This window comes from Cornus florida, unplaced genomic scaffold (genome assembly GCF_030987335.1).
Source record: "Cornus florida cultivar Cherokee Brave unplaced genomic scaffold, ASM3098733v1 CherokeeBrave_3.0.0_Hap2_Chr08, whole genome shotgun sequence".
NCBI classification, from domain to species: domain Eukaryota; kingdom Viridiplantae; phylum Streptophyta; class Magnoliopsida; order Cornales; family Cornaceae; genus Cornus; species Cornus florida.
In genome coordinates, this window is record NW_026775578.1 from 37,192,531 (window position 1) to 37,259,922 (window position 67,392).

Sequence of the window (67,392 nt, forward strand, 5' to 3'; positions counted from 1 at the left end):
CCCTTCTAGTTTTTCTTGGGGCAACAAACACCCTCAATAATTAATTTGTAACAATTTGTAAATTGAGGATGTTTGTTGTCCCAAAAAAAGTTTGAGGGGAGTATTTTGCAACTCTTGAAATTATAAGAGGGTTTAGTGCAATTAGGCCAAGTTATTTTAACAGTTTTGCACTTTCTACTTTATAGTCCCCTTAATTTTCACACAAACACTTAAAATATTAAGAATTTGGTTGGTTTATAGTTATGAAAACAGTTTTCAGAAGTTTAGAAAATAAAAAATTGTTTTTATAGAATCATAAACGATAGCTATATGAAAGATGCATTTTTATAACTAAGTTTTCAGAAAATAATTTTCAGAAAATTGAATCAAATAGAGCCAAAATAAATAGGCGCAAGCAAAGTGGAAGAACTAAAATATTGAGTTTTTGTATAATTTTTTTAGTTACAAACTAAGCAGACTCTAAGATGTTATTATACTTTAATATATTGGGACACCACAAAACTTGAATTCTAACATGCTAGACTATGTTCAGTTATATGGAATTAGAGTTTTGAAATTATAATTAATGGATATGGAGAAAATTTTAATTCAAAGTTGCTGCGTAAAATTGGAGCCTTTAAAATTAGAATTAGTAGAGCTAGAGAAAAAGAAAATTTTAGTTCAAAATTACAAATTGTTGTTCAAAACTCAACTCAATTCATAAACATAAGCTTGAAATTGACTTACACTAGCCAAGTTTTCTAAAGAGTTGGATTGATTCTATATCATTCACTTGCTACAACCCCAATTGTTCTACAAATGATGAACTATACCTGTAAAATAACTGTAGATGTGAAAGAATGAAGATTGTCTTGATCTAACTTTTCACACGATTCATTTATCCAATTTAGAAGAAAAAACTCTAATAATTACAAAACTCGTCCATTTAAGTTCGTAATTGAGTGTTGTCAAGTCTAGCACAGTTTAATTTAATTAAAATAATTAGTAACTAACTTTCAACGAGCTAAAACAATTCATTTTTGGCGGGTGACTTATAGTTGATTGTGTTGGCTATGCATATAAGTGTGACAACATTGATGATCTCATGTAAAGATTTGACATTGATTTGCTTTAATTATCATGAGTAAATTTTTTTACTAGATTCCACCGTATCATATGCGGTAAATAAATGTTCTTTCTTTCTTTGTAATGTCTTCTTAAATTGTGATAGGTTCACATTTTTTTACTTGAAGAGTTTTGATTGGACTATACCACATGATTCAAAATCATCTAATAATTTTTTAATTATTATTTATTTTCTTTTTAAGTTTCTATATATTATAACACTATCAAAACTCAGTGATACTCTTCCAAAATTGAAGGTAGAGGATTCCATGTTCCGCAAAATGTGAATGTAAACATGTATGCTAAGTTGGTTGAAAAGATACCAAAAAGTTTTAGGGTAAATGACACTTTCTTCCCCTCTAGTTTGTGTTTTTTACACTTGCTTGCCATATGTTTTGGCATATTACAGTTACCCCTTTAAGGTAGTGTTTGATAATTCAATTTAGTCCATATTTAATTAAGCGTATTTGATAACACAATTTGAATACAACTAAAAAAGGTAAACGTCACTAAAAATGAAATAAAATTTTAAGTGATAGAGACATCACTTAACACTGAATGCTGAACGCTGAAAAATTCAAAAAGATATAAAAAAATATTTGTTTTTCATTAGCACTTAAAATTCAGCTTTTAAAATTTTCAGTACTTAATTTTCAATTTTATCAAGCAGTTGAAAGGCATTAGAGTTAGTTAACGGATCATGTGAAATTTCCCTTATGTCTTTATTATTATATAAACATAACAAAATTGTCTTTACAAACATTTGAAGGGTATCTTCGTCATATAAATCTTTTAAATTTTCCATTTCGGCATTGATTATTGCAAATCATTAATGTCACGTGTAGGAGTTATAATAAAGGGATACGAGAGTAACAAACCCAAACTAGAGGGGGAGGCAAATATAATTTAACCAACTTTTTATACATGCCAATTATTTGACATGAACAAACCCTCCTTATTGAGTAAACCGAGTAAACCAAATATAACAAGGTAAGAAGTTGACATGAACGAACCTTCCTTATTGAGTAAACCAAAAGACACCAAGTACATCGCAAAAAGTGCCAATTATTTTTGTAAAATGTTAGTTTAATAGTCTTCTGACTCTTCTCAACATTATTCCATTAATAGAGACCCAAATGGTTCATATAAATATATTCAATGGTGTCGCTAAACAATGGAAATGTTCTCCTTCTCTCCACAAAATCTCCTCATGTGTCTTTTTGGTTCAAGGTGGATTCAGAAATTATCAATGAGGTGGACTAATGATTTTTCTTTGAGTGAGCTAATATTAGTAATATATACATATATATATATATATTTGGACTGTGCTTAAATTAGGTATAGTAAATTTTTTTTTTGGTGAGCTTGAGCACACTCAAGCCCCCCTTGCTCTGGCAGTGCTTTTGATTTGATTTTTATCCCATAATAAATAATTATTGTGCTCTTTAACCTTTTGGAGCAAGAAAGCTTTTTTTTTATTTTTTATTTTTATTTTTATTAACCCGGGGTGTCCGGGATGGCACAAACCCTTAGGGTACTTCAACAATCCGACTAATTTTCGAAGATTCGGAAGGATGCCTCCCCCACCCGGGCAGGGTAAGTCACTGCAGGGGCAGCGGAGGTTAGTCACAAAGAACATCCAGCGGGATTCGAACCCTATACCTTGAGCTTGCTAAATTCCAAAGTTCAGCGAGCGAGTAAACCGCTGGGTTATATTCGAAGTGGATTGGAGCAAAAATATTGTTAAAAGGTTTAAAATGTTTATTGACTTTTAATATTAACTTTTTAAAAAATAAAAAATATATATATTATATCGATCTTATAACACACACACTATTTAAGTGATGCGCTTGATTTGAAAGCGAGATTTTGAAAAATTACCTCTCTAATTTTTGCTATAGCGACTATGCCCTGAAACAAGTTAAAAAAAATATATTGACGGAGTAATTTACAATTGAGAAATCAAAATGTGTCATTATGTTGCCATTCCACAAAGGACCCACCTTGTTGGAATTTTCTCACGTGGTCCACGTTGTTATCATTAGTTTTCAACCGGCTCAAAAATCACAAATTGGCCATTGCCTTGTTTGATATATATGGTATTATATTATGTTGGTGATATATAGACACACACATGATATATGTCTATCACTCACTAATGTCCTCTGAAAGAGAGTTAAAACATTGATTTGATTGAATCCATAATATTCATGTTTTTAGGCCAGCTGTAGCCCATTACAAATTGAAAATTTGATCACACGGGAGATGCTTTATTTCAAGTCATTTAATTGTGTCACTTTATTTTATTTTATTTTATTTTATTATTATTATTATTTTTTTGAGTGATAAAGCAAACACACTCTTTTGTTAATGTCAAAGTTCGTACTCTCCCCTACTCTTTGAGGATGGTGACACTATACCGCTAGCTCTAAGGTCATTTGGTCCACACTTACTTTAATTTTTAAATGAAATGAAATTATTTGATCTTTAATCTATAAGTTACAGAAATACCATTAAATTACAACTATGATATCTTTTTAATTTCTAATATCAAAAGATTTAACATGAACTTATTGAAATTCATGGGATATTTGAAACTAATTATATATAGGTTGAGGTATAGTTACGAAAGTCACAATAACACGTGATTTGACTAAAATTGTTAAATTGAATGCCGAAAAAGATTGGTACAATTCACTCAAATAATTGAAAAAATACTTTATTAAATTGAGTTGGGTGTCAATTATTTGTCTTTAATCACCATCCCATGAATCAAGCTTGAAAAAAAAACGTTCTATTTGCTATACAAAAAAGTAAAAATCATCACCACCACAAAGCTTTTTTGGAATAGCAAGACTAATCATCTCTATCGTTGCTTATCAAGAAATAATGTATATGAAAAAAATGACAGAAGGCCAACAAATTTTTGCTTCAAATAAGGAATATGGTGTTGTAGAATAAAATTAAGGGTCAGTTTGTTTGGATGTAAAATATTTTTCAAAGATATTTTTTTATTTTTTGGTTTTGGTTGTCATAAAATATTTACGAAGAAAAAAAATATTGAAACTTAACAAAAATAACTTACTCATTAAATTTCAAGAAATTATTTTATACGTTTCGCGTCCATCAACCCCACTCTCAACCTACACCTTTGTCCAACACTGTAAAAGCAATATATATATATATATATAGTAGGTTCTATATATATATATATATATATATATATATAATCTGAAAAAGGAAAATCATTTTCCAAAAAAATATTTTAGCCAAAATGTGCAACAGACATTCCTTTTCATGAGTTAAGAAATGAGTACTATTAGTATTAGATATTTTCCGAAAAAAATATATATATATTAGATATTGTCTATTATATAGCATATATTAATCGAGCTGTCTCACGAGCTCACACTCCCTTGGGGGAGGGAGCAAAATTGTCAGAATATTCGTCCTTGTTATTTTAATTAAATTTAAATCTAATGGGAATGTTATATACATCCTATTTACTAATAGAAAGACAAATATTCTCCCACATGATCAAACCACTTACTCACAAACACATCATGAGAGACTAATAAATTTATGCTGTGTTTGCTTAGAAGGAAGCATTCAGAAAGAAGGAAGAAGCTTTCTTTGTGTTTGGCGGGAAAGAAGGATTCAGGAAAGAAGTAAGAAGCTTTCTTTGTGTTTGGCTGGAAGGATGGAAAAGGCTCTGGTAACCCATGTTTTTTCTTATGTCCAAAAATAGGACAGGATAGAAAAAATAATTACCTTATAAATATAATTTTAACTTTCAATTTATTTTCAAATCAATTAGTTAAATCTTACTATTTTTTTTTTCCACACTATGAGAAGTAAGAGTTTAATATCTATGAAAAATAAAAATTTAGTACCGCTGAACCACTGAGCTGTTGGTTAAACCTTAATAAAATTCTTCACACATAAACAACAAAGCAATATGTAATTAGGGTATATTGGTAAGAAGATATATATAAAATAAATGCGTCACCCATTCATCCTTTTTCTATTATTTATTCCATTCAACTTAACCACCAAACAAGGAGATAAATTCAATGGAAGAAAAAAATTAGCCTGTCATGTCATACTTGCATCGTGTCAAAATAAAGGTATTTTCTTACATAAAGCTAAGACAAATACAATAAAGGTATTTTCTTACATAAAGCTAAGACAAATACAACGCGTTTATTAAACAGAGCAGACAACTTTCACTGATTCCCATGAATACTTACTCTGCATTCTTGGGCAAAATAATTTTAGCTTACCTCACAATATCGGGTTACTTCTTGAGATATTTTTTCAAAATACGCTCAGGGTTGCATTGAATTGAAATTTTGAAATTGAAATTTGTGAAATTTGAAAAAAACAACTAAAAAAAATTAAACCAAAATTCTAATTCCAAGACTCCAATTCCATGCAGCCAAACACACCTAATCAGATCCAAACTGCATGGGCGTGTGCGAGAGAGAGAGAGAGAGAGAGAGAGAGAGAGTAGAAAGTGGCTACATTATTGAAAGTAATAAACCATTAAACATTCGCCATAAGCACACGAAAAAATAGAACACGGTCGTTTAAAAATTTTGAAAATGGTCCATTACAGTATCACCACCCACACACTTATTCCTCTTCCTCTGCCTCCTCCAGCCATTTTACAAAGGGCTCCAAAGCCTTCACAAAGGTTTGCCTGCACCATTTCAAAACAGTAAATTAGAAATTAAGTTTCAACGGAAATCACGAAAGTTAAAACAGAGCAGAAAATTCAGTTCAAGCACACAAAAAACCGGGAAATAATTTTGGTGGCTAGACATACAATGGGCGTTTCAAATGGCATGTGCAAAGGACATTCTAATTTTCATATCCTCCAACCACAAATGTTACAACTAGTTGTATCGAGACTCCCACAAGGTACGCGTCATTAAATCTTAAAGATAGATAAACACGTTATAAAAAATATATATTATCTAAAACTGACAGTCACCTACCTGCCCTTTGTATTAGTTCCTTTACGGAACCAGTGAAGAATGGTATCTTCCGCAAGCACATCCTGGTCATAGAGCGATCTCACAACTTCAGGGAACAACTTCATTAGCTTAGCATCCTCGTAGAATTGGACCTGAATTTTGTACATGAGTTCCAGCTCGAGCTTCCCACTGGTACAGAAGGAATTTAATAATTCCGACCATGTTTTTACCTGAATTTTAATGACATTTCCATTTCAAGTCAGCAGTTCCAAAAAATATGATGAGCAGGCATATGCAGTATGTAACCATTGATGTGTTACTCCTATGCTGGAACAAGAAACAGATTCAAAGGCATTTTATTCTAGGATGAATTAGGCAACATTGTCTAAGCATGGTCTGCATTTGGTGTTTGCTCTTGGAATTTTTGTACAAGAAGCAACCTTCCCCAAAACTGGTCCTCAATCATAAAATCAGCACAATGGCCAACAATGTTTCGACATATATTGCGAATCAATAACATAATCAAGAAAAACGACAGAAAAGCAAAAAAACATGCCACACACCAAGAGCACTAAGATTTAGGTGGTTCGGCATAAGTCTATGTCCACGGTGAAAATCCGGCCAAAGATCGCAATATGTGAAAAACAGGAGATTAGAAGTTTCAACCCTGAAACCCTACCATATGTCCCCCAATGGCAAAAAAGTAAGAAAAAATCCAAACATGTTCTGTTAGTACTATTGTACCTTTAAAACAAGGAGCAAAACTTCCTTTTATTGGAGAAGAAAGTTAAAGTAAATTAAAACCTTGAATCAGAGTTATTGTATGTATTGTGCAAACATTATCAGATAAAGTAAAGAAGTGATGTATATTAGAGTTACATACTGTTTTACCTACAAATTGTGTCCTATGATATATCTTAAGCTTCAAAAGCCATGGATGTAGATAGAGAGAAGTGGCAACAACTCTTTATGATAATATACAAGACTATGGCCTTAAATAGAGCTGAATGGAAACATGTGATTGATGTAGCTAACCCCAAGTAATTGGGAAAAGGCTTGGTGGTAGTGGTTGTACAAAAGGATACTTCAGATGCTCAAACTCTGATTTGTCCCGTAAAGTAGAGGGTCCCGTAAAATAGAGGGCCCACTTAGCAGCTTCGTTGATTAAATTTGAGTATAGTTAAACCATTATTTTAAAGTTTCTCAAGTTAGTTTTCTCCTAGTTGAATTTTCTACATGTTATATTACGTTTTAGTAGTCAGGTATTTTTGTAATTCCAACACTAGTTGTAGTCCGTAGGTTGTATTTTGGATCACGATGTGCGGGATCTTGTCTTTAAATGCATGACATAGTGGTTGCAGAATCTTTAGCCGAAAGAATGAGCACTTTCAAAACAATTAAATTGTGGTTTGGGACATTTCATTTACAAACTGGTTAAATCCAATGGCACAGGCATAAAATACATGATATTATAAATGGATAACATTGCAGTGTCAACTAAAACTCACCGAAACAAAGTTTTTTTCCCAACTATTAGAGAGTTTTTTTTTCCAACTATTTAAGATAAGCTAATGAATCACTTGTCATCATTCCACTCTGTTGAAGGCCATAACATCAGTCAAACCACATGTTATCATATATCTTCCTTTTATCAACCCATGCTAGTTTTGATCCTTTCTTCCTCTTAACACTACCCTCAGTATGCATGCCACTCAAGAAGATGTTTTAGAGAATTTATGTTCTTCAAATCTTCCTTGTTGGGAGTTACCAAAAAATATTAATTCCTGTTTTATGCTAGTTCTTGAGCAGGCTTGTCCATGGAGACCAGAATGAACCAAGCCCATCATACTTGCCCAAAAAGTTTCTAGCGTCTATTAACGAGGTTTTTTGTACCAGATCAAGATTAGAACGAAACATAATTACTTGTTAGACTATCTTCTGCTCTGCAATCTTATTCTCCTAATTCTCCCTTTCTAGTCTCCTTACTAATCTAGAATCCAGCAGCTAATTTCAAATAAACCAGCAATTATACCCCTTTATCTTCAGAACCTCTGCAACCACTAGAAAATCAAAGCCTCATCCCAACAAATAAGTCACTGCAGGCAGAATTCTTCCAGTTATCTGAGGATGTTGGAAGGAGAATACAAGAAAGGAGGGGGGAAAGCTTAACATGTGCTTGTTTGTTGAAAATGAGGGGGGAAAGGAGAGGATTAAGAGGGAGAACGAAAGAGGGCCCCTAACCCTTTCAATAGTGTTTTGGATATCCACCTCAAAGAAGAAAGATTTAAAGGAAAGGAGAGGACAATTAGTGGTTACTTGTTTTGCCCTTATTTTTTAAAAAAACAAGTGAATTATTATCAAAATAAAACAATTCTTCATTTCTTCTCTCAAGTCTCTCTTCCAAAATGATGAAGGGTTTTACCACTTTCCTTTCCTTTCTTTCCCCTCCTAAGCTATCTAAAAACGAGGAGAGGTTAATACAATCCTATAATTTCCTTTCTCTCATAACTAATACATACTCTCCAATTTTGTCCCTCCTATTTATCCAAAGGCATTGTTATGCTACAAGTTACAAAAATAAAAATCCATAAGTTCTGAGATAGACGCTCCAAAGAAGGTGACACAATAAGTAACTTTGTCCATGCCAGACCTATGTCGCATAGCGTTCCCAGTGTCATATCGTATCATAGCCATGTCTTACATCAAGAAATCACATATTTTAAACTGTCCAAAGAGTTACTAATTCCCTACAACTTTTCCAATATCATGCCGTATTATGCTCCATTATTACATGAAAATCCTAAAATTAGTAAACTCCTTATGTCAGAGACGACGTCATATACAGTAACTACCCAAGAGTCTAGATAAAGAAAAAGAAATGAAGAACTTCAATAACTAAGCCTATGTCAAGTCCCTTTGTTCATGTCAAAGGCCAAAATCAAAGAACTAGATAAATCTAATACTTCAACATACACCCTCATCTGGAAGCATACTCGATTCTGGCTAACATTGTCCAGAGTTCAGTATACGAAATTTAGATAATAAGAAACGCAGCTCTCTCCTGAATAAGATGAATAAAACATTCCCTTTTCTTCCTAAGCAGATAACAAGACAACACATCAAGAATAAAGGCACCATATAAAATATTAACCAAGAACCTGTAACGTTTGTTTTGCTCAACACGTTTAAATCAAGAAAGTGGTGACGATTTAAAAATGTTAATATACCTGGCGCAGGGCTGCATTAGCATTCTGCTGTTGGTTCTTCCCAGACCATTGAACAGCATCCATTATAACATCCCACAGAATCCGAACAACCTCAATGTCTGGTAATTTGGCATCTTTAACATGCTGCTTCACAGTTTCTATGACTTCAGTTATATCAGTTTCCTCAGCTATCTGGGATGTCAATGCAGATTTCATTTCTTTCAGCTTCACCTCAAAAATTTTCTTCTCATTGTATTCCACCAAAGGTAAAAGACCTGCCTTACTGAAAAATAGTAACATTCACACTGATAAGTTATTCCACGAATAAAGAAGATACCATACTACTACTATAAATAAAAGAATTTCAAACGCCACTCAAAGTCTTGTTAAAATAAAAAACATTAATGCAGAACTTTGTACTTGGAGGTTGCAATGTCAACATCATTATAGTGTTTGACGGGAGGCTTGGCTTGCATTTAGGCAAGGTCTACATTAGGATATCCTCACATCCCAAATAGATATCAGATGAAGTTACAACACTAATAACCTAGCATATAAGAGATTGATGTAGGATGTTTAATCTCAGCACCAAACAGTGAATATCTCAAGGTTAAAGAAGAAGTAAACTCATCGAAAAATAGAGCTTGAAGGGGCAGGGAATAGACAAACGGATGTGAATTCTAGGCAAATACGCAACTATTTTCTCAGGCAATCACTCATAAGAGCAGATATATCACACATCACAAGTACGGCTGTAGAAAATTTCTTCATTCAGTGTTCCAAAATATGGCTAATAAATCCTTTACATAGACAATTAGAGCATGGAAACCAAGGTAATTGGTGGCCTAGTAGTCTTGGTGCCATGTTTGACTAAAAGATAATACCTTCTTAAACCAACTAGATCCACTAGATTTTACCAAAATACATAAGCAAGTAACTAATCAAAAGCCCAACAAGGCAGCCATTAAGGTCATATCTGAGGTTATCAAAGTACCCTCGAAAAAACAATGATAGAACTTAAAATTTAATTAAACTCCTAAGAAAGTACTAGATTAGAATATTGCCAAATGACAACGTTGGCCCTCGAATTAGGAATTCTCCTCCTCTTCCAAACCTTGACAATATTATTTAACTTGCTAGGTTTTTAGAGTCTCAAGACCCAAGAGAGCTGCCTCAACCTGAACCAAGACATGCACAGCTAGTTTAATGAAATATAACCACATAGTGGCATTGCAGCAAGTTGTGAGCTTCGATCTCTAACTGACAACTGTTTCTAGTACTAGGGAAATACACCATTAAGAATTTTGAGAAACATTATCTCACTTTTCTAAAATGCTTACAACTTTACCCATTTCATTAGTTCATCAGAAAAAGTCAACCTACAAGCACGTGACTCCATGAATTACCCTGACCAAAGTCATTCTCTAAAATAATTAATGACAAAAAAAGACCCATGAGCATCCAAAAAAATTTGCATCTCATAATAACTCCTTAAACAACCAACATCTATGAGGTTCAAAAGTACACAAATGATTGTTAGATTGATTTAACAAACAGAAGTGAGAACAGTTTCTGACACCATTTAATATCAGACAACCCAATAGAGTCCTCGCATCAGTTGCTAGAAAGGAGATATATGATCGATCACCATACATTATTTAAAGAAGGAAACCCCATTGAACATGAGATGTGCTTAGTGCAGAAGGAAGCTTTCCTATGCAGGGGCGGAGCCAGGAATTTGTTTCAGGGGGGGGCGCCTTATTAAAAATGATAAATTATATTTTTTTCAAGCGATAGTGATGAAAGAAAATAAGTCAAAAAATAGAACTATAATAATGGTAGAATAATAGCATTTAATACTTTAAAAAATAATTGTTTTAAAAAAATAAAAACATAAAATACACCTTAAGAGTCCTATTAGCAACAAATTTAATTACCAAACTTTGAAGAGAAAAAAAAAAAAAAAATAGTTTGAATAAAGGAATATAATTTTTTTTTTTGTTTTTAAGAGAAGAAACATAAAATACACCTTAAGAGTCCTATTAGCAACAAATTTAATTACCAAACTTTGAAGAGAAAAAAAAAAAAAAAAAAAATAGTTTGAATAAAGGAATATAATTTTTTTTTTTTTTTTTTAAGAGAAGAAGAAGAAGAAGAAGAAGAAGAAGAAGAAGAGGAGGAGGAGGAGGAGGAGTAAGAATGAAAAGAAAGGATAGATTAAAGATATTTTTAAAAAATAATTATTTTAGTGGGCATTTTTGTAAAATTTTATAAATTATAGGCCTATTTGCAATAAAAATTAATTGGCCCAAGGGTAAATAATTATTTCAGTGGGGCATTTTTCACTTTTTTATAAATTATTAGCCTATGTGTAATAAAAATTAATGGCCACTTTTTAGAAAAAAATTATTTTAAGGGGGGCATTTTGAAAACTTTTATAAATTATAGACCATTTTGTAATTAAAACTAATGGGCCAGCATGGGCCCCCCCTGGGCCTATGCTGGCTCCGCCCTTGTTCCTATGTATGACACGATAGCCAGACATTGACACATACTAATTTGATCCCATTTGACAAACAATTGAAAAGATAGTTTCAGGTTGGCTTATTGGATTCAGGGACGGAGACACCACCACCCCCCCAGGGGGACACATAGTACTTTATAATAAACGTATTGTAATAATACTATTTACTAATAATGTATAAGCATATAAATAAGTGTTTATGATGTATTTATATATAGAGAGAGGTGGATATATAGAGAGATTGATATTTTTGGGATGAGGTAAATTAATAAGTTACATATATAGAATATAATGAGACTAATTATAATATTTCAAATAATAGTCACAGTTCCCCAAACATGACACTCTTTTTGGGACAGAGGGAGTATATATTTACTAATAATGTATAAGCATATAAATAAGTGTTTATGATGTATTTATATAGAGAGAGAGGTGGATGTATAGAGAGATTGATATTTTTGGGATGAGGTAAATTAATAAGTTACATATATAGAATATAATGAAACAATAATTATAATATTTCAAATAATTATACTCTAATAATCTGAAAATCAGATTAAAAGGGTAGAAATAAGTCCTGCTAGTAAACAAAGAATGAGTTTAGCTTTAATACAACAAAACCAGACCCACCAAAAGCTAGGACGTTGCAACCATATACAAGTGCTTAGGGTAAAAGGAAGCTTTCCTATGCACGACACGTTAGCCGGACATTGACCCATTACTAATTTGATCTCATTTTCAACTCCAGATTAATTCAATAATAATCTTTGACAAACAATTGAAAAGATAGTTTCAGGTTGGCTCATTGGAGTAATATGTTAATGTAATAAGTTCTGCCCAAGTTATCCTCTTTAATTTGTTTACCCAAGTACACTTTGCTAAAATATATACATATATATATATTTCAAATAATTATACTTCAATAATCTGAAAATCAGATTAAAGGGTTGAAATAAGTCCTGCTAGTAAACAAAGAACGAGTTTGGCTTAATCACAACAAAACCTGACCCACCAAAAGCTAGCACATTGCAACCATATACGAGTGATATGCAAAACCTCTTCTTTTTTTTCATATGCAAATTTACAGAGAGAGAGAGAGGGGAAGTTAAGGCAACTATTTAAGTTACCGTTTCCAGTCATTACTGCAACCAAAACTATTATCAATATGCCAATGAATTATTTTTCCCTTTTTTTCACTGATAAGAGAATAATAACATGGTGAACCCTATTATTGCATAAAAGTAAAGAAGTTATCTGCTTATTTTCAGCAGCAGTATAGTTTTCCTCATTAAAATAATAGGACTTTCATATTGAAAGAGAAGTGATCTGGATCATATATATGCATGCAACAAAAATAGAGACATAAATAGAAAAAAAAAAAGAAAAAAAAAAAAAGAAAAGAAAGATAGTCTTATTCCAGCCGATACAACATTCCTTGTATATAAGAGGTATCAGAAGCATTCAGTGACCCACCCACTGGCACTGAAAAAAATCCATGGTCGTTCTATGGGCAAGTAAATAACGCATTTATGATTAGGCAACAAAAATATGACCATTTTACCAAAAAAAAAAAAAAAAATATGACCAAAATCCTAAAAAAGGGAACACCAACCTGAAATGCTCTGAGAAAGATTCAGCAGACCGTTTTGCAGATGGGAGGAAATCAAGAAGATTCTCCTCCATTTTACCCCGCTTCAGAATTGAAATCAAATCATCAAGACTGTTACCAATCAGATACTCCCTGAAGAAATCTGTTACAAACGAGAGAACTAGTCCTTTGGCCACAAGGTTATCCTTGAGCAGTGGCTGAAACACAGTCTCTGGTGGGAGACCTGACAGCTTCTGGGAAAAAGCAAGTGCGGTGAAAATTGCCAGCTTCTTACTTTCATTTTCTTCAAAAAGTTCCAATGACTGCAAGAATCTTTGCATAACATTTTCAAGATTCTTTATCAGGAAAGGCCTTCGCCGCAGTATCTTCTGTATGTAAATTACAGATGGCAAAATGGCTTCCCGTGTAGCCTCACAGTCAATTATAGAGAAATGATGGCGCTCCCCCTCATCAGGTTTAGTTGTGCCAGGCTGTGTACGCCCTCCTGTGAAGACAACCTGAAGTCATGAAGTAAATTAAGGTCAGGGAAATATGTCAACCAAAAGTAACTGATGATTGGCAAGTAATCAAATTAAATGATTTCTTATCCCCCCAATTGATCTTATCACTACTTCCCTCTACTCTAGGATGTCAATGAGAAGAGTCAGAAAATACGGATATGTCATTCTTGAAATCCTCTTCCAGCTTGAGTTCAACCCCCATCCACTATCACCTTGCCTAACTCCCCTATTTTGAGTTTGCCAACTGATCCGAAAACAATGCACTCCCATCTCCTTCCTTCAAACATAAAGCCTTGATTTTTGCCAACTGATCTTTTCCCGTCAAACCATTTCCTTCACTCAGTGCAAGTTTCTTCCTCCTTCGTATCTAGAACTTAAATCTCATCCATGCCTTACCCTTCTTCAATTGCAAGTTGTCAAAAACTTCCTTACGATTCTTATGTCTTTCTAAAATATTCGATCTCTGAAGCAACACAAATCTAGGAGATCCTAGGACTCTGTATGCCTCCAACCACCCTCTGTCATCCCATACCCATCCTCCTTGAGCCACACATTCTCAGACCAAAACAGCTCCTTTCCACTTCAAATGCTACCATAGTCCACTATCGCCTATATATCCCTATAATTTAGCCATGTGCACTTGGCCCCTAGGGGTGGTAATACTTGACACAGCATACTAATACGACTCGAACACGACAAGGAATAAGTGGATTTGGATTTGGCTTAATCGTGTTCAGATCATAATCATGTCGACCCAAATTGACACATTAATTAAATGTGCCATGTTCGTGTTTGACCCGCCAACCCGATTAGACCCGTTTAATTAAATGTGTTGTGTTAGTGTTAGAATGACCTGTTTAACTTAATATGTCACATAAACATGTCGTGTTCATGTTACAAATGTCCCGTTTAACTACACGTGTTGTCGTATTCATGTTCATTTGACCCTAATAGTATAGAATTTTAAATAAACGTGTCTTGTCGTGTTGTGTCAAGTCGATCCATTCATTAAACAGGTTAGGCATGGTGTGTCGTGTTACCCGTTTAATAATCGTGCCATGTTCGTGTCAGGGTATCTTTCCATGGTTGATAATCGCATCATGTTCGTGTTGACCAATATAACAAGATATCCATGTCCTGACATGACATGAACACAACATACCAACACGAATTGACACCCCTATTGGCCCCTATCAAAAGAAAGGTCCATCATTCATATTGTAGTCAAACAACTACCATAGATTTGCAATTGCAGCAGTGCACTGCCCCGACAAACCAAGGGATCCCTCCTCATCTTCACCCCACAAATTCTTTCTAATGTTTCATTCCCATTCCAAATCCTCCACTGGCCCATATACTTCAGAAGCACCCATTTAATTATATCTTCTAGAGAAGGAAAAAGACAATATAATGAGAACTCCCCCACTATAATCTCCTTATTCAGACTGAGAACTCCCCCACTATTGCCTACTTATTCATCACCATATCATATCACGAAGACACCGTCTCTCATCCCAAATGCAACCAAGAAGGCATATTTAACAAATTTAACACCCCCACACCCCCCAAAAAATGCTGTTCACAGCACCAGAAAAGAAATTCTCCATTTTTGGGTCTCTCAAATGCCCTATGCTCACCTTCCATACCCCAAAGGAGGGCTTTACAACATCCTTTCATCCAGGTATTTCGAACTACAGGCATTTTATAATTTGGATCCAGATATTTATTGATAAATAACCTACTTACCCCTTCTCCTTGCCACCGCTTCTACCCCGTTCCACTCCTTCTCATTATGTCTCAATTTCCTATCCCTTTTTAATCTAATCCCTTCCTCCTCTTCCTTTAATTGCTACCTCTTCATCACCCAATCGTTCCATATTGCAAAGACTCCCAGGCTATCCCGATTTCTTCCAAGAAGGTCTATTCCAAAATCTGCCTCTCCAAAATGCTCCTCATAATACTAGTACAATATTCCATTTTTGTTTCTCACAAAAACACCACTCACCTTCCATTTCAAAGACTCCGTAACATCCTTTCATCCAGGTAATTCAAGTTTGAACTATAGACATTCCACTATAGGGATGCGGATCTTCATTCATAATCAACAACATCACCTCGCCCTTGTTCTAGCAACCAATACTAACCCCTCTGTCAACTTTTCTTTCATTTTTTTTTTCTTCCACGGAAAGTACCCACTCCCTCGTCTTCCTTCATAGTTTATTATAATATTAGATTCTTTAAATTCCTTTTTCCCTTTTCCAATGCATAAACTATATCCTCTTCATTAATTTGCTACAGCTCTTAGTCTTCCAACTTGTGTCAATAGTCACAAGCAGCAAAATTGTTTATTTTTCCCCCGAAGGGATATCCTCAAGAATTCACTTACCTCTGCAATATAAGCCATCACCCACTCTGATACCTCCCAAGCAATGACCCCTCCTCCCTTTCAGCAGTACTGCCCAAAAGCCTCATGAAGTTATTATCTTTTGTAATGCAGCATTGACCAAGAGATATTATTACCCGACATAAATAAACAGTAAGACTTTAAGGGATTGTTGGGGTGTCCTACATACCGGGAGCCGAAAGTAACTTGCTTTCCTTGCTTTAGCCTATGTTGCTCCTAGCCTTGCTAGCCTACCTCTAACCAGATAGATGACAACATCGGGAAACAAGTAGACTCGCAATAACAACTTAAGGCACAGTTGTCATCTCAGAAAAGGGGACATACTTGCATTTTACAACAGTAGACGCCTCAAGGGAAGTATGAAACAAACCTGAAGGCTTCCTTTGAAGGATATTAGGACTTAAATTACTTGTCAAAACTATATGAAGCAAGCTTTGAAGTTTTCTTTTAGGGTAGAGAGGGAGCAACAGAGAGATCATAAAGCTAATAGACAGGTGATAATGACGATTGAGTTGTCTCTCTTGGAGATTGTTTTGCACCATACATACAAGAGGGACATAATATTGTTATATATCGCCATAGTTGTGCCTATGTTGACACCATTTAGCCTATGAGAAATGGATAATTGATCTATCATTTCCTTTGTTGTGTTGTTCTTATTGAATTCATATTTTGTTATTTTTTATAGTTTTTAATCCTAGTTGTAGCTTGTTGCAGCATATTGTTTAGACAACGATGACACTGACACCATCAAATTCAAATGCAGGTATCAATAAAGATGGATTCTTGGGAAAAGATTATCTCTGAAATTTCCTAAGAAGAACGTAAATGAATTGAAGGAGAGTAAGCATAAGTAATAAGGAACTTAAACCCAAAAAAGTTTGTGTTTTTCATAATTAAAATTGAAATTTATCGCAATATGAAAAATATGGAGATTTGCACTTCGAGAATGGTAAAAAAATACCAAAGAAACAGTCTTCTTGAACTAACTCCACTACAAAAATTTAATATACATGGTTATTGATGATTGATGGTGGTCGTATGCAAATGTAGGAGGCATACATATCAAACACTTGAATTTGTTTGGCCATCACATCGTATGGCAAGGGAAAATACTAAGAAATGTCCCATCTACTGAGAAATCGTTAACCAATGAGATGTATAATTTTCATGCAATATAAAATCTGGTGTTGCTGGCTAGTACCACAAAGATAACGATACAAACCTGTGAAGTATTAAACCATTGTTAAAAAAATTTAAAAATAAAAAAAAACCAGAATGTACATAATAGTTATTTGTACAATGTAAGATTTTGATTATCACTTCTATAACAAATCAAATCATGGTTCAAATAAGCTTCCTGTGGAATACATCAAATCATATTAAGAAAAACTCAAACAAATATGAAGATGCTTGCCTCAAAAAAGGTGTCGCCGTATCTTGAGAAGTTAAGGTCTGCAGATTCAATGCTCTTCGCAATAAGTTCCTGCATGTGGCAAAACACTCACATGGTCCATCATGAAGACTAATGCACATGGGCAACAACACACGCATGCATAATTATATAAGTGTGCACACAAAGTCAACTGGAGATTCTAGATAAATAGATAAAATTACCAAATCACCAGCATTATCCAGATAAATCTGGACCACTGCATCCGCAAATGCTGCAGGGTCCAGAGGCGCTGCAATATTCCGTTTGCGGGTCTTAATCCGCGTACCACTATAATTCCAAATATTCATAAACAGAAAAGTAGTTCAGTATAATAAATGTCATAGCAAAAATAGAATTCAAGAATTTCCAACTATACAGAACAGCAGAACTCTAGCACATATACCATGCGTTTATTCCAGACAAAACAGAATAACGACTACATATAATGTGAAGTATCCTCAAACTATAATATGCTTATTATTTGAAAAAATTGGACATTACATTAGGTTCCACTTAAATAAGCTTAAGGGTTGAGGTGGGGTAGGATAGGTCTTAGGTTTGAATTTTGCCTGGGGGTAAAAAAGAAAAAGATTACAATTCAATAAATCTCTTTTAATAGGGAAACTATGTTTGCATGGACCTGGGTACTTGTATCAAGTGCAATTTTGTGTCCAAGTTTCAACCCTACAAAAGACCAAGTGCAATTAAGTGGCACTTCGAGTATTGAATTAGCAATATATTATACATATCAGAAGCAAATGTCATTTGCCACAGATAATTCATAACTCTAAATTCTTTTCATGTGATTTTCTATATTATAAACTATAAATATAGAATTTCCAATAGTCATAAAAATACTTGTATTAAAATTTATTTAGAAGAAAAATCTGACATAATATATGGACATATGATGAAAACCCAATTATTATTTTAAATTTACACACACACACAAACACACACACACACACACATATATATCTTCTAGTCTTTATACATGTACATAAAAATTTATGAAGATATTGCCATATCCTTTTGAATTCATATCTTGGTCTATAAAAATATGCAGTTTTCAGTTTTTCATCCCTAATGCATACCTAATCCATGCTTAATAGGGCACAACAAAGGAGGGTCAATGTCTCCATAAAGAATGGCACTCCTCAAACATGCCTGGACGCATAAGACATGTCCTAATTAATTCAGGCAAACTCTAAGCATGTCAAAGGTTTTAAATTAAAATTATTTATTTTATTTAGTACTCTGTCATACACCATGGACATGATAAGACATAGCTACTCTAATCCAATATGACAAAAAGAAATGGTTCCATGGTGGACACATTCAGCATGTGTACAATGATGTGTCACATACTACTATTATTACATTTTCCTTTCTTTCCAAATGTTCCTTGCCAAGTCTATCCAAGTATTCCTATCATATTGAATTGCAACCATATCTGTGTTTTGTGTTTTGTGTGTGTCCTGCATTTTGTGTTTATGCATACATGCAACATCGCAACCTAGTCGCAAACTCTAATTTAAACCTGTTTGCCTCTCCAGACAACTTGATGACGTAAGGAGAAATAACAATGTGTGAAATCAAAATAACTTTGATAATTCAACTAAAGAAATTGTGAAAGAAATTAAATGCAGATGCCTAAAAATTCTCAAAGAGGGGGCTATTTAGTTCTGCACCTTAAGGAGCGTCGAGAAAGAACGGAAGAGTAAAAGATATTGGAGGTTTTTAAAACTTACTTGACCTAATTTAATTGTATAAAGATTTTTGAAAGACGGTTACAAGGCTTTATGGGGCTTTAAAGGCCCAAACTTTATTTTCAGATTTGTTGTGTTTTGTGGGCTTTTGATTTTCTGACAATTTTAGACATTTATTGCAAATATAACTATTGGGCTCGCTTGCCTATATACATACATATATATGAGTTAGCCAAGCAAACTTCTGACCTCTAAAAACAGCTCCCCCCCCCGACCTCTAAAAACAGCTCCCCCCCCCCCCCCCCCCCCCCCCCTCGTTCTAATTTTTTCATATTTTCTATCTACATTTTTGGAGCAACTTGATACAAGTGGGTGCACCTCTTCTTTGGAAAAGTTTGAAAAGACCATTGATGGATATGTGTTGTATCTTGAAGCTGTATTTGAACTGCTCATGCATCCATGTAGGGAAGCCATACAACTTCAGGAAAGCACCTAGAGTGCCTCTCCTTCATCCGAGCCGGTTCTTTCTAGTTATTATTTTTAAAATTTATATTATATTATATTTATTATTTTTGCATGTTTATACATGTTAATTGTTAAAAAAAAAATTAAAAATTAATTAAAAACAACCAAAACTTACATGGGAGGAAGTAATTAAAAGCGATTTTATGAAATTAAATCTAAGACAAGACATGGTCTCTAGTAAAAAAGAATGCAAAAAGCGAATTCATGTGGCCAACCCCATTCATATGGGATAAAGGAGAGGATGAGGGTGAGAGTGATGATGAATTGTTTAAAAAATTCTTTAATGTTAATGTTTCATTTTGTTGAATATTTATCCCTATGACTGAATTACAATTATAATATGCAATAGAATTAACAGTACTTTTAGTATGAATATTCGTAAGTCAATATTCAAAAGCATAATGTAATTTAATATGGTAGATCAATTGCAAGTTACAGGGAGAAACAAATATTGATCAAAATGCTCACTTACCCAAGAGTGGGTCTCTCCTTTGAGCTGCACAAATCCAAACAAAAATTTATAATTAATAGAAACACCCCAAAACAAAAGCCAAAAAAAAAACCAATCAAAAACAAACAAAAAATTGTTTTTACACCAATCCCTGCTCATCCTTTTTTTTTTTTCCTTTCCTTTTTGGGTATATGCCCATCTCAATTGACTCAAAAAATGAAGAATGGAGAAAATCCAGTAAAGTAGGCCTTTTGTTAGCTACAACGGAAGCAACAAATTTGGCAGAAAAAAAAAAATTATAAAAAAACTAATCGAACCTTCATATAATAATTCCAAAAAAGTTTTAAACTTTCTTTAAAATTGAAAAACAAAATAAAAGATCCACCAGTCCTTGTCAATCAAACAGACCGTGCTAAGCAAATAAATGTATATTCATACGCTATATATATAGATAGATACATAAACACAAACGTGTATATATAAATATATCTTTAGTTAAAAAAAAAACCTTTTGTCACAAAAATTCGCAAAAGGGTTCGTTTTCAACAGGAATTTCACCAACAAGAATAAATCTACGTATATCAAGAACTATATACATAAATTGATTCGCGTATATAGATACATGAACATAAACTTGTGTATAAAAATATATCTTTAGTTAAAGAAAACATCTTTTGTGACAAAAAGATCGCAAAAAGGGTTCGTTTTGAACAGGAATTTCACCAAGAAGAACAAATCTGCGTATATCAAGAACTAAAAAAATAACAAAGTGAGAGAGATAAATTGAGAGTGTGTATGTGCGTGTGTGTGACGGAGTTACCTCATAAACCAAGACCGAGAGAAAATCGAAGGAGAGGCGAATCTGCTACTCTCTGTGTGTAGAATGCGATTGAGGAGAGAGCGATTCGGTGATGGGGCTTGGGGCAGATATTTATTTTTAGAGAGAGAAAGAACAAAGAAAAAGAAACTATATAAAAATACTCTCTCTCTTTCTCTCTCTAACTTTCTCTTTTGCTCTGTATCTATATATCTCTATATTCTAGTGTATGGAATATGTATGTATGTGTGTGTTTGTACGGGTAAGCGTGAGAAGAGAAAAAAGAAAGGGCTACAGAGAAACCCGGGAGAAAACGATGCCTTACGTCTCCTAAACTCGAGAAGTATTTTGCGTGTTACCATTTAATGCATTAAATCCACACTCCCAAACGGACTAGGATCCTCAGCCCAGCATAATATTCAGTTATTTAAATTAATTAATAAATGAAAATTATTAATGATGATTTAATTTTAATAACTGAATTATTGTGCTGGACCTCCCGTACCAAAAAGGATAACACATTATTTTAGGCTGGAATTAATATGTTGACCTACTATAAAATGGTTATTTTTAATTTGTATATGAAAATTTTTATGTAGTGCTCTCTTAAAACTTTTAATTTTTAAATTTTTTCTTTAAAACTAAATTTCCTTTCTCCAGTCAAACTCTAATTTCTTTCCTTTCAACGTTATCATTTTTTCTTTCCTTTTTCTTCTTTCGTTTCTCATTATTTTAGGCTGGAATTAATATGTTGACCTACTATAAAATGGTTATTTTTAATTTTTATATGAAATTTTTTATGTAGTGCTCTCTTAAAACTTTTAATTTTTAAATTTTTTCTTTAAAACTAAATTTCCTTTCTCCAATCAAACTCTAATTTCTTTCCTTTCAACTTTATCATTTTTTCTTTCCTTTTTCTTCTTTCATTTCTCACTTCTTAAAATCCTTATTTTTGCACTTACATATAATATATGACCTCATGCTTCTCTCACATAAAATTAGTGGAAATTCTCTTATTATTTAAAATTATTAGACTTTTAATCATTACTCTTCTTCAAAACAATGTGTTACTGTTAACAACTTACAATTTATTTAAAAAGTTAACATATTAAATCGAGTCTTGAATAACTGAGTTAACACGATAAAGGATCTTTATGTACAAATTTGTGTATTATATTTTGTTTTGGTATACATGTACACCACGTATCATTTATGCAAAGTTAAATGTAAAAGGGTTGCATTAACGAAATAATTTTTTTTACAACATTTCATCTCGGTGTAATGCTCTGAATAAGTCTTATAATATTGAATTAATTTTGTAGTTTCATTAAATAATATTACATTTTCACAACAACACACGTGTAGGCGTGCTAACACGTCAGCTTATATGAACCATCTGCAACGGTATTTTTTTGTTTTTTTTGTCTTTCAAAGACACAAAAGGCAAAAGCCAAAATAATAAGAGACATAAAGTCAAATCAGAAAAGACATACAAATCTTGAATTAAAGTAAATAAATGAAAAACAGGCTCCAAATTTGTGGAGCTAACACAGCCCCACACCCTACAAACGGAACCATCACAGGATAACGCAACAAACTAGAGACTGGAAGGTCGGGCAATCAGGATTGGCAACCGCTCCAAAATTACAACCACAAGGTGCTCCAACAAACAGGAAACCCCGCACAAGATAAAATGAAGGGGAAAAACATTAAATCGAGGCATGAAAAATCAAAATCGACCTAAACCAGAGATCTAGTTGGAGAAAACAACAGATCTGCCCATGTAATCCGAAAACGAACCGAACATGAACACATCTAATCGAAGAAAACAAAAAGGGGGTAAAAAAAACATGAACAGCATTGTATTGTACCAAATCTCAAGTTCCCAGCACAAGATTATGTGATTGTTGGGAGAAAGAAAGTCATAACCTCAAATCCCTCCTGATTAGTAAGATTATGTGATTGTTGGGAGAAAGAAAGTCATAACCTCAAATCCCTCCTGATTAGTAAAACGAGATGTATAAATATATATATCGGCCCCATCTGACTGAAAAGCAGAGCACGTGCGATCCATTGGATAACCACGTGGGCCTCCAATGATATTCTGTTTCTATGGGCTGTCAATGTGCATCTTTCAAAGGAAATTGTCCTTATGATTGGGCTCTATTTGTGGGCCACAAAACGGATTATTATTTTCTTGTAAATGGTTTGGGGTGGCCTCTTTCGTCTCATTCTATCACTGAAGCTTGGATGATCCAGTGCTGTATCACTTCGTTCTGATCTTAACTTACACATACGGGTATGCTCCACACACGTGCAAGTGTTGAAATTCGTCCGATGTGATACAACACTTACAGCGGCACCACAACTGATCACTATTATTGATATCAAAAGTTGTTATTCGACATCATGATTGCTGCCATTAGGGTTGTGTTTGAACTTATAATTGATTTTGCACAATCACAACATTAGTCAAGAGAATACCATGAATTCAAATATGCCAATAGTAGAATCTAATTTATAAGATTACATGAGCAATTAACTTAATAAATTCGTTAGATTTGTGGTTATGGAAAGTGTGAAAAGTAAACAGTATCTATATAGTGTGCACAATTCCAGGAAAGTCACACCATGGATTACATCCCAACAAGATAATTGTGAAGTCCCACATGGGAGAGAAGTTAGAGACAATGGTGAGAAAATTAGAGAGTATATGGGGATAATTTGCAAACATACATCGTCACACCAATCAAACGGAAAAGGTATATAAAAAATAACATGGGATGACGTATTAAAAGTGACTAAGAAAAGTTAAATAATAAATATAGCAGTGGGAATGAGTTGAATGACATCTAATAGGAAAGATTGAAGATAGATAAGTGGGAATGAGTTGAATGACATCTAATAGGAAAGATTGAAGATAGATAATTTATGTGCCCGTCTTCAATGATACGGGAGCAAGACAAGGTGATGATGACGACATGGGAGAAAAGTTGCAGCCACTTATAAAGGAATGCCCCTCCTATAAATATAGACGCATTTTGTAAACTGTGAGTACACAGCAACATTGCGCGGATAACCTTCACTTTCTCATGAACCTAGGCTTAGAATTCCAAAAAATGCACACTTGTAAGAAGTGAAAGTGCAAATTTGGGTCTACTCCAAAATTATTTGTCAGGTATTTGCATGCGACCATGAAACATACAGTCCTAACTGAAAACGAAAATTTTGATTCTAATACTAAAACAGAGGAGTTTGGTTCCCCAATTACCTTCGTTTTTTCTTTCCCCGTATAAATAATTGCCCTCCTTTTCACCAAGCTAGCAAAAAAAATGTCACATATGTAAATAAGGGTTTAACTAGCGATGGTGGTATGATAACTTGGAAAGTTGAATGCAGGCATACATTGCTTCGTAGAAGAAGAATATCGTCATTCTAAGAGGATAGCATGAAAACACATTTGAACCTAATATTTCTTTGATAGCAACAAAGTACCATCACATCAAATATTTTCCGGGAAAATAAATAAATAAAGTATGAAAAAAGAATGAAATGAATAAAAAAGAATGAGAAAATCCATGTGGCACACCCAATGAAAATACGAAGCACATTTGGAAAATATAAAACAAAAAATGGGAAAGAGTCCAAAGAAGGCATCATAGTTACCGTTGGTTGCAACTTGCAAGGTGTTCGACAATGGAAGCTGCTGACATGAATACAACCTTCTTTGCGTAGGGAAAATGGGAAATAATCCAAAGAAAGCATTCCATAACCAAAATCACCAGATTCAAGAAGTCCCAAAAATGGACTTGATACCAAAGATTCTCGAATCAAGTCCAGAACGGAAATGAAGCCCCCAAAACACAGCAATGACTGACATGGGAGAGATAGGGATGTTAACTAGGATTGTAAATGAATCGAGTTATTTATGAACAAGTCGGGCTCGGCTTGTTAAAGGCTCAGTTCGGGCACGTTCGTTAAGTAAAGAGCCGAGTTCGAACATAATTTATAAGCTCGTTTAGTAAACAAGCTGAATCTGAGTAACGTTGGGCTTGACTCGTATAGGCTCGTGAACACGAACTCGTTTAAACTCGTTAATGTTCGTGAACACGAACTCGTTTAGGCTCGTTAAATAAATACATATATTAGATATTATATATATATATATATATATATATATATATATATCTTTAATTTTATTATAACTTAAGTACTAAAATAAATAAAATAATGTAAACATTATCTCTTCACAATCTCCTTGATTCTCTAAGTGTTGACACGTGCAATTTCCATCACTCTTAACCTTTTTTTGTATTCTTTTCATTTCTTTTGCATTCTCTAGGTAGTCAGTCACTTTATTGTTTATACCAATTAGACGAAATTGTGAAGAGCAAGTGAAGACCAAGAGAGGCAGAGACCAACGAAAAACCAGAGGGCAAACATAAAAAAAATTATATCATCTGTGCAGTCTTCCTCTCTTTCAAAGAGTCCATTGAAGATCAAAGTTCAGTGGAAGGTAAAACATCTGTAGGGCTCTCTCTTGGTGTCTCAAGGCATCACTGAAAATTGGGGCTTGATCTTTGCCTTCAGTAAGAAGTCCTATTTTGTTTTTGCTGTTTTAATGTTTAGGTATTACATATCATACTTTTAATTCTGAACTTGTGAAATTGTATTATAAGTATTGTAAGTTCAGACTTCTCTTATAAAAACAATTAGCTTTGATTTGATAATTGGCTGGAAGTCGAGCCATTTTTCCATGATAGTGCATACTGTTTGTTGTTGCATGTGGATTATAATTAATTGAGTTTGATTTTTATTTATTTTTGTTAAACTAGCCGAGCTGAGTTTTTAATATTAAGACGAGCCCGAACCCGAGCTCAATTTTTTGAGCTCATCACGAGCCCGAGCCCATAAACAAACGAGTCGAGCCCGAGCAGACCCAAGCTAGGCTCAGCTCATTTGCAGCCCTACACAACAGACTTGAACAAAAAGGGTTTTTTGCATTACTCTTGAACAATGGGTTTCCGTGAACTAAATCCTCATCTGTCATCTCTTTGAATTCAAATGATACAGTAATTTAAGAGAGAGAGACATAAGAGATTCAATCAAATACAAGGTAGCACTAAAGAAAAGACTGTTAGGTAGATGAAATCCTAAGAAGTGTCCGTTACAAGAAGATAAACTCTTTCTCACAAAACCCTTAGAAATTGATGAATTGTTGAAATGATATAGTAAAACAATTTTCTTTTCAAATTTTGAAATGCAAAGATGATGAGATTTCATTTGGGATTTCAAAGTTCATTCTCATACCATCTTCGGGCATCACATGCAAAACCTCATAGTGAAACTCGAAGACAAATAGACATATACAAATATATACACAATATCCAGTCTTTGAAGAGTGTTGATTCGGAGCAATGCCATGTACTGAGGTAAGAACCAATATAACCACAACCATGACTAGTCATTTTTAATTGTTAAAAACAATGATTTTCTATTAAAATTTTACAACACAAAAGAAAATCCCATGACCAACCACATTTGTTTGTCAGGATATTCAACAGGGTAACAACTATATCAGCTAGACCATTCATCAAACAGTTGGACTACACAAGTTGATGCATAATTAATTTCTCTCCCCACCAATATAAACCAACAAACTACCAAATTTCAGAACAGTTCAAACCCATTCATCTGATTGAAAAACTAATTCAAATTTCGAAAATTAAATTAAAAATGAAACAAAGACACTGCAAAATTAAGAAATTCCTGTTTAGTAGGCAAATTTAAGCTTACATAAGTTATGGGATTCAAACCTATGCTTCCTTGTCTAAAACAACTTCGTCGGAATTGGGAAAACTGTTAATCAGCACTGAATCTGCAGGACGGGCTTCTTCTCCGGCGTTCACGAGCTTTTCCATGTCATTTAACCTTGTCCTGACAACTTGAGTAACCAGAACTGCAAGAGAGAGATAGAGTAGAGGACAAAGCATTTTAGAGAGAGAGAGTACAGAGAGAGAGTGTTAGAGAGAGAAGGGAGAATACCGGCGGCAGTTCCGAAGGCCCACACCCAGAGGATCTTCACGCCGGGGGCTTTGTCACTCAGCATTGCTCTGACGACTGACACCGTGTCTTCGGCTATTCTCAAACTTGAATTCTGTATTCATGAGTATTTTTTCAGTCATATAATTTATTTATTTATTTTTTTTGCGGTACTTTATGTAAAAATGAAAGTGAATAAATAGATTTTTTTTTTTTTTTTTCTGAAGAGAAGAAGTGTTGCTCTGTATATGTTAGATTATGTTAGTAGGCCTAGATATTCTAAACTTTACTATAGACTTTTTATCCTATTAGAATGTGAGGCATCTGCGATGGTCATCATCAACTATTGGATCAAAATCCTTTAAAGACATGTAGTATTAAGTTACTTTGAATTTTTAGTTCGAAATTTTTTATTCATTGTTAAAGGAGAAATTAGATGGCCTTGGATCCATTAATACTTAGTTGTCCAGTACAATCTTAACCATCATTAAGAAAAATGAATTCACGAGAAAGTAATAACATATAACAGAGATATATTTATAATAATTTTGATTGAATCGAACCATCTTATGAATAATAATACATATTAAAATGTATCATTTACCAAAAGTTGTTATTCTCTTGGGTAAGTGATTTTTTTTTTTTTTTTTTTTTTTTTTTTTTTTTTTTTTTTTTTTTGTCAAAGTAAAATGTGTATGCACAATTCAAGTGGATCCCATTATTTGAAGAATGTGAAAATTTAATGAGTACATAAATTATTTCTATACATGAGCATATAAATATTCACCCCATAGAAACAATGGGAGTCGAAATTCGACAATATATATATTAGTTCTCATAACACAATACTTGAACGCCTGATTTATTACTTCTAATTCCTTACTAATCACAAATTCATCAATTTCAAAAATCATTAATTAAAAGTTAATTTGGGAAAATTGGGGTGAAATTAAAATATAGAACGTACAAGAGGTACAATATTCACAGCACATACTTTCAAAAAATCCACTATACATCACATTATATAAATAACTTTTCAAATAAAAATTTGAAATATGTTTAGCTAACAAACCATTAACAACGTTAACTAAAACATGAATGTAAACCTGAATCAAATGTTGTAAAGCTAAAAGCAAATAAGATGATTCCAAAAGTAAGAGATTTCATGACAATTGTGGTGTGATATATCAAAATACACTCTCTCTCTTAACGGGCGGGCTTTCATTACCTTGTGATTCATCACAGTCATCACGCTTTCTCTTCAGAGTATTATTTTTGTCTTCCACTGCAGCTGCTTCATCCCTCCATTTTTTCACGTCTTCCTCGCACACTAGATGGAATCCCCACTTCTTTGGCGGCAAACTCCTTAAACCAATCACCGGATCAAGAGAGTAAACCTCAAGTTGGCACCATTCGTTTGGATTCCGATCCCCCTCCAAACGGGATGTGTTGGATAATAGCTCAGTGTGATATGTTCGGAATCAACGTTAGTCTTTGTGGAAATCCAACAGTTACCAATAATAGTACATGGTCTATTATTATTAAGGGCTACCAAATGCAAAAGCAGACGAATAGGTAAGTTTGTAGTTGCGAAGTCAAAAACAGCACACACAGCAATCCCAATGTATCTCTCGTTCCACCAATCTGGAGGCAGTTGCAGATTGGAAGTACCCAAATTCTGATGGCTGAACAATTCTGGTATATCTCTTCCGGGTAAAAGAATACTAAAACCAGAATTTACAACACGGGGCCTCTGTACCAACAAAACATGTCATTTGTTCATACATATACATGTTCATATATATATATATATATAGAAAGAGGGAGGGAGCCTAACCTGAAACAGAAATCGCAGCGACACATCAATCGCATTTCCATTCCAATTATTCTCAAACAACTTAAAGCAATTAGTGAATATGACCCTCTGCAGTGCTCTCTTTGTTGACAGATCTCCAACGCTTACTAATGATTGACAATCATCTGCCAATAATTTAAGAATGGGTGATGGATGCTTTGGTAATGCTTCTAGCCTCCTGCAGCCTACTAACTTGAGGGTTTCAAGTTGAGAAAGCAGGGAGATGCTTGCATGTAAACTCTGATGGCTGAACAATTCTGGAATCTCTCTTCCGGGTAAAAGAATACTAAAATCAGAATTTAAAACACAGGGCCTCTGTACCAACAAAACAACATGTCATTCAATCAGACACATACACATACACATACACGTTCATATATATATATATATATAGAAAGAGGGACGGAGCCTAACCTGAAACAGAAATCTCAGCAACACATCAATCGCATTTCCATTCCATTTATTCTCAAACAACTTAAAGCAATTAGTGAATATGACCCTCTGCAGTGATCTCTTTGTTGACAGATCTCCAATGCTTACTAATGATTGGCAATCATCTGCCAATAATTTAAGAATACGCGATGGAAGCTTTGGTAATGCTCTAGCCTCTTGCAGCCTACTAACTTGAGGGTTTCAAGTTGAGAAAGCAGGGAGATGCTTGCAGGTAAACTAACAAAATTGTTTCTGCTTAAATTTAACTTCGTCAAAGAGGATAAGCTGCCAAGGTCACTGGGAATCCCTCCTTCAGACAGATTGCAATCACTAAGATCAAGTTTTGTTAAGGAATTCAAACCTGTTAAAGAAGGAAGCACCAAACATAGAGAATCTTCACATTTTCTTGGTAAAAACCAAGATGAAAAAAATGACTCAGATATTTTTCCCTTGCACCCACTGAGGGACAAGACTTTGAGGTCTTCCAAAAGATTAATGGAGGATGGTAGTTGTTTGATAGCAGTTTTGTTTGTGTGAAGCTCCTCTAAACACTTTATATTTCCCAGGTCGTCTGACAATTCCTCAAGTTTTGAGCAGCCACAGAGAGAGAGAGTTTTTAGACAGCTCAACTTACAAATAGTTCTTGGAAGACTCGTAAGGTATTTGCATTCACTCAAATCCATCAAAGTAAGGCTAGTGAGCTGTTCAATTGACGAGGGCAGTTCTTTTATGGTTGTCCTATCCAAATAAAGTTCTGATAGACATTCCATGTTCACCAATATTTCCAGAAACTTTTCTAATTTGGAACATCCAGAGAGGATGAGAGTTTTTGGACATCTCAACCTACAAATGGTTCTTGGAAGACTTGTAAGCCTTTTACATTCACTCAAATTCATCAAAGTAAGGCTAGTGAGATGTTCAATTGACGGGGGCAATTCTTTTATGGCAGTTCTATCCAAATAAAGTTCTGATGAACATACCATATCCCCCAAGATTTCTGGACTCTTTTCTAATTTCAAGCAGCCTGATAGAATAAAAGTCTCAAGAGATTCCATGTGAATAACATTCGGAAATCTCTTCAGATTTTTGCAGTCTTTCAAACTTAGAAAAACAAGCCTTTTCAGAACTCCAATGGATGGGTGAACCTCTACCAAACTTGTAAAATCCTCAAGAATCAGTGTCTCCAGATTTGGAATAACTGTGAAGTCCGGGGTCCTAAACAGCCTATGGGAGTGACCAAGGTTGATGACTTTCAACTTGGTCAGAGGCTGTTGAAAAAAATGAAAAATATTAGAATAATTGGCTCGCATGAACACGACAGTATATTCAAGAAAGTTAAAATATATAATATTGATCAGACCTTTATTGTCTTCCAAAGTTGTTTAATGCTGCTATAACACATGCTCAGTTCAACAAGATTCTTTGCCTGAAAACTTGCTGGCAGACACTCTGAAGGGTATGCATGCCAATCAAGACACCGCAACTCATTTGGAAGATGTGCAGGGCCTTTACTGAACTCTGCATTGTGTACTTTGAATAGCCTCAGTTTCTTCATCTTTGTGAAGGCTTCAGAATTAAGGTCAACAACGTCTGGTTCAGGCAATTCCAAGCATATGGCTTCAACTTTTTCCGTCCCCTAACAACTGAGAGGACAAAGCAGAAGATACAAGATAAAATCTCAGTTAGGTTTACAAAATGTGGCTTCTTCAATAAATTGTTTGTTAGTAAAAAGACTGATTTTGCACAAGCTATCTTACTGTATTGTCTGTCAACGCATAACAAACATCCTCTCGAAGCCACAACCTGCTACGTTTCCAAGACTCTTCAGATTCTTGACAAACAATATACCAACCCATTTCTTGTATCAAATCATGCATCCAAAACTGATTGCCTGAAATAGTTATGAGAGACTTTTCAATAAGAACAGGAATTCCACTCCCCGGGCAGAAGCCGCAACTGTCGAGTATTCTTGTTACAAGACACTCGTGTTTCCCTTTGAAGAAACATGCAATATCAAGGAAAATTTCCTTCTCCATTTCATCCAGTCCGTCGAAACTGATTTTAAGCACTCGAAGAATTTCTTTGTTAGGAATTTTGTGCAACTTAATCAATGTGCTTTTCCACTCATCCGTTTTTCTACCATATAGAAAAGAACCCAAAATTGTAAGAGCTAATGGAAGGCCACCAGCATAATCTACTATCTGGTTTGAGAGCTCCAAATAACCTTCAGAAGGAAAACTTTGTTTGAAGGCTTTCAAAGAAAGGAGCTGGATAGCTTCATCTTCATTCAATGCCTCAACTGTGTGACTCTCATTCACTCCATGAGCAGTTAACAAATGTTTATCTCTTGTCGTTATGATGATTCTACTCCCAACGCCAAACCAACCATGCTCTCCAGCTATTGTATCTAGTTGCTCCTGTTTATCCACATCATCAACAACGACAAGAACCCTTTTAAAACGTAGTCTGGATATTATTATGTTTGCTCCTCTAACAGTATCGGTTATATTTATATTACTCCCTATAAGGATTTCAGAAAGGAGTTGTTTTTGTAAAGCTTCCAAACCTTGTTCTTCTGAGATTTCTCTAACATTTGCAAGAAAGCAGCTACCCTCAAACTGATGATAGATCTGGTCATAAACAGCTTTTGCAACAGTTGTCTTTCCTATTCCCCCCATTCCTCATATTCCTATAAAACGAACCTCATCCAACCCTTCAGACAACAATGATTTCAGTCTCTCCACACGAGACTCTGTTCCAACCAGATATTGGGCAACAAGTGGAGATGTCCTGTTCAGCTTATTGAAAATCTCTTCAACTATTTGCACGATATATTTTTACTCATGCCTGTAGAGTTAAAATCATGACCATGTGGTAAGTTGAGAACTTGAAATTAATTATAATGAAATGAAGAAATGTTATGCAATTTTAGTTGAATTTTTATTGAATCTCCCCAATAGAAATATAAATGAACTGTAACGAGAAGCTGAAACAACTACAAATCTAAGCATATTGACACACATTTATGACATTCTACTATTCTAGGCAAGTTGCCTTGGTATATGACACGTGATATTTCACTTAGGATTCTAGGGTATCATTATTAAAAGTACTCCCAACTTTTTTTCTTTCATTTAATATTTATTTATTTTTTATCAACGTTGGTGGTGTTAAGCCTCTTATAGCAGCTCATATTTCACACCGAGTACATGCAGTTTCCTTGTCCCACATATACCAGACAATTACTAGGACATTCTCTAAAGATGGCTCAAAGGAAATTCAAACTTCTTCTAAGATGTGAGGTGAAAGACTTGGTTATGCCATCCTTTTTAGGATTATTTTCTTCGATTTGTTACTTTTAGCTGAAATAGTATTTTGGGAAAGCACATTTGCTGCAAAATAACCAAAATAGCCCTCTTTTGCCCAACATTTGAGCAACTTTTTTAAAGAATTGAAAGATCTTTTTAGATACTTGTTGAGTTTGAAATACTATCTGGGAATCTAGAAGTGCCAGCAGAATGGCATGCTTTTGGATAAAATAAAAGTTATCCAAATGTTAATCTAGAAATTCAAATGTAAATTGATTTCATATAAGAGATAATTGAGTTTAAGTGACATGAAGAAATAGTATTTGTAAAGGAGGATTTCGAACATGTGAAGAAAAAATAATTTACCATAGATATCAAATCATCGAGGCACTGGTTTGCTACAAACAAGTAACATATAGTTTTTGGTTTATGCTATTTTGATTTTTTTTCCCTTCTGATTTTACTTTCTTTTTTAACACACAGGATGTTAACCGATTATATTTAAAACAGGCTAATTGTCACAAGGGTCTTGTCCCACATCGGATACGGATGGGGAAGGTCTTTGGCTTATAAGGGTAGGTATGAAGTACCACCTAAAAGCTTTAAGTTTTGAATTGGATGGTAAGAGCAGATCTGTTACAAGTGATATCAAAACATGCCTGGTCCAATCTTATTTTAAGTACATAAAAATAAAGGGTTAATTACTCTGAACACCCCTAGGCGCCTCTCAGAGGTACAAGTCGTCGGATTGTAGTGGTAAAATTTCCAAACTACCATCTCTAGTACAACTATTGTATGTGTCATGCTAACCTAAGCAACTCAAATAAAAAGATAAAAATGGCCTTGCCCACTTACACCATCTCTTGCACTCAACCACTTGCACTCAACCACCACCACCTCTCATGTTCTCTCTTCTTCACCTCTCCACTGCTATATACATTTACTGTTATTAAAAATATATACACACATAGTACATGTTTGTGTATATGTAAAAACCTAAACACCCATGGATAATACTTGTGTCCTGCCCTAAGAGGACAAACATTGTCCTCACAAGTGATGTGGCCCAACAAAATTCCAGAACGTCTTAAAATATTATATGATAAAAAATAATAATAAGCAAAATTGGCCACTTTTTAACGGGTTAATGGGTAGAACCTAGAAAGCATGAATACTCCTACGAAGGAGTTGTATTCGTGTTGTGTTCGTGTCAGATACCTATACTTTACGAACACTACGCGAACACCTACGCGTCCGTAATTGAAAATTAAATTTTATTATTTTGGATACTTAGCCAAGAATTCTGGACACTTCTCTTGACACTTCCTAGACACTTGACTGACACTTTTCGACATTTTTAACAAGAGTCTTTTATACACAAATACATGTAGTGTAAGATGCCCGGTAATCTTAAAAATAATATGAACACGTTCTAAATTGTTCAACTTTTATACATGTTTATATACATGTAGTATATACATGTTTATATACATAATCCATCCTTTCTCTCCTGGTAATCGGAATACCCACTTGAATATGTAAAAAATAAATAGTGAAACACAATATAATTACGAGAGAAGTGAATTTGCGATAATTACCCGTTTGCTGTATCCGGAACACTATATCCGCTTATATTTGCTGCTTCAACCAGAGCTGTCTTCCACCTCTGCACTTTCTCCATGTTCCCGCTGAAAGCTTTCTCATGAATCTCAAAGGCTGATCCAAAGCTCCCTGTTTGTTTCCTTACTTCCGAAGGATCCACATCATAGAACACTGGCACCACCGTCTGCCCCATCGTCTTCTGGCATTCCACGATTTTCACGAGTTCATCCAAACACCACTTGGAGGAAGCATAGTTTTTGGAGAAGACGATGAGAGAGAACCTCGATCTTCGATGGCTTTCAGTAGTGATGGTGAAATGTCTTCTCCTCTTATGAGTTGTTCGTCGTCTTTGAAGGTGTGGATTCCTCTCTGAGACAAAGCAGCTAACAGGTGGTCTACAAAGTTCTTGCGAGTGTCTTCACCTCTAAAGCTCAGGAATACTTCACAATTCCATTTAGGGGTAGAAGTATACACAGTGTGCGCGCTCGTGGAAGCCATTGGGAACCAAAAAGCTTGTGATTTTGTGAAGAATTTGAAGGGTAGAAGGAGCGCTTGAATGCTAGAAATTGATTGGTATTTGTATATAGTGAGTGAGTGAGTGAGTGATATATATAAGCAATTCGTGGAAAAAATAAAACTATTGATTAAAGTCGATATGTATCGCCCACTGGTGATTATTTTTTTCGACTTGACTTTTCATTGCTTTCACACCCCAGAACGAAAAAAGAGCGCGACAGAGAAGCCAGAATGGACTGACAAACAAGCACAATGCCAGTGGGCAATACATATCGACTTTAATCAATAGTTTTACTTTTTCCACGAAATTGCTTATATATATATATATATGGGGTGTGAAAGCAATGGAAAGTCAAGTCGAAAAAAATAATCACCAAATTTTTTTTCTTTTGGTAAGTAATCACCAAAATTTATTTTCCGTTAATAATCATAAATTGAATTTTTTTTAAAAAAATATTTCTCTTTTCTTTATAAAGTGAAGAACTACGGCGCTGAAACAAACTATTGATTAATTATCGAGTCAATAATCAATTTTACACGCTTTCTTCTGTTGTCACTTTCCCAAAAATTTCAAAATTTTAAATCGTGTTTGATAAAATAATTTTGCGTTTCATTTTTTTTAATGTCAAGCCAAACAATAAGAACAGAGTAAAAAGAAAAAAACAAGAACATAAATGCATCATCCTACAATCAATTATAAGTCTAGTTGTTATTCTTAAATCTTCATAATTTAGTTTTTACAATTCAAGTATAATAATCCATTATAAAGGGTGTTTATTTTATTCATAATATTTTTATTTATAAATTATTTTGTACCTAGACAAACATAAATACAGTAAAACTAATTTACTCTCTGCATGCAACAAGTCAAGATAAAGAGAAAGATAAAACGTGTAGCCTCGTTGCAATTTTCTTGAACATTGATAGTGGACTTGGGGGGCCAAATTAGGTTGTCTATTGATTATGATTTATTTTAGTTTACTTTACTTTTTTGACAAAATATATTGGGACCAAGAAACATTAAATAATGTATAATGTTATTTTATTTTGTCACTGCAACTTTTTTTTGACAACCAATAGATCATATCATACCATAGAAGAAGAAAAAGAACAAGAAAGGAGTAGGGCATTTAACAACCACGGAGGCCATATGCTCCACTCCAAATCACCACATTCGGCTTCCAAAGCCTTTTTGCTCAAAAGATGAGCTACACACTGCAACTAAACTGGGCAACTTTGGCATTGCAACTAAACATGGCCAATTGGAATACAAACAAAGAGCGCAATGAGATACAGAAAGAGTTGTCAAAAAAAACAAAAAAATTCTTCCATGCATCATGTGACATTAACCACAACATGCGAGGTAAACAATACAATATGATGCAATATCAAAGTAACTTTGATTTATCATGAATGTGAATATTGTCCAAAATAACTCTTAGCTCGGAGGATTTGATCATCGGAGTCATCACGCTTTCTCTTGAGAGTATTATTTTTGTCCTCCACTGCTACTGCTTCATTTGACCCGTCAAGGATTCCCAAATTCCCACACCCATCCTTCCATTTTTTCACATCTTTTTCGCACACTACATGAACTCCCCACTTCTTCGCCAGCAACCTCTGATCACCAAATTCAAAGTAAACCTCAAGTTGGCGCCATTTGTTTGGATTCCAACCTCCACTCTCACTCCGAAGCAAATGATTTGGAAGATAGTTCAGCAACATGTGTTCGGAATCAAGGTTCGTACCAGTGGGAATCCAAAACCAACCCGACCCAATAGTACTTTGTTTATTATAACGGTCTGTGAAACACAAAACCATCTCTGGCATATCCGTAGCTAAGTTTACAGTTGCAAAGTCACCAACAGCACACACCGCAATCCCCATACATCTCTCGCTACACCAACCTGGTGGCAGTTGCAGATATGATGACGTGCCCAAATTCTGATGGCTGAACAACTCCGGAATCTCTCTTCCGGGTAAAAATATACTAAATTCAGAATTTACGACACACAGCCTCTGTACCAAGAAAACAACACGTCATTCATTCATTTATATATGCATGTGCCGCACATATATATGTAGATAGAGAGAGAAGGAGAGAAAGTAACCTGAAACATAAATCTCAACAGCATATCCCAAACATTTTCACTCAATTTATTCTCTAACAGCTTCAAGCAATTAGAGAATGTGACCGAATACAGTGATCTATTATTTGTCGACAGATTTCCAACGCTTATTAATGATTGGCAATCATCTGCAAATAATGTAGCAATACATGATGGAATCTCGGGTAATGCTTCCAGCCTCTTGCAGCCAACTAACTCAAGGGTTTTAAGTTGAGAAAGCTCGGAGATGGTTGCAGGTAAACTAACAAAATTGTTTCTGCTTAAATTCAACTCTTTCAAAGAGGATAAGCTGCCAAGGTCACTGGGGATGCTTCCTTGAGACAGATTGCAATCACTAACATCAAGTTTTGTTAAGGAATTCAAACCTGTTAAAGAAGGAAGCACCAAACACAGAGAATCTTCACATTTCCTTGGCAAAAACCAAGATGAAAAAAATGACTCAGATATTGTTTGCCTGCATCCACTGAGGGATAAGACTTTGAGGTCTTCCAAAAGATTAATGGAGGATGGTAGTTGTTTGATAGCAGTTTTATTTGCATGAAGCTCCTCTAAATATTTTATATTTCCCAGGTTGTCTGGTAATTCCTCAAGTTTTGAGCAGCCAGAGAGAGAGAGAGTTTTTAGACAGCTCAACCTACAAATGGTTCTTGGAAGACTCATAAGGTATTTGCATTCACTCAAATCCATCAAAGTAAGGCCAGTGAGATGTTCAATTGACAAGGGCAGTTCTTTTATGGCAGTTCTATCCAAGTAAAGTTCTGTTAAACATACCATATCCCCCAAGATTTCTGGACACTTTTCTAATTTCAAGCAGCCTGATAGAATCAATTTCTCAAGAGATTCCAAGTGAATACCATTCGGAAATCTCTTCAGATTTTTGCAGTCTTTCAAACTTAGAAAAACAAGCCTTTTGAGATGTCCAATGGATGGGTGAACCTCTACCAAACTCGTACAATCCTCAAGAATCAGTGTCTCCAAATCTGGAATAACTGTAAAGTCCGGGGTCCTGGATAGCCTATGGGAGTGACTAAGGTTGATGACTTTCAACTTGGTCAGAGGCTGTTGAAACAAATGAAAAATATTAGAATAACTGGCTCTCGTGAACATGACAGTACATTCAATAAAGTTAAAAAATATAATATTGATCATACCTTTGTTTTCTTCCAAAGTTGTTTAATGCTGCTATAACACATGCTCAGTTCAACAAGATTCTCGGCCTGAAAACTTGCTGGCAGAAAGCCTGAAGGGTATGCATGCCAATCAAGCAACCGCAACTCATTTGGAAGATGTGCAGGACCTTTACTGAACACCACATTGTGGACTTTGAACACCCTTAGTTTCTTCATCTTTGTGAAGGCTTCAGAATTAAGGTCTAAAACTTCTGGTTTAGGCAGTTCCAAGCCTATGGCTTCAACTTTTTCTGTCCCCTAACAACCCCAAGAGCACAAAGCAGAAGTAAAAGATACAATATAAAATGTCTGTTAGGATTAAAAAATGTGGCTGCTTCAATAAAATGTCTGTTAGTAAAAAGGCTGGTTTTTCACAAGCTATCTTACCATATTTTCTGTCAACACAGAATAAACATCCTCTCGAAGCCACAACCTGCTACGTTTCCAAGACAATTGAGATTCTTGACGAACAATATACCAACCCATTTCTTGTATCAAATCATGCATCCAAAACTGATCGTTTGTAATAGTTATGAGAGACTTTTCAACAAGAACAGGTATTCCAATCCCTGGGCAGAAGCCGCAACTGTCGAGTATTCTTGTTACATAACACTTGTGTTTACCTTTGAAGAAACAGGCAATATCAAGGAAAATTTCCTTCTCCAATTCATCCAGTCCGTCGAAACTGATTTTAAGCACTTGAAGAATTTCATTGTTAGAAATTTTGTGTAGCTTAATTAATGTGCTTTTCCATTCATCCGTTGTTCTACCATTTAGAAAAGAACCCAAAACTGTAAGAGCTAATGGAAGGCCACCGGCATAATCTACTATCTGGTTTGAGAGCTCCATAAAACCTTTTGAAGGAAAACTCTGTTTGAATGCTTTCCAAGAAAGGAGCTGCATAGCTTCATCTTTATTCAATGCCCCAACTATGTGACATTCATTCACTCCATGAGTAGATAGCAAATGTTTATCTCTTGTTGTTATGATGATTCTACTCCCAACGCCAAACCAACCATGCTCTCCAGCTACTGCATTTAGTTGCTCCCGTTTATCCACATCATCAAGAACGACAAGAACCCTTTTAAAACGTAGTCTGGATATTATTATGTTGGCTCCTCTCACCGTATCAGTTATATTTATATTACTCCCTATAAGGATTTCAGAAAGGAGTCGTTTTTGTAAAGCTTCCAGACCTTTTTTTTCTGAGAATTCTCCAACATTTGAGAGAAAGCAGCTACCTTCAAACTGACGATAGATCCGATCATAAACAGCTTTTGCAATAGTCGTCTTTCCTATTCCCCCCATTCCCCATATTCCTATAAAACGAACCTCATCCAACCCTTCACGCAACAATGATTCCATTTTCTCCACACGAGACTCTGTTCCAACCAGATCTTGGGCAACTAGTGGAGTTGTATTATTCAGTTCATTGAAAATCTCTTCAACTATTTGTACGATACACTTTGACTCATGCCTGTAGAGTTAGAATCTTGATCATGTGGTAAGTTGAAAACTTGAAAATAATAATAGCGAAATGAAGAAACATTAATAAATGCAATGCTGGTTAATTTTTTATTGAACTTCCCCAATACGAATATAAAAGAACTTTAATGAGAAACTGAAACAACTAAACATCTAAGCATATCAACACATATTTAAGACATTCGAGGCAAGTTGCCTTGGTTTATGACAGATGATGTTTTACTTAGGATTCTAAGGTATCATTATTACCGTCCACAAGGATGAAAGACTGGCCTCAGCGCCGGGAACATAATAAAAAGGGGGTGGGTGAAAGGACTGCTGATATAACAATAGACTAACAAACAAATTCGAAAAGTCTATCCAGATGTTGATCCAGAAATTCAAATGTAAATTGATTTCAGATAAGAGATAATTGAGTTCAAGTCACATGAAGAAAAAGTATTTGTAAAGGAGGATTTTGAACATGTGAAGAAAAAATAATTTACTATTCCTATATTAAATCATTCTAGGTATGCGAACGATTGCTACAAATAGATTAATTATAGTTTTTGGTGTGTGCTACTTTGATTTTTTCCCCTTCTGATTTTACTTTCCTTTTAGGGTACATTATTCTGACCTCCCCTAAGGTTTGGAGTAATCACCAGCACATAAATGTTTTGAAAAAAATTTGAGTCAACCTCCCTCAAGGTTTTATGAAAACACAGTCAATGTCACAATTTTTTTAAAAAATACCAAAATTGCCCTTTAATGAATTGAATTAACTCAACTATCCCTACTAATCAGTGTAAAAATACAAATTAACCACTTTAATACTTAATACTAATATTAACCCTTTAATGTTACTTAGTGGGAAAAAGAAAACCCGAAAATACATATTTATTTTTGTAGTTTTTACGGATATAGAATTCAACCGACAGACATACATATATATGGAATGTTTATGTGTATGATATACATGCACATATTTTAGAGAGATGGTGGAAAGCTGTAATTTGGTATTCGGGATATCCATTTACCTGGTGAAATAATCGGGATGGGCAAGCAAATGTGAATGAAAGGTTGGATTGAGCACTTGCAACTATTGATTGGAGGGTTCATTTTCCGGGTACAGCAGTGCAACATTTAACTGTGGTTGGCTTGGACCATGCAGCTATTATACTCGATTTGTCATGGAAAAAGGGGCCTAAAAGGAAGACTTTCAAATTTGATGCAAGATGGTTAAAAGATGAGAAATTCAGTAAAGTTGTTGAACAAACTTGGTGTTCAAGGGGACATGGTACTTTACAATATAAGCTTAAGGAGAAATTGTAAGTTTGAACTGGGCAAGTGGAATCGGCAGAAAAATTGGAATTCCCAGGAGGAAATTAAACAATTGGAGACTCGCCTGAAGGAGGCAAAGGAAAATGAGGTTGACTACAAGGCAGGGGAGTGTTCTAGATGACAGAAAGAAATAAATGCTGTATGGAAAAAGGAAGAGCTGTTTTGGCGACAAAAATCCAGAAAAGAGTGAGTGTTACTTGGAGATAGAAATTCCAGATTTTTTCATGCAGCCACTATGAGACGAAGGAGTAGAAATGTAATTAAGGGGCTGGAGAATACTCAAGGTCATTGGGTTGATTCGGATCAGGAAATTCAAGGAGAAGCTGAGAATTATTTTCAAATTTTGTTTACTTCTACAGGAACAGTGAATGATGATGATGTTTGGAGCCTGTGGGAACCCAGAATTACAAATGAAATGAATCTCCAACTATTGAGGGAAGCTTCTGAAGTTGAAGTGTATCAAGCTCTTATGGACATGGCACCATTAAAAGCTCCTGGGCCAGATGGAATGACTCCAATTTTCTTTCAGCAGAATTGGCGGGTGGTGAAAGATGACTTGGTAAATGCCTTAAATGATTTTTTATTGCATGGTCAGTTGCTTAAAAGTTTAAATTCAACCAATATTGTGTTAGATCCAAAAGTGAAAGTGCCGATGATAATTACCCAATTTAGGCCCATTTCATTGTGCAATGTAGTTGTTAGACTCTTCATTAGTGAGGAGCAGAGTGCTTTAGTTCCATATAGGTTGATCACCGATAATATACTTATTGCACATGATGTGGTGCATTTTTAAAACTAGGAGGAGGAGGAAAAATAATTTATGGTGGTTAAGCTTGACATGGCAAAGGCATATGATAGGGTGGAATGGGGTTTATGTCCAGAAGGTTTTGCACATCCTGGGATTTGATGATAGATGTATTCGTTTCGTTATTGTTGGTACTGTATCCTATTATGTTTTGGAGAATGGTTGTGCAGGGGATCTTTTTTGTGCTCTCTAGAGGACTTCGGCAAGGCGATCCACTTGCACCTTAGCTATTTCTCTTGTGTGTAGAGGGTTTAACTAAATTAATTCAACAAGCAATCCGAGATGGAGTTTTTCCTGGTATCAAGATGCATAGGAGTTGTCCTATTGTGTCGCATATGCTTTTTGCCAACGACTCTTTAGAATTTTGTAAAGCTGACTTATGTGAATTGAATGTGTTGAGACAGATATTGCTCAGATATGAAGAATTAAATGGACAGCAAGTAATTTATATAAAGTCATCTATTATTTTTAGTTCAAATGTAACTGTTGATGACATAATTGAATTGAGTAGAAGGTTGGGTGTTTGAGCTGGAGGAAGTTTTGATAGATGCTTGGGTTTACCTGCTGAGATTGGAAGGTCAAAAAGGCAAATCTTTCAGTATCTTGAGGACAGAATGGTGGCAAAAATCAATGAGTGGAAGGATTGTTTCTTTTCCGCAGCTGGGAAGGAGACTCTAATAAAATCTGTTCTTCAAGCCATCCCCACGTACACAATTAGTTGCTTTAAGATTCCTATTGGGATACACTGAAAATTAAGTAAAAAGAATATGCACTTTTGGTGGGCAGGGCCTAAGGAGGGAAAGAAGATATGTTGGATGAAATGTGATCAGTTGTGTAGAACTAAGAAAGACAGTGGTCTGGGGTTTGGACATCTATAAGGCATTCAACCTTGCCTTATTATCCAAGCAAGGATGGAGACTTGCAGTTGAAGATGGTAACTTGTTGTCAAGAATTTACAAAGGTAAATATTTTTTGGAGACTTCTATTTTGGAGGCTAGAGTAAGAAAGAGCTCCATCTGGGCTTGGAAAAGCATGTGTAGTTGCAGAGAGGTTCTCAAGAGAGGTTTGCGATGGAGGGTGGGTACACGTGATGGTGTTAATGTATGGGCAGACCCTTGGGTTCCAAATTTGCCAAGATTCAAAATTATTTCAACCTGTCCTGAAGGTTTCTCTGTTAAATTTGTTAGAGATTTGTTGAATCCTGAAACAAGATCTTGGGACACATCACTTGTAGCACAACTCTTTAATTCAACAGAGGTAGAGAAGATCCTGACTATTCCTGTAAGTGAGACATATGCTAAAGATAGACTAGTGTGGCACTTCACTAATGATGGAAACTTTATGGTTAAATCTGCTTAAAGAATTGTATTTGAATGGCTGCAAGGTCCACATCACAGTTCCGGATATGCCAGGAGGATTGGGGATTGTGCAAATGCTCATGGTTTTTGGAGTCGGCTATGGAATCTGAAGGTGAAGGAAAAATTGATCCATTTTATTATGGGACTATTTCCGTATCATCAAATCTAAAGAAACGAGGTATAATAGTAGAAGATGATGCATGTTTGAGATGTGGTTTAGAGGTGGAATCTATAGACCATGTTATGCTGAGGGGCCCATATGCAGTCAAAGTCTGGAAGCTGTGCCCAATTAGACTGGACCAAGTACTTTTACTGCTTCTTCTAGGGTTCAATGGTTTTGCAGCCTATTGAAACTATGGGAGAAATCCGCTGAAAAGATGCACAATTAAAGTCTGGTGGTGTATATTTGTTGGCATATTTGGAGAAGTCGAAATAAATTTTATTTTGATCAGCAAGTCTTTGAGGAAAGAGTTCTGGTTCAGCTTGCAACCCAACAGTGGCATGAGTTTAAGGATGTGTTGGGTAATAGTCATGACACTGCAGGTGGTATTGGAAATGGAGATGGTTTGAACAAGCAGCCGGTAAGATGGATTGCACCATCAGATGGTAAGCTCAAATTGAATTTTGATGCAGCTTTTAGAGCTCAAACAAAAAAACAAAGGAGGCTGCAACTGGTTTAGTCCTCAGGAATTCGAATGGAAAGGTTTTGAAAGTGGTCATTCACTTCTTCCCTATGGTGGCAACAGCCTTAGTAGCTGAAGCTATGTCTACTAGATTAGCCTTGAAGTGGGCAGTAGCATGGGAGTTAACTGAGGTGGTGATTGAGGGAGACTGCAAATTAGTGATTCAGCCGAAGAATGTTGCAGTGAGCATTGCATCCATTTATTAGGATATTTGTGTTAATCAACAAATGCATGATCAGTGGAAGATAGAGTGGGTCAAGAGAGAAGCTAATAGAATGGCTCATGATGTAGCTCAGTATGCAATGCAGAGAAAAGATACAATTTGTTTTTCTGATGTATTTCCAGCTTTCATTGAAGAAATAGCTATTAAAGAGTGTGCAAAGCGGACAATATCTACACGATGTGTACAGGTCGTGACAAATGGTATCAGAGCCAATCCTCAGCCAAAAAAGGGGGGCGTGCACAAGCCCATGCGGGTCAGGCAAGCGAGGACATTGGGTCCCAAGAGTGGGTGATTGTGACATCCCACATCGCCTAAGAGGGAGAAGTTGTTGAGACTTAAATATGTGAACACCCCCTTAACCATGTAGACATGTTTTGAGCAAAACCGTGGGTACCGAGAGGAGAGTGTGCAAAGCAGACAATATCTACATGGCGGGTCATGAGTCATGACAAAGAGAGAGTCGCGACATTGGTGAGGGGGAGTGGTGGAGGTAGGGTTTAGAGAGTGGCGGTGGAGAGAGAGAAAACAGTAAATAGAAGAAAATGGTCAGATGGATATTAGAGAAACATAAAAGGTTTTGAAAGGGAGCGATGGCATTTTAATTTTTCCTTATTCTTGTTAAATTTTTTTATTCAAGAACTATTAAAGATATTAAGGGTAAAACGTCAATCACATTAATAAAGTTAACAACATTTATCCAATAAACTCTGACAAGGGATGTAAGAGTTATAGAGTTATTTTTGCAAAAGTTTCATCTATGCAATATTATTCCAAACCTCAAGGGAGGTTAGAGTAATTTACCCTTCTCTTTATGACTGTGGTGTTTTGTGCAAGCCAAATTAACATTGAGTATGTTAACCAATTATACTGCAAATTGGCTAATTGTCACAAGGGTCTTGTCTCACATTGGATGCGAATGTGGAGGGTCTTGGGCTTATAAGGGTTGCATGGACCAATCACCCTTGAAAGAGAGTGTAATAGTTTACTCATCGAGCGCACTTGCCCCGAAGATGAATGGGGCTAAGCGATGTGCCAAAGCTATGGTCGGTAGGAAGCACCACCTTAACATCTTACACTTTTGGATTGGATGGTAACAACAAACCTGTTACAAGTGATATCAGAACATGCCCACTCCCTAATTATATCTCTTTCTCAAACCCAAGCGCCAATGTTGCCCAGTAAATATGTATGTAAAGTATACTTTTACATCTCTAACAAACCCAAGCGCCAATGTTGCTCAAGAAATATGTATGTAGTATATTAAAATTAAGGGTGAATACCTCTAACCACTCCTGAGGTCTGTCTTTATTACCTGGCTTAAACTTTTTAAAATATAATTGCGACACACCTGTCAGAGTTACAAGTTGTCAGATTTGTGAACGGTAGCTGTAAAATCAGCAAACTACCCCATCTCTAATATAACCATTCTATTGTCATGCTGTGACATAAGCAACTCAAAATTTTAAAAAAGACAAAATTGCCCTGGCTCACTTACACCATCTCTTGCACTCAACCACCACCACCACCACCACCACCACCACCTCCTATGTTCTCTCTTCTTCACCTCTCCATTGCCGCCGGCACCTCTATTTTCTCTCTTTTAATTATAATACATACATATATATATATATATATATATATATATATATATATATACTATATATTACACAATACGTGTGTGTGTGTGTATATAAAAATCAAAATGCAATGTTAATTATGGTACATATGTAAATATATATAGTATTACATAAATACAAGCCACAATACATATAGTATTTCATATTTATGTAATCAGAATACCCACTTGAAGAAGACCCATGAACAATCTCTCTCTCTCTCTCTCTCCTGCCTAGTAATTGAAATATCCACAATGAAGAAGACCCACGAACAAGCGCTGCCTTCTTTAAGAGCCAAATTCCAAGATTCAAACTATATTTAAATTGACAATACCAAACTTAACCTTATTTACAATATGGTCAGAGGTATTCAACCTTTAGTATTGGTATTATTTGGGATTCAAACTAGGGCTTAAATGGTCATTTCATAACGGGTATTATTGGTCATTTCATGTTTAAACTAGGGCTGAACAATCCCAAATTTGAACAGGCGTTAGATGTAAGTGTATATAGTCATGTGCATATGAATATGAATCCCCAGTAATTCAGGAATATATATATATATATAATCAAAATTTGAGTTCTGATAGAATTATTAAAGACTGTTAACCAAAAAATCAAAATTTGAGTTCTGATAAGAGTTATTAAAGACTGTTAATTAAAAAATGCCTCTTTTCTGAACTTCATTTAAAAAATAAATATTCAAAATTGTATTTTTAATTTTCAATCATCCAATACACGATCTATTCAAAATGCGAGTATTGTGGTAATTACCCGTTTGCTGTATCCCGAACACTATATCCGCTTATATTTGCTGCATCCACCAGAGCACTCTTCCATCTCTGCACTTTCTCCATGTTCCCACTGAAAACTCTCTCATGAATTTTAAAGGCTGATCCAAAGCTCCCTGTTTGTTTCCTCACTTCCGAAGGATCCACATCGTAGAACACTGGTACCACTGTTTGCCCCATCGTCTTCTTGCACTCAACGATTTTCACGAGTTCATCCAAACACCACTTGGAGGAAGCATAGTTTCTGGAGAAAACAATGAGAGCGAATCTAGATTCTTCGATCGCTTTGAGTAGTGCTGGTGAAATTTCTTCTCCTCTCTTGAGTTGCTCGTCGTCTTTGAAGGTGTAGATTCCTTTCTGAGACAAAGCAGTGAACAGATGGTCTACAAAGTTCTTGCGAGTGTCTTCACCTCTGAAGCTCAAGAATAGCTCGTAATTCCATTTAGGGTTAGGGTTTGAAGAGGAAGACACTGTGTGTGTGCTGGTGGAAGCCATTGGGTACCAAACAAACTTGTGGATTGTGTGAAGGATTTGAAGGGTAGAAGGAACACTTCGAACTTCACTTTCTGTATATATTGTGCGTGAGATATATCTTTTCTCTTATCTAAATTATAATTATATTATTTAACTTAATTTTATTATTAATGTCAATTTATCATAAAATGAAAAAAGAAGAAGATACGGGGTAGTAAATAAATTTGTAAGTAACATTTTTTAAAATGATTAACTTAATATTAAAATTTTATTATTTATAATAAAACTTATTATAGCCAATTAATTTAAAATTTTTTACCATAGGAAAATATCTTCTTTTTCATACAATATATAATATATTAATGAAAAATTAATAAATTACCTAAATAAAAAATACCTTCTTTTTCATTTAATATATTCATGAAAAATTAAAAAAAAAAATTAATAGAGAATATGTTGTCAAATTAGTATGTTTTCTTCTTTTCATAATTTATTTTTATAAGAAAAATAAATTAAGTGTAATTCATTAAGAATAGACATTATGATTATTTAATGAAATAATATAATATAGGCATTAGGGTATTTTGTAACAAAATGCAATAGTTTAGGGAATACTATGCACAAAATATAGTTTAGGGGGTTATTCGCAAATTCAAACATAGTTTAGGGATTTTTTGCACTATTATGCACAAAATATAGTTAGGAGGTTATTCGCAAATTTAAACATGGTTTAGGATTTTTGTGCACTTTAACCTTTATTTTATATTTAATAATCATTAAATCATTTGGTATAACAAAAAACTAATTCCTAATTACCTAAACATACACTAATACAAAGTGAAGAAGTACAGTGACAAGCCATTCATGATGTGCTCGCGTCGACGCGTATTATGTATGCACAACAAAAGAAAATACTATTTTTTCATAATTACCCTTTGAATTTTCAGACATCTCACAACATAATTACATACACTTTTAAATTTAAAAGGACAACATAATAATTTTAAAAAAAAACAATGCATTAATTGTATTTTCTTTTAAAAAATTAAATTATAGAACCAAAGGAGTACACACTAAAAAAAGCCTTTGATGAATCATCGACTCAAAAATTGATTGCGCACATTTTGTTTATAAAACGATATTGCAAATTGAGAATGTGGGATGAATTTGTAACTCAAATACCAATTCAATACTTTTTCGGTGCAAATTTGTTCCAACAATCAAATGTTAGTCGGTGAAAAATAGTATAATTTTGAATTTTAGGAAAAAATGTTAATTTGACTAAGAATGTCAATTTAAACCCTCTTGACTGAATGTCAACTTTCTAATAAGATAGCAGACATGAGTTGTTTTTCTAAAACAAAGTTCAACAATGGTGTGAAGTTAGAACAAATCATAAAGAGAGATGAAGATTACAGTTAATTTTTGTCAGAAGAAAATATATATAGATAGAAGAAGAAATATTAATGATAGTCACAACATTGACAACATGCTGTGACTATCATTAATTGACAATTGTGGTGCCATCTCAAAATACATGCTCTCTCTTAGTGCAGGGGCTTTGCTCATCAGAATCGTCACGCTTTCTCTTGACACTAATATTTTTGTCTTCCACTGCTACTGCTTCGTCTGACCCGTCCATGATTCCCAAATTCCCATACCCATCCTTCCAATTTTTCACATCTTTCTCACACACTATACGGGCTCCCCACTTCCTCGCAGGCAACCTCCTTGAACCATTTTTCGTGTCAACAAATTCAAAGGAAGCCCCAAGTTGGCGCCGTTTGTTTTTATTCCAATGCATCATCCACTGAGTTGGAATATACCACAGCACGATATGTTTGGAGCCAAGGTTCGTACTTGTGGGAATCCAAAAGTAACCCTGGACTTGACTATATTGTTTATCATTATGGTCTACCAAATGGAAACACATTTTCAAACGTTGGTTTGGAGTTGCGAAGTCATAAACACCACACACAGCAATCCCCATATCTCTCTCCTCACACCAATCTGGAGGCAGTTGCAGATATGTTGAAGTGCCCAAATTCTGTTGGCTGAACCATTCGGGAATCTCTCTTCCGGGTAAAGTAATAGTAAAAATATCATATACAACATGCTGCCTCTGTACCAAGAAAACAGTAAGTCATTCGTATTCATAATACATACATGTGCACATATATATAGAAAGAGGGAGAGAGAGAGTTACCTGAAACAGAAATCTCAGCAACATATCAACCACATTTTCACTCCATTTAAAGCAATTAGAGAATGTGGCAAACGGTATTGTATTATTTGAAAACAGATCTCTGGAGCTTATTAATGATGGGCAATCATCTGCAATTAATTTAATAATAGAAGATGGAAGCTCTGGTAATGCTTCTAGCCTCTTGCACCCAACTAACTCAAGGGATTCAAGTTGAGAAAGATGGGAGATGGTTGCAGGTAAACTAACAAAACTGTTTCTGCTTAAATTCAACTCTTTCAAAGAGGATAAGCTGCCAAGGTCACTGGGGATCCCTCCTTCAGACAAATTGCAATCACTAAGATCAAGTTCTGTTAAGGAATTCAAACCTGCTAACGAAGGAAGCACCAAACACACAGAATCTTCACATTTCCTTGGTAAAAACCAAGATGAAAAAAATGATACTGTACCCTTGCATCCGCCAAGGGATAAGACTTTGAGTCCTTCCAAATGATTAATGGAGGATGGTAGTCGTTTGATAGCAGTATTATTTGCACGAAGCTCCTCCAAACATTTTATATTTCCCAGGTCCTCTGGCAATTCCCCAAGTTTTGAGCAGCCAGACACACACAGTGTTTTTAGACAACTCAACCTACAAATGGTTCCTGGAAGACTCGTAAGGTATTTGCATTCACTCAAATCCATCAAAGTAAGGCTAGTGAGTTGTTCAATTGAAGAGGGCAGTTCTTTTATGGTTGTCCTATCCAAATAAAGTTCTGATAGACATTCCATATTCACCAATATTTCCAGAAACTTTTCTAGTTTTGAACATCCAGAGAGGATGAGAGTTTTTAGACATCTCAACCTACGAATGGTTAATGGAAGAGTTGAAAGATTGTTGCATTCGCTCAAATCCATCAAAGTAAGGCTAGTGAGACGTTCAATTGATGATGGCAGTTCTTTTATGGAAGTTCTACCCAAATAAAGTTCTGATAAACATACCATATCCCCCAAGATTTCGGGACACTTTTCTAATTTCAAGCAGCCTGATAGAATTAAAGTCTCAAGAGATTTCAAGTGAATACCATTTGGAAATCTCTTCAGATTTTTGCAGTTTTTCAAACTTAGAACAACAAGCCTATCGAGAACTCCAACGGATGGGTGAACCTCTACCAAACTCGTACAATCCTCAAGAATTAGTGTTTCCAGATTCGGAATAACTGTGAAGTCCGGGGTCCTGGATAGCCTATGGGAGTGACTAAGATTGATGACTTTCAACTTGGCCATAGGCTGCTGAAACAAATGGAAAGTATTAGAATAACTGGCTCCCATGAACACGAAAAGTATATTCAATAAAGTTAAAAAATATATAATATTAAACAAACCTTTATTTTCTTCCAAAGTTGTTTAATGCTGCTATAACACATCCTCAGTTCAACAAGATTCTCTGCCTGAAAACTTGCTGGCAGACAGTCTGAAGGGTATGCATGCCAATCAAGCAACCGCAACTCATTTGGAAGATATGCAGGGCCTTTACTGAACACCACATTGTGGACTTTGAACAGCCTTAGTTTCTTCATCTTTGTGAAGGCTTCAGAATTAAGGTCAAAAACTTTTGGTTCAGGCAGTTCCAAGCATATGGCTTCAATTTTTTCTGTCCCCTAACAACAGAGAGCACAAGTAAAAAGGTAAATATACAATGTCTGTTAGGATTACAAAATGTGGCTTCTTTAATAAAATGTCTGTTAGTAAAATGACTGATTTTTCACAAGCTATCTTACCGTATTTTCTGTCAACACATAACAAACATCCTCTTGAAGCCACAATCTGCTACATTTTCTAGACTCTTGAGATTCTTGACGAACAATATAGCAACCCATTTCTTGTATCAAATCATGCATCCAAAACTGATCTTTTGAAATAGTTATGAGAGACTTTTCAATAAGAACAGGTATTCTAATCCCAGGGCAGAAGCCGCAACTGTCGAGTATTCTTGTTACAAAACACTGGTGTTTCCCTTTGAAGAAACATGCAATGTCAAGGAAAATTTCTTTCTCCATTTCATCCAGTCCATCGAAACTGATTTTAAGCACTTGAAGAATGTCTTTGTTAGGAATTCTGTGCAGCTTAATCAATGCACTTTTCCATTCATCCGTTGTTCTACCATATAAAAAAGAACCCAAAATTTTAAGAGCTAATGGAAGACCACCGGCATAATCTACTATCCGGTTTGACAGCTCCAAATAACCTTCAGAAGGAAAACTTTGTTTGAAGGCTTTCCAAGAAAGGAGCTGGATAGCTTCATCTTTATTCAACTCCCCAACTGTGTGACATTCATTCACACCATGAGCAGTTAGCAAATGTTTATCTCTTGTCGTTATGATGATTCTACTCCCAACGCCAAACCAACCATGCTCTCCAGCTATTGCATCTAGTTGCTTCTGTTTATCCACATCATCAAGAACGATAAGAACCCTTTTAAAACTTAGTCTGGATTTTATTATGTTTGCTCCTCTAACAGTGTCTGTTATCTTTATATTACTCCCTATAAGGATTTCAGATAGGAGTTGTTTTTGTAAAGCTTCCAGACCTTGTCTTTCTGAGACTTCTCTTACATTTGTGAGAAAGCAGCTACCCTCAAACTGATGATAGATCCGGTCATAAACAGCTTTGGCAGCAGTAGTTTTTCCTATTCCCCCCATTCCCCATATTCCTATAAAACGAACCTCATCCAACCTTTCACACAACAATGATTCCAGTTTCTCCACACGAGACTCTGTTCCAACTAGATCTTGGGCAACATGTGGACAAGTATTATTCAGTATATTGAAAATCTCTTCAACTATTTGTACGATACATTTTGACTCATGCCTGTAGAGTTAGAAACTCGACCATGAGGTAAGTTGAAAACTTTTAATTAATAATAATGAAATGAAGAAACATAAAAAAATGCAATGTTGGTTATTTTTTTATTGAACTTCCCCAACATGAATATAAAAGAATTGTAATAAGAAACTGAAAGAACTACACATCTAAAGCATATTGACAAATATTTATGACATTCTAGGCAAGTTGCCTTGTTTTATGATATTTCACTTAGGATTCTAGGGTATCATTAATAAAAGTAGTCTCAACTTTTTTTATTTCCATTTATTTATTGATTGATCAACTCTCTTATACAACTATTGTATGTGTCACTGACACCATCTCTTGCTCAGAGTTACCAATCGTCATACACTAGAGGTAAAATTACCAAACTACCCCATCTCTAATACAACTATTGTATGTGTCACACCATCTCTTGCACTCAACCACCAACACCTCTTATGTTCTCTCTTCTTCACCTCTCCACTGCCACCACCTCCTCTATTTTCTCTCTTTTAATTATAATACAAATTATATATATATAACCAAATGCAATGTTAATTTTGGTATACTAGGGGGAAAATGTTAATTTTGGTATATATATATGTGTGTATATATATAATCCACAACACATACAATAGCCTATAAACCTATGGACAACACTAGGGTCCTCCCCTATGGGGATGAAAATTTTCCTCACAAGTGACGTGGCCCAACAAAAATCCAACCCGTGTCTCAAAAAATATATATGATATTAAAAAAATGAAATTGACCTTTTTTAATGGGTTAACAAGTAGAACCTAGAAAGCCCAAACACTTCTATGAATGAGTTGTATGCATGTCGTGGACACTGATACTTTACGGTCTGGCACTTTATGTATGTGTCCATAATTGAAAATTAAATGTTATTATTTTGGACGCTTAGCCGACACTTGCATACACGTCTCCTGACACTTGACCAACATTTCTAACACTTCTTATATACACACACACGTAGAGTAGCATGCCCTGTGATCTTGAAAATCATATGAACACATTTTAAAGTGTGGAACTTTTTTTAAAATAAAAATTGACATCTTATATATAGTCAAAAGTCGCCATACCCGTGCCTACTTTCTTAGGATTTAGTGTGTCAATGTATCCATGTCTTATCGTGTCTCTGAACCATGTTCCTGTCTATGCTACCTAGGGTAGAACCTATATGAGATCACCTCGAGAAGGTCTCTCAACAATCCCATCTCCATTCCAAAATCCTAATCATTGCTCGCTGCCAATCTTCACCCTTTGCTGCCACCAACGCCACTCCCCACCCTCTGCCACCACCACTACTTCCCCACCCTCTCTCTCTCTCTCTCTCTCCCAACCACCCCCTTTTATTCTCTCTCTCACCACTTAAAACCTTTAATATGTTTCTCTACAAATACAATCAAAATGTCTCACAACTAAAACTAAAGACACCATCACATCAGAATACACAACTTTGCCGAAGAAAAGGTGTTGCTTATGTTCTTATTGGCACCGGCTCGAAAGAAACCGCTCGGATCGAAGGAATTGAAACCGAAGGTGGGGTCAATCATCATAGACGGAAGTCGCTGACCGGTTAAACAGTAGGGGTGCACAAAAAACCGGTGGAATCAGAGAACCATTTGGAACCAGAACCGAAGCACCGTTAAACAGTAGGGGTGCACAAAAAACCGGTGGAATTGGAGAACCATTTGGAACTGAACCGAACCGGTGCTTCGGTTCTGGTTCCTTCATAGTTCAGTTCCGGTTCCAAAATTGTGGTACCGTTGCATTACAGTTCGGTTCCAGTCCCAAGTCCTTCAAAACCGAACTGAACCGAACCGGTTCTATTAACAAATTATATTTATATTTATTATATTACTTACTCCTATCAATAATATATATATATATATATATATATATATATATATATTACTCCTATCAAAGACTTTCTCTATCAACCACAAAGTTAATAGCCCAAAGTCAGGTGTGGTGGTGTTGCCCGAGTGTTAAAGGGTCAAGCCTTTAGAGCCCCCCACCCTATAGATCCCAGGTTCGATTCTCCTCTCCCGCTAACCATCACTAACTACTAACCATTGCCTTGAAAAAAAAAAAAAAAAAAAACACAAAGTCTAAACTAAATTGGGAACTTCAATTTCAGACTTCTCTTTTGGAAACCGGACCGTGTGCACCCCTAAAATAATAAGCAGCAGTACAAAGATGGAGTGGTGGTGGAAACAAGGACGAGGGCAAGTGTTTGGCCCACGAAAGAATAAGTGGTGATGGTTTTGATACAAAATCTATCCTCTCTAACAACTCAAAATGATATACCAATGAGCATATACATGTTCATATACAAAATCCAAAATCTCTCGCTTCGTAATCGGAATACCCACTTGAATATAAAAATAAATAAATAAAACTTTCAACAATTTTTTTTTTTCAATTATCCAAAATACAATATAATTATGAGAGAAGTGAATGCAATAAGAATGCGCTAAATTTGTTGTAATTACCCGATCGCTGTATCCGGAACACTGTATCCGCTTATATTTGCTGCTTCCACCAGGGCAGTCTTCCACCTCTGCACTTTCTCCATGTTCCCACCGAAATCTTTCTCATGAATCTCAAAGGCTGATCCAAAAATCCCTGTTTGTTTCCTTACTTCCGAAGGATCCACATCATAGAACACTGGTACTACTGTTTGACCCATCGTCTTCTTGCATTCAACAATTTTGACGAGTTCATCCAAACACCACCTGGAGGAAGCATAGTGTTTGGAGAAAACTATGAGAGCGAATCTAGAATCTTCGATCGCTTTCAGTAGCGCTGGTGAAATTTCCTCTCCTCTTCTGAGTTGTTCGTCGTCTTTGAAGGTGTCGATTCCTCTCTGAGACAAAGCAGCGAACAGGTGGTCTACAAAGTTCTTGCGAGTATCTTCACCTCTGAAGCTCAGGAATACATCGTAATTCCATCTAGGGATAGGGTTAGAAGACAAACACACATTGTGTGAGCTCGTGAAAGCCATTGGGAACACTTGAATGCTCTTCACTTTCTATGAGGGTTTGGTAAATGTATATGCTGCTTGGATACATGAGCAATTTCGTGGAAAATGTGAAAGCGATGAAAAGTCAAGTGGAAAGGAAAATATTTATGTTTGAAAAATCAACATCGCCAAAATTCATTTATTTATGTAAATAATCATATCTTGAAGGTTTTAATCTATTTTCTAATAATATTTAGTCTGTCTCATTCCCTGCATTCAGGGGCCCTTTGTTTGGAACTAAACATTTTTTTAAAAAATATTTTTTTTATTTTTTTGGTATTTGATTACGTAAAATATTTATAAAATTTTTGACAAATTATATTACATGTCCCATCTGATGGACTCGATCTCGATCTCGATCTCAACATAAACTTTTGCCAAACACAGATTTAGTAAAAATAAAAGAATATTTTAGCTGAAAAAAAATAAATATTTTTTGTCGAAACAAACGGAACATTAGTGTAACACGAAATTACTATCTAATTACGTTGAAAGGTACACTAAAATAAAATGGAGAAGTAGGTGGGAAACTTCTTTTAAACTATGGAATAATAACTAAAAGCATAATATGGATGGTCTAAGAGTTAGGTCATTTTATATGTAGTTTCTTATTCTTTTATATATGGATAGTCCAAGAAGGAGGTCATTGAAAACTTTTGATTTACGATAATTGTGGGTAAGCCCCACTCAAGTTGTTCCTAAGAAATCCAGCCTCACCGTTGTTGAAAATTCAGTGAGAGAGCTCATGCCACAACGCACCATCATCGGGTGGCATGTGTGCATTGACTACCGAAAACTCAACTCTACCACTAGGAAGGATCATTTCCCACTTCCATTCATTGATCAAATCCTATAGAGGCTAGCCGGCCAAAGTTACTATTATTTTCTTGATGGTTATTTCGGTTATAACTAAGTGGCAATTGAGCCTCAAGATCAAGAGAAGACCACATTCATATGTCCCTTCGGAACCTTTGCCTATAGATGCATGCCCTATGGCTATGCAATGCACTGGCAACTTTCCAAAGGTGCATGATGTCCATATTTTTCCGATATGGTAGAAAAGTTCTTGGAAGTATTCATGGATGATTTTTCCGTCTTTGGATCTTCCTTTGACTCCTGTCTCCACAATCTATCCCTTGTGCTTCAAAGATGCAAGGAGACAAATCTGATTCTAAGTTGGGAAAAGAGTTATTTTATGGTCTAAGAGGGTATTGTCTTGGGACATGTTATCTCTAAAAGGGGAATTGAGGTCGACAAGGCAAAAGTCTAATTGATCTCTAATCTTCCTCCTCCAAATTCTGTCCAACAAATCCGTTCCTTTCTGGGTCATGCCGGCTTTTATCGTCGCTTCATCAAAGATTTTAGCAAAATATCTCGGCCTTTGTGTAATCTTCAATTTTGATGATAACTGTTTGGAAGCTTTTAAGAAGCTCCGTACTCTTCTCTCTTCAGCCCCAATCATGAAACCGCCTAACTGGTCTCTTCCATTTGAGATCATGTGTGATGCATCCGATTATACATTGGGTGCGGTTTTTGGCCAGCGTGTGGACAAGCTACCACATGCTATTAATTATGCTAGCAAAATGCTTTCTGATGCCCAGTTGAATTACACCACCACTGAAAAAGAATTGATAGCTGTGGTGTATGCCTTGGATAAATTCTGTTCTTACCTTCTTAAATCCAAGGTCGTTGTCTTTTCAGACCATGCCGCTCTTAGGCATTTGCTTCCCAAAAACTAGACCAAGCCCCGCCTAATTCGATGGATACTATTACTCAAAGAGTTTGACATTGAAATCTGAGATAAAAAGGGGACAGACAATGTCGTCGCTGACCATCTCTCTCATTTACTCATTGAGAAATCTTCTGAATTTGCTGCAGTTCATGATTCCTTCCCGGATGAGCAACTATTTCAGATTTCTCATTCAAGTCTTCCTTGGTTTACGAATATTGTCAACTACCTTACGGTAGGAAAAATTCCGTCCAAATGGTCCAAACAAGAGAAGGACCGGTTCTTCTCCTAAGTCAAAAATTTCTTTTGGGAAGATCTGGAATTATTCAAGTATTGCCCGGACCAAATCATCCCGCGATGCATTCCCGAAACCGAATTCTCAAGTGTCCTAAATTTTTGCTACACTTTTGCATGTGGAGGACACTTTAGTGCCAAGAAAACCGCTGACAAAGTCCTTCAAAGTGGGTTTTACTGGCCTTCCTTGTTTCATGGGCGAGTGCGAGACACTGACAGGCTACCACACTGGTGAGCTACGGGTGCACAATCCCATATTGCCTGGGTAAGGGAAAGATGAAGTACTTATATGTAGGTGTGTCACTCCAATTGCTATGAGGCCTTTTGGGGTATAGCTCAAGAGCAAAACCGTGCGGGCTCAGGCCCAAAGCGGACAATATCATACCATGTGGTGGAGTGGGTCGTTACATTGGAATGCTTTAAAATTATCTCAATTTAATCCTTGTACAAATCAATATGAATAAGAAGTCCAAAGGAACATTCATTTGCAAAATATTGCAAATCAATTACCAAATGCATTCACTGGCACAAAGAAAGTAATAAAATCATATTTGCTAGCTACGAATATTTCAACAAGAATTGACATCCCAGTGGGATAGTTTGTTAGTGTTGCAAATACATCTAAAGCACGCATAAAGCGTAGAGACCAGTCGATGCAAAAGATTCTGTTCCTTAAAAGAGAAAAGCACTAGAAAAGGTGCATAATAAAATGGGTACTCCTAAAGAGGCCTAGTTAGCTAATAGTGATAAAATAAGGCAAATGCTAAAGAGCATGATAGAGTATGAAATGGGTGTTCCTAAAGATACCCAATTAGCTAACAGTGATAAAATTACCTTTGATGAGGCATATGCCCTTGATGTAGCAAAGGGACCTAATGAGGCTTAAAATCCTGACGAGGTCAAGTTACCTAACTATGATAATGTTGCAAAGGTACCAGAAAATAATGAGATCTCAATGAATTATGAAAGGAGATGGAATAAAAGTGAAGTTGTCGTGGACAACATATTCTCACACACAGTTGCTCTTAATATAATTATTGAGGATCCGGAACCTCAAAATGTCATAGAAAGTTGACGGAGACATGATTGGCCATCATTAAAAAAGAGCTATAAAGGCAAAGCTAACTGCAGTAGCTAGATGAAAAGTCTTTGGACCTATGATCCAAACACTTGAGAGGCGTCAAGTATGACACCTAAGAGGTGTTAAGCCTATTGGGTACAAATGGGTTTTTGTATGAAAACATAATGAGAATAATGAAATTATGAGATATAAGACCCGATTGATAGCTCAAGGTTTCTGATAGAGACTTGGAATTGATTATGAGGAGACACAATTTCCTATAATGGATGCAATCACATTTTGATCCTTAATTAATTTGGCAGTCACAAAAATACTGGATATGCATCTAATGGATATGGTTACGACATATCGAAATTGATCACTAGATAGTGACATTTATATGACAATCCCTAAAGGATTTAAAATGCCTAAAATAAAACCACTTAGTACGTAATCGATAAGATTGCAACGATCCTTGTACGGATTAAAACAATCTAGGCGCATATGGTATAATTGCCTTAGTGGGTACTTACTAAAAGAAAGTGTAGGTTGATAATCTGAATCTTGTGGGAATCCCAGAAGAACTTATAAGGCTAAAGAGAAAAAATTCAAGAGGAAAATCTCGGAAAGAAAAATTGTCTCGATATGTAGGTTGAACATTTATCAAGTGGAATTCTCATCCCCCAATGGACATATACAGAATGGTCCTGAAGCTCGTTTATATGGATAAAACTCAATCTTTAAGTTCTCCAATGGTTATCCGATCACTTGATATTCAGAAAGGTCTTTTTATTTTATTTTATTTTATTTTATTATTTTTTTTTATTCAAGAGGATAATACAGAACTTCTTGGCCGTGAAATACCATATCTCAGTGCGATCAGTGCTCTTATATATTTTACAAATTGCACATTGCCTAACATAGCTTTTCAATCAACTTATTAGCAAGCATTGTTACATCTTGACGATCTATAAAGCAGACAATTACTGTACCTTCTTTCGATCATTCTGAGACATTTGCAATTCATGAGATCAAAGGAAGTTATATCAAAGCATCAGGAGGAATCAACTCAAAGATCTGTCATAATGAACTAATGCAATAACCATACTGATGAGGGGGAACAACTGATTGAAAATGTACTGGTATACTGTATTCTTTTTTCTTTGCCCAGATTTTGTCTCACTGGTTTTCCTGACAAGGTTTTAATGAGGCAGTTCAAACCCATGTAATACCATTTTCAGACACACAAGAATATTGTACTATTTTTCCTTTGCTATTGTTTTTTCTCACTTTCTTACCAATATTTTAACGAGGCATATTCTTAGTGTAGTATTGTGGACCCCAATGAAGAGGGTTATACATAATATAGGGTCCACAATCCTTGAAAGTTGATTTGTAAATTGCATTTGTAATGATTACCAGGACGCATGTAGGAAGGAGTGCATTAATGTACATAACAACTTGTATTCTTTATACATTTGAGAAATGAATATTAATGTACACAACAACTTGCAGGAATGAGTGCATTAATATATATATATATATATATCGGCTCATTCTTATATTTTAGATGATATATATACATTTGAGAAATGAATAAAGTTTTCTTTCTGTAGGTGCAAAAATTCATTTAACCAAAAAGCTAAAAGAATAAATACAACTCACTTAAAATAAAAGAACAATTAACAAGAATAATTCAAAGAAAAGCTTGTAATGCTTCATGAATTTTATTGGAGGTCTATACTTCTATTTATATACAAAAAGATGGTAGAATTATGGTAGGATTCACCTTACTTGTCCTCTAATTCATTCCATATATAATTATTTACCTACAAAGTTCTTTCCTTCTGTAATTCCTTCCACGCAAGACTTTTCCCATGCAAAACTTCCTTATATGAAAATCCTTAAGTAAACAGGACTTTGATTAATTTGAACTGGACTTGGATTAGGATGTGAATGGGCTAGACGAATTTATAGCAGGTTAAGAGGTTAATGTTAATAACCTTGGGTCAGTGGCAACTTTATTTGGGCTTGACCAAGATTGGGCTTTGATGGACTTTTTGAGATCAATTGGAATTCTGACTTACTTTAATGACGTGGCTGGTTCTTATTGGATGGGAGATTTTTCCTTCCACACTTTGCCCCCAATTCCCTCCTAAATTTAATCATGGCTCCTAATTAGAAGGGAATTGAATTTGCACGATTGCTAGAAGTGTAAGAGGCAGCTTCATATTGGCCATTAGTATTATGACGAGTAAACCTCTTCAAAGCTCAATTCTGTCTGCACTGTGCTTAGCAGTTTCGTCTTCTTATCAGGTTAGTTTCTTACTTCCCTTTCGTTGATTTCGCAATATGAACACTTCACCTACTCACAATCAAGCACAAAATATAGATTCTGAGGCTACTCCCTCAGCATCTCCCGTTCTTCTTAGAACTGCTCCTGCTAAAACTTCCATCCCTTTAGATACTCTGGGTGATTCGAGTTTGAGGGGGATAACTCTTTGCATCAAGCTAAGGAATCCATTTCTAGATCCGATGAGATTTTTACTTAAGAAGAGAAAGATATGATCTTATCTGCCCATCGCATTAAATTCTCCGTTGATTCCGTAATGGAAGAATTTGAGATTCTTGAAGATGTGGAGATCTCTAGGTATCCTTCCGATGCTGACTTTAGTTCCGGTGAGGGTGTCGGAGAGAATGAACTACTCTTGTTCGTCGGGCATCTTCATGCTCTTCGTTTTCCCCTTCATCCCTTTTACTATTTAGTGTTTAATAAATTAGGGATTGCTCCTCTTTAAGTAAACCCTAACTTCTTTAGAATAGTTTCGGTTCTTCTTATTCACCATAGATTAGAGGGAATCGACCTAAACCTCGTTGATTTGTTGTCTAGTTACACTATCTCTAGGCATCAAACAGAGCTGGGTTACTATTTCTTTACTTCGTCTCTTCAACAGAGACTCTGTACCCACCTTCCAAATTTTGAAAAGAAATGGAAAAAGAGGATGATCATTGTTTGAGGGAATTGGCTTGCGCCTCAGTCTGTAACGCTCCCTATTCCTCAAAAATTTGGGATCTTAGGTATAGAAGGGCTTTCTTCTTTTCACCCGGAGTGTTCCAGTTGTTTTCCATGCTAGGTATTACTTTTTTTGCCGTATTTATGAGTTTCTTGGGGTTTTTTCAGCATCACTCCCCTCCTTGGTGGTTAAGAATAGACTTTCCTTTTTGAGGAAGAAGGTGTGGTGAAATCCTCCATCTGCAAAGGATCTTCTTTCTTCGGCCAATCTCAAAGAAATTGTCTTCGGTGCTTTAGAGTTTGACCTCATAGATCTATCATTTCCCTCATTTGATGTCTTCCCTTTGACCAACGAGGAGAAAAGAGAGCCGAAGCTCTCCAGCAAAAAGCTAACGAGGAACCCCTGAATGTTATTCGCTCTACGGAGCATAAAAAGGAGGCTGAGGATTCTCCTTTGAAGAAAAAGGCCAAGAAAAACTCTTCTTCAGTTAGCAAATCCAAGGTCATTGACCTGGACAAAGGAAAAAAGAAGAAGGGTGAAGTTGAAGTTGAAGAAAAAGTCAGGGCTTTCATCTTGGCTGACAATGGAGAAGCCTAGAGGCCAATCTTTTCTAAGGCTGATAAGTCAGTTCTACACTCAGGTGATTTTGTGGTGACAGATCCCTCATCTGCATTAGGTGTTGCTCAGGAAATGTGGCTCCCAAAGGTTGATGAGCTAATAGGAAATATGGGTCATGAGCAGCTTTTCCCATCTATTCCTGTTTGTGCCGTGAAGGTTTGTTTTGTCACTTTGCTTCACTACTTCTTCCTTTTTGTCTTGTCATCATATTTTATTAGCCTTCTGTTTGATTTGCAGAGTATGTGCCACACAATTGTTTTGTGTACTACTGCTGAGGCTTAATCCTTCTCTATCTAGAAACTAGAGAAGGATCTTTCTACTGCAGAAAAGAAACTTTGTAATGCACTTCTGGATGTCAAGACGTCTTATGACGTCAGAAATGTATATAAAAATAAGCTTGCAGCCATTGAGGTCAGGATAAAAGAATTGGAGGCCGAGAATCAACGCTGGAGGGACTCGGTCAATACTTGCACAACTGCTGGGAAGCAGATGCAGGATTGTTACTCTTCTCTGGTGCACTTATCGAGTGCCAAGGCATTCAGATTTGGCTTTGCACAGGGCTCAGGTGATAGGCTAAAGGACCCAGAAGCATTTGACAAAGACATAGAGGTAGCTTTTCCCTATGCCGAAGGTCCAGCAGCTCAGGAAGTTGAGATTTTGTTTGCTGAAATGGTGAAAAGCCATCAGGGAGATCCTCCATTGTCGAGTTCTTCTACTGCTCTGGCTAAATCTTTAAGCCTGAATGTAGTAGATGCCTTTGATTCTGCTCTTTTTGATCCTAAAAGGAAGTGAATTTATGTAATATTTGTCTGAACTAATGTACTTTTGTTTTTGAACTATGGTTGTTTTAGCTTTATTACTTGATATATCTATTTTGGAGAACTTTATGTCTTTGAGTATTTCAAAGTTGTATTTTTTTGGGAGTATTTTTTCATACCTTTGAGAAAAAATTCGTTCTCTTTGGTGGCCTTCGGACTTGTTATGGTCCGAGGACATAAAAAATGATAAGTAACAAGAAGAGAGTTCCCGTAATAACTAGGTTACTAACTAGAGATTGTTGTATCACTCGGTGATTTACCTATCAAGGGAACCCCTCTTGTTATGTATTAGCTTTAGGATCCGAGTATATCAACGCTTTCTTGTTCTTATATTTTTTCGATGTGGGACAACTTGTCTTAGGGATTTAGCCAAGTTAGACAAACTTCATGGGCCTGAGAGGAAGATACCTATAAAGAGTACTTGCCCCCATCTAGGACTAGACTCAGTTTAGTATTGTCCTCGGCTATAATAAGTGCTTTAAAGAAATATATTGATGCCTTCGGACTCTTGGGTTCGAAGCACTGAGTTCTTCGGCTATAGTATATGCCTTAGAGGAACTAACTGGTTCCTTCAAACTTTCAGAATTTGGAGGGTGTAACTCTTCGGTTATGCGCCTTGATACCTTCGGACTCTTGGGGTTCGAAGCATATAGTTCCTTGGCTATGTGTTTTAGATGAATTTATTGATACCTTCGGACTCTTGGGGTCTAAAGCATGTAGTTCCTCGGCTATGTGCCTTAGAGGAATTTATTGATACCTTCGGACTCTTAGGGCCCGAAGCATATAGTTCCCCGGCTATGTGCCTTAGAGGAAATTATGTAATGCCTTCAGACTCTTGAGATCCGAGGTAAGAAGTTCCTCGGCGATGATATATGCCTTAGAGGAATTGTTTAATATCTTCGGATTATTGATATTCGAAGCTTGAAGTTCCTCGGCAATGGGATATGCCTTAGAGGAATATTTTGGTGACTTTGGACTCTTAGGGGTTCGAAGCATTGAGTTCCTCGGCAATAGTGTGATACCCCTCGAATCTGAGACCCTGGTTGATCAGGCCCAGGCCCAAACCCGAGGGAATATCAAACAATTAATATTTTAAAACGAACACAGAATATAAAACGATATAAGAATTTAAATAACGAAACCAAAAGAAATAATAAAATAATAATAATCCACTTCTCCAAAACCTCCAAGAGTACAACTTGGGATTCCATCTAGTGGACCCCTAAACAAAAATCCTAACTGAACTGAAAAACTGAAAATATAAACCAAACTAGAACACAGAGAGAATTCCTACGTAAGTAGATGAATGAGAGACTGTCCCCGGTAAGCACGATCAAGCTCTAAGGCTGGAACCGTCCTATACATGAAAAGAATAAAAGAGTGGGTCAGATCCACAAACAAGTTCTAATCTAACTGCAATCCATACAGTGACCCAATACACAGATACACCCTAGATACCTCACAATATCTATCTAGTCCATACATATAAATATCCACACTAAGGGACATTTATTGGACTACAATAGGGGTCTCAACCTGAATAGAAGGCAACATGCGAAAACGCACCCAAAGTTGGGCTTGAGTACCTAGACCTAACAGGGTACACCTCAACCTATCATAGCCAACTACGCATTCACTGCATATACGCACCCTAACAATTGAACCTGAGACTCAAGCTCATCTCGTAGTACCATAACCGTATATCTAAAGTCCGTCCAAAACCAGAGTATGTCATTCAATTATTCATTGAGCTGACATACAATATACAATCCAGTTAGTCACTCAACTTATTCAGTTGATATGACTTAACTACAACCAACTAATCTAGGAAGTCATTCAACTTAGTCAATTGATCTGACTTAAACACAATTAGGATTCAATATTTTACAATCCATTCCTTCACTCCGATAGGTTAGGTCTTAGCGTTTTGAGCTAAATTATCCTTAGTATACCACCGTCCCATACCGGTGCATATAATCCTCAATATCCATGTAAATTACAACACATAAATAATAGTTTAGCAATTTACAGTCCAAAATCGTTAACCAAATAATTACAGAAGAGTGTCTAATATTTCAACAATTAGCATCCAGAGCATGCGCAGATCAAAACTAATAAATAAATGACTCTATCATGCATTTAGAATAAGTTTTATAATCATACTATATCCCATTATATTGCTAAAATTAAGCCAAACAATTAATTTCCTTCCATTCGTTAACAGCATAAAAAGTAGTTTAATTTTATACTATTCGTCCCATTAACTTAGAGGTAAAGATTAATCACTTAGAGGTCTTAATAATACCCAAAATTAACTATTTAATCCCTCTGTGAAGTACCAGAATTAATTAGAATAGTTCAAACCCTCAAACAGTGTCAAACAGTGCGTCAAAACAATTCCAGAAAGTGTAAACATGAGAGAACCTGCTCCATAAGCTTGGGAGCAGGCTCTTTTGTGCACGGAGCCGGCTCTAAGGGTGTGGGAGCCGGCTCCCACTTCCATGGAGCCGGCTCTTTCCCCCTCTGAGAGCCTCTAGTCTAGTTTCACTCCGTTTCAGCCTATCTGCTCCATCTCCGGCCATTCTAACCCCTCTGTTCCTCTTTAATACTGAACCTAAGAGTCTTATATAATCCCAGTAGCATCCCAATGGTTTGTTTACAATAGTTGAAAGCAATTATAGTGATTATAACCATACTAATTTAACATGCTTAAAGAACAAAATTGAAACTCAGACATGCAAGAACTGTAACAGAATTGATTCAACACATACAGATCATCAATATACCATATAATAAACATGTAAGTTTCAGTTAATGATCAATTAAACCCTGGAGACTATCTAGGTGCACAGAACACAAGCCAACGGGAGAGAGGAAGAAAAGAACTTGCCTGTGATTTCAGTAATGAAATCTCGGCGTCGTCTCTAAGTTTTCGGCAATACTGAACACCGTCAAGCCTCCTACTACTCCGGCTTTTCCCTTCTCCTAGGTCCGACCTTTAAGCCGCAGCCGAAACCCTCACCAAACGCGCTCTGTTTTCTCAAAACCTCTCTTTGTTTATCTCTGTAGCTTTGGTACGTAAATATGGTTTTGTTTTTAACCCTAGCAGATGTACTGTTCGGTATATAAAGGTTAAACAAAACCCTAACCCATGTATAACTAGAGACAAAACCCTAACTAAATCCTAGTTGGCCCATAGAACAACCTAAGTTATAATATATGTCAGATACACATACATGACATCTCAAAGAAAACCCTAAATAATTAACGTATTTAAAATAATCATTTAACTTAATTACATAATTAAACTATTATAATAAATCAATTAAGGACACATAATAAATAAAAACAATTTTCCAATTAAATCAAATAATTCAATTAAATCAAATAATGAAATTAAATCAAAATAATCAAAATAATTCAAATAACCAAGCAACAAAAACAATTACATAATTAAAAAAATGCAACAAAATACTTAATTAAAATACCAGGACTATCCTTTTAAAATTAGGGGTATTACATTCTTCCCCCCTAACAAAAGGAATTCCGTCCTCAGAATTCGCTCTTACCTTCTTCCAATATTTCAGGAAACTACGAGCGAATGACATCCTCCCGTTCCCAAGTAGACTCAGCTTCATTGTGATGACTCCACTGAACACGCACCAAAGGGATAACCTTATTACGAAGGATTTGATCCCGTCAGTCGACAAAACAACACGGTGGCTCCAAATAAGTTGCATCCGGTTGCAACTCAATCTCCCCAATATCGATATGCTGATATTGATCCTCATCTCGTAAAAATTTCCGCAACATGGAAACATGGAACACATTGTGTACTTGATCCAAATTATCCAGAATTGCCAATCGATAAGCTACAGCTCTAACTCGATCCGTAATCATGAATGGACTGATAAATCGCAGAGAAAACTTCCCTTTCTTCCCAAAGCGCATTACACCCTTCATAGGAGACATTTTGAGTAGAACCTGATCCCCAACCTGAAACTCCAAAGCATGTGTGCGATGATCCGCATAACTCTTCTGCCTACTCTGGGCAGTGCGCATGCAATCCCTAATAAGAGTAATCCTCTCAGAAGTATCCTTGATGAACTCAGGACCCAAGAATCTGCTCTCGCCTCGCCAACCTTCATCCAACAAACAGGCGATCGACACGGTCGGCCGTACAATGGCTCAAATGGTGCCATCCCAATAGTCTGCTGGAAACTATTGTTATATGGAAACTCCACAAGCGGTAAATAATCCTCCCAGTGGCCTTTGAAATCAAGAACACACGACCGAAGCATATCCTCTATGATCTGATTAACCCTCTCAGTCTGTCCATCAGTCTGAGGATGATAAGCAGTGCTAAAATATAGCTCTGTACCCAAAGCCTGCTGAAAACTCTTCCAGAATCCTGACACAAAGCTCGAATCCCTGTCCAATATAATAGACAACGGAATTCCATGTAGCTTTACAATCTCTATAATGTAAAGTCTCGCCAACTGCTCTGAAGTGAAGTCAGTGCGAATAGGCAAGAAATGAGCTGATTAGTCAATCTGTCCACGATGACCCAAATGGAATTGTGATCTTTGAAGGAATTTGGCATTCCTTTCACAAAATCCATAGAAATGCTCTCCCATTTCTACTCCGGTATAGGTAGTAGCTGTAGAGCTCTTAGCGGCCGCTGATGATCAA

The 67,392-nt window shown here is 35.7% G+C and overlaps 2 protein-coding genes and 1 pseudogene across 2 annotated transcripts; all 3 read right to left on the reverse strand.

The window, feature by feature from the left end:
- Nucleotides 1-5,611: 5,611 nt before the first annotated feature.
- LOC132271324 (uncharacterized) lies at nt 5,612-21,527 on the reverse strand. The gene is made up of 8 exons (XM_059772672.1): nt 21,267-21,527; nt 20,468-20,491; nt 17,944-18,049; nt 17,744-17,812; nt 13,426-13,919; nt 9,311-9,572; nt 6,105-6,313; nt 5,612-5,806 (listed from the first exon to the last, which is right to left on the reverse strand). Exons 1-8 carry the CDS (start codon nt 21,269-21,271, stop codon nt 5,740-5,742), a joined length of 1,236 nt encoding a protein of 411 aa, XP_059628655.1. The 5' UTR covers nt 21,272-21,527; the 3' UTR covers nt 5,612-5,739.
- Nucleotides 21,528-26,958: 5,431 nt separating this feature from the next.
- Nucleotides 26,959-35,289, reverse strand: LOC132270058 (disease resistance protein Roq1-like; annotated as a pseudogene).
- Nucleotides 35,290-36,240: 951 nt separating this feature from the next.
- Nucleotides 36,241-55,260, reverse strand: LOC132270059 (uncharacterized). Its single transcript, XM_059771270.1, has 10 exons — nt 54,638-55,260; nt 51,035-52,124; nt 50,639-50,914; nt 49,278-50,546; nt 48,604-49,193; nt 46,581-47,189; nt 38,704-39,793; nt 38,299-38,574; nt 37,130-38,206; nt 36,241-37,037 (listed from the first exon to the last, which is right to left on the reverse strand). Exons 1-10 carry the CDS (start codon nt 55,147-55,149, stop codon nt 36,426-36,428), a joined length of 7,401 nt encoding a protein of 2,466 aa, XP_059627253.1. The 5' UTR covers nt 55,150-55,260; the 3' UTR covers nt 36,241-36,425.
- Nucleotides 55,261-67,392: the final 12,132 nt, after the last annotated feature.

Excerpts from the sequence above, each read along its gene's own strand:
- LOC132271324 (XM_059772672.1), bottom strand. Across the intron at positions 18,050-20,467 it reads AAGGAGAGACCCACTCTTGG|TGGTACGCGGATTAAGACCC; the intron begins GTAAGTGAGCAT and ends TTGGAATTATAG. Across the intron at positions 6,314-9,310 it reads CTAATGCAGCCCTGCGCCAG|GTAAAAACATGGTCGGAATT; the intron begins GTATATTAACAT and ends ATTAAAATTCAG.
- LOC132270059 (XM_059771270.1), bottom strand. The coding sequence starts at position 55,149 with ATGGCTTTCACGAGCTCACACAATGTGTGTTTGTCTTCTAACCCTATC. Across the intron at positions 49,194-49,277 it reads TGCTGAGATTTCTGTTTCAG|AGGCAGCATGTTGTATATGA; the intron begins GTAACTCTCTCT and ends TTCTTGGTACAG. Across the intron at positions 37,038-37,129 it reads TGTTGAGATTTATGTTTCAG|AGGCTGTGTGTCGTAAATTC; the intron begins GTTACTTTCTCT and ends TTCTTGGTACAG.